Here is a 72089-nt window from a genome sequence, read left to right on the forward strand (position 1 = left end):
CAGCAGTTTTGCTAAATAAAAACTACTACAAAGATTTTTCTTCAACAATAACATAAATTTAAATACTATCACCTATAAAATTTGTGTGTGTGTGATATCCTGTCAATTTTTTAATAAATATCTTTTTCCTAAGGGTTTTCCCACTTGATTTTAAGGTGCTTATTGGTAAATTCACATGAGCAAAATTACCCTGTGTACAGGCGTTGGCAGGGCCATGATTCATGCCTGGTTTAGTTTTTATTTCTATTTATTTACACATTAATATATTTATGATATATGTTTATACATTTATACATGTGTTTATTTATTACGTAAAATGTCTTTATTTGTAGTTACTATATAATCAAGAGTAGCTGATATTTATTACATTTACTGATTTTTAGAAGGTTTGAAATATTTTTCTCAATTGCAATAACCCAGTTAGAGGCACAGACGACCTTAAAAAAGCAACCAGGGTTTGCTGCACAGGTGTCCCCAGACAAGGTTGTTGAGGCCAGGAGCTTGCTGCCACATTTAATTTGGGGTCTTTGAGATAAAGATGAGAAATTGGGGATTTACATGCCACAGGAGATCCTGAATTTGGCTCCTGCAGGTACCAAGTGTCTTCCTCACTGACCTGCAGCGGTGAGGGACAGGGCATCGTGGGATGTGCTTCCTCTAAAGCAGCAAAGGTGGCCAGCACTGGAGGAGCAGCAGAGCTTAAACCTGAGGTTAAATGTCAGGAGTTTTGTACTGTTAGGCTTTTTGTTTCTTGAGGCTGCACGTAAACAATTATTTCTGGTCTATTCCCCAACAGCTCTGGAAAATCCATCTGGAAAAAGCCCTGGTCAAAGGATGCTGGTGTGGGGACTGCCCTGTCCTGCCCTGGGGCTGGGGCAGCAGGGGATGGAAGAGAGGGGATGTTTTCTCTCAGGCAGGGTTCCAGTGCTGGACAAAAATGCAGCAAAGTGTGAATGGAGGAGGGGAGAAGGTGGGGGGGGGTCCTCCTCTGCCCCTCGCTGGTGCAAAGGGCTCAGCAAAGCCAGTGACAACTTTGCCCAAGAGGAAACAGTGGAGCTGAGCTCCTGATTTAATTATTTCCCCCCTTCCCCTGGACATTTATGTGTTTGTGCATCAATTCCAGCTGGATGTCTTTGGATCAGGATTTGTAGCAGTGCTCTATGTGTGATTTCCTGGGGGCAACGACTTGAGACCCCTGGAGCTGTTGCTGTTACGGCCTCTGCCAGACCTGCCCTGCAGCCCCAGGTGAAATGTCTTCTCCTGCACCATCCCATGGTGGGTCTCTTCTTCCCTGAAGAATAAAAGACCTCGTTAAGACCTTTTTAATATTGAGGGAGCGCTGAAGATTAAAGTGAGAATGAGTTAAGTGCAAAGCTCCTTCTCCCTTCTGCAAAGGTGCTGAAGAGGCATCCCACACAGAGCTCTCTGCTTTCAGTTAAGACTTAGTCAAATAATCAACTTACAAACAAGGAATTAACCAAATGTAAATTGTGATGGGAAATACCTCCTTGGGTAAGTTGCTGTGGGTGGTATAAACAGGTCTGGAGCCAAAGGGAAAGATTTTCATTTGCCTGGAAAAGCTGGAATTAGCCAGAAATCCTTTCCTTGCTGTAATGTTGTGGCTCTGCAGTGTGATTCCTACAGGGAATGTAGGAACAGTGTGAGCTGCTGCTGACAGGGATTTCATGCTGATACCATGTCTGACAGCTCCACTTTTTGTGGGGCATTGAAATTTCTTTCCCATACATTTCCTGTATCTCCTGTACTACTGCTTTTAAATCATTTTTCCTTTAATTGGCTCACGAGAAAGGGCTCATTCCTTTGCCTTTAACTTTTCTTTTTTTCCCATAAACTATTTAGGAAAAAAATTGCCGAGTATGTAAACTAAAGATCATTAGAGGTTGTGGGGGTTTTTTTGTTACCTTTTTTTTTTTTTTTAAATACTAGATTCAGCAAAATATTGTTTTCTCCCAGGCTCTGAGTCTCTATTTAGATGATTTTTAGCTCCGGGTTTTTTTATTTATATATTTATTCATTAGAAAGGCCCACAGTCAAGGAGAAGGGGAACATGGGGTTATTAATCTTTCCTGTCATCCATTCACAGATGTGAAGTTCACACCACAGCAAATGTGAAGTCAGCAGTACCCACAAGGTGGAAACTTCAAGCAGAGCAGGCAGCAAGGAACGGGAGTGGGAAAAGGAGAACAGGAGGGGAAGAGGGGAAAAAGAGGGAAGAGGGGAAAAAAAAAAGGACGAGGGAGTGATGAATGACAAAAGGAAGGGGAGAAAGATGGATGAACAAGGGAAATGGAAAGAGAAATGAGATGGATGGTAAAGGCTAAAGAGGAAAGGCAGATAAGGGAGAAGAAAGTCTGACGAAAGAGGAGGGGAGAAATGAGAGAAACTGAGACAGAATATTCCAGATTGGCTGTTAAGGTAGCTGGGCCTGTGTGGGTGCTTGGATATCCTGCAGATGTAAAGGGTAATCACTCTCCCAGCATGTATATGCTATTGATATGTTAATATAATTTTCTTTTTCATCTGAAAGCAATGAAGTTTTCAAACCATCTGATTAACTGGGTCTGGCTGGTCCCGGGCATGGCCATGTATTCACAAACATGCGTCATATATAAATATTTATACCCTATACACAATATCCCATAAAAGTGCAGCCAGCATTAAAAGTCCTGTTAGTATTGATGTGACATTGGACAGACATGTTTGTGCTGATATAACCTGCTGCAATATCAATCCTAATACAGATTTTTGGGAAAACAAAATGTAGACAGGCAGCATTAATAGAAGCATTGAGTATGTGCTATTAAAAACAAGCCCATGATAATGCAATGTGTGGGGTCTGGGATCCCATTTAGCTACAGGTCATATAATATGGACAGTCTTCTTTGGAATTTTATAGTTTAGCATAAAGGGTGTTTGAAAAGAAGTATTTTCTCCACTGTGCTGTGAGATAGCTCTTAATATATGCCTATATATTCACACATCTTCCAAATTACTGTTAATGCATTGGTTTAGTTAATTTACAGTCAGATGGAGAAATAACTCATGAAAAAAGGGACCATTTTGGGCAGCTCACAGAGGCAGTGACAGGATCACCCAGCTGTGGACCCACATAGCAGAGCCAACCTGGTCGTTCCTCCTCTGGTTGTGCCAGAAATTCTGCAAGCTCATCAGCAGTTTTGCACCACAAGTTGCACAGTTTAGTGGGGGGTGGCTCCAGAGCCAGTGGTGGAGTCAGGATGCCCCTGGAGCTGGGGACAAGATGAAGAGGGGCAGGTTGAACAGCCTCAGCTTCTCTGTACAAGTCAGCAAAAGCAGCCAAGGAGTTCTGCTTGTTTTTCCCTCTGAAAAGATTTCGGCGCTCTTGCTTATGCTAGCCAGAGAGCTTATGTCTGTCTTCTAGAGTGAAAATCTAACTCTAAAGGTACTTTCAGAATATTTGCTCCTTGTTTGTAGGGTAGGGAAAAACATTTTGTACCGTTCACAGAAATCTTACTGTCTGTCACTGGAACACTTCTGTGAAACATTGCTGAAAGGGTAATTTTATTTTTACTTAATTTAATTAAATGGGCCCCGTCCCTCATTCAGCTACTCAGGGAATAACTTGTATTTATGTGTTGCATTTTGGTTGATTTAACAGATGACCTGCTAGATTCACTTATTTACTGGATTTTTGGCATCCAGGAGATTTCTGCAAGCTTCTGTGAGGAGAGGTGTATCTGTCACAGGCTTTTGGTGCAGCGAGGGTCAGTACCTTCAGGACTTACTGGTATCTGCTTTCTTCTTGTACCAGTTCATAATCACAATACCTGAGATTTCCATGCTTGGGTAAATCAAGGAAATAGCTGTGTAATCTATCCCATATGTTTATATTTACTGTGCAAGGTGACTGAGTCTTGCTGTTGCTGAGCTCATCCTGACAGTCAGAGCCCTGCAATCGGATTTTTCCTTTGCTTTATGCCCAAAGAGCAAGGACAGAAGCTGTGCCTAAGGGAGAGACCCTGTGTTCATGTCTATTCAAAATCTCCTGTGTAATATTAATGTTGCTCATTAGGAACTGAGGAATATCAGATTTCTGCTACCAGGGTTCTCACAAAATGGGAATTTGTTACTCTTACTTAAAGGTCCCCACTCAGAGTGGATGTACTGAATAATGTTTGTTATGAATGGGCCAGAAATAAGCCATGGGATTTGGGGTAAATCAGTGGAATTAATTTGACTTCAGTTGTTTTGGTTTCATTTACAGAAGCTGGGAAGTTGGCCCTTTTTGCTTGAATACTGAGTTTCTGCAAATTAATTCCAAAACCTCCACAACCCAGCACACTTCATCTTCAACTCTCCCTAGCTGAATTCTCAAATTCCTGATTGAATGCCACTTGCTTGTGAATTTCTGGCTTTGGTCTCTTGTACATACATGTGACAAAATTGGTTTTCTTTTTTCTAAGCAGGGAAAAAGTAGAAACAAGACAAACTTCCCCTCCCTTCTGCAAAGGTCCAAGATAGAAAAAAGATATTAAAAAAAAAAAAAAAGAATAAAATATAAAGTACAGCTGTACTTTTTCTCCCCTTTGGAAGGACATCCCACTGACTATATCATTATCTGTCTCATGTCGGATATTGGATTCAGGATCTATAGCAGTGAGCTATGTTAGTATTGAATCTCATTTGATTTAATAAACCTCCCTTGTCACTTGCCTGCTCAGCCTTTCCAGCCTTCTCCAGGCGTTAGGAGCTGTCCCACAGTTTTGGCTGTAGAGGGACACACGAGGCTTTGCCCTTTTATATGGCAATGTGGGGATCTTCATCCTCACTTGGAAACGCAGATTTTTGGTTTGCAGTTATAGCCCCTTCCTCTTTCCCTCCCTTCACTCATATCCAGCTTATGGCCCACTCCATGTGTAGGCAGTTAACTTATCTTACTTATTTTTCTTATTCTCCATACTTGGGCCAGTTTACAGCAGAGCTGTTCATAATGAAATATTTATATTGAGCAGACTGGAGATATGGAATTATTTTACGTTTCTCCAGTGTATGAGGTATAGTTTTGGAGATAATCTGAAGCTTTTTGAGGGGAGGGAAGAGAACAGGGAATAAGATTCAATTTCAAGTGAAAAGGAGCATCAAAAATGTTGTCAATGGATTTTTCAATATCTAAGAAAAAGGGGGATATATAGAGTAAAATTTCAAAGCTTGCAAAATTAACTACATAGCAAAATCCATGCTTCAGGAAGTGAAAGCTTTTGGAACCTGCCTTTAATTTTCAAATGGGAGTTCTTAGGCTGGATGTGATGAGGTTTGGCATGTCTCTTGGCATGTGTATGGATAGGCAAGCTCTGTGTCTATGGGCTCTAATTTCCCTAGAAGAATTTAAGTAAACCTTCCTCAAGCCAATAGGAGTTAAGTGTGTAGTAAGAAACTGCTCTGTGTCTGCATTAAACTTGGAAAAAATGAAATGCTGCTCTAATGTGTCAGGCAGGGCTGGCTTCAGGAACATGCAGAGGCCGGATTTTGTCTTGAGGACTGGAAAAGGCTGAAGTTTGATCGCAGGCAGGCAAACTGGCAATCCCTTTTAGCTTGTTTAAAACATATTCTGTCAGTAGGTCTGAAAGAAATTAACCTTCCATGAGTTTCATTAAAATAGGGTGCCCAGGGCTAGAGGGTTCTAGCTACAGGAAAAAAGCCTGTATTAATGAGTACAGTGCCTTATTAGACTCCAGAGAATCCACAAGAGCAAGACAATAGGAACATACTTACAATACCTAATTAAAACCTGTGTTAATGGGGAGGATCCAAAGATTTGATGTGAATCTGTAGGATATGATGACCGGTGAAATAATTTGCTTTGAAAGCATGATGGGGTTGAAGGTCCAAGTCTTGTCCATCCTCACTGGATATTTATACCAGGTGCACTCCTGAAATTTACCTCTCTTTCTTATAGGTTGCTAATTCAGAACTAGCAGTGAAAATCCCAGTGATTTCCAGCATAGGAAATGTTTTTCTTTTGACCACTGAAATACTTGGAGTGACTCTTGGAGAAAAGAGCCACATCCCTGCCCTAAATAGAGTGATGGCATTTGGGGTGCCTTGTCCATCATCCTTTTGCCTTCATAAATGTGTGTTTGTCAATCTCAAAAGCTGCTGCATCTCCTAAAGCATCATCCAAGATTCCAGGCAACGGGAAAGGTGAGAACTGTTGCTTTGAATTGTAAAATCTCTGTATCCATAATGCATGAAAGGACCTGTGCCACAGCACAGGGTTTTAGTCCTCCTGCAGCTCTGAAAATTGGACAACTTCATAGTCTTTTAGGAAAATATAATGTACCTTTGCTGCCTTTTGAGTAGTAAATTATGAATTTGAAAGTGACAAATATTAGCAAGCTGCCTTTATTGCTAACAAAACTGGGCAGGAAAGAAAAAGACTCTGCAGAGCCTTTGACAGAATGTTTAATAACTTGTGATTACTATTTCCCAGAGGTGATGTGTGTAATATGTATTTTCCCCTCTTTCATTTTATCCCAACACTCTTCTGGAGGCTGCTGTGGCTCTGCATTCCTGAACTTCTTCCCCAGTCAAAGGTTAGATAGCTTGACCAACCACAGTCAAAGCAAAGCTGAGACCCCTTCTTCTTCCTTTAAAAAATTGCACCGAGCTAAAATTGCTTTTCCTTGGTGCAACAGTGTGAAAATGGACTCTAGCCATATGAAAACAGTGAGGGATGAAACCTCTGCAGCTCTGGGGCAGCTGAGACTGAAACTGTGACAACCATTTTGCAGATGGATGGAGACTAATCACACAGAATGCAAAAAATGGACTCCATCCCAGGTGGATTCTGCTAGAAGAAAATAAATTTCATTGTCAGTCCCTTCCTGTTCCAGAATCTGAAAATTTTGGATGGCTTTGGTACCTCGGCATAGAAACGTTCACAAATTTGTACATAAGACTTGATCACTAGATAAAATTTCAAGAAGGAATATTCTTAACCTTGATTAAAAATCACTATTTTGGCATTGGCAGCTAGAGCACACTTTTTGTGGATGTGAAGGAAGAACAGAGGATGGGAAGGCAGGTGTGCACCTCGAGAGAGATGGAGCGTGGCAGGAGGAGCAGAGTTAGGGAGGTTTTCAAGGATGAAGTTCAAGAACTAGGTGCTAACAGGCTGATGTAGCAAGGTATGTTTGGGAAGATTTTATGAGTAATCAGGAGCACTTATGATTGAAAACATCAGGGTGAAGGCTGAGAAATGATCCCAGGACTTCCAGATTGGAAGAGAGGCCCACATCTGCTCCTTGGTGTCAGTTTTTGCAAGTGCAGAAAGGGCTGCCCAGACTGGTTTCGTTTCAGCTGAGCAGCGCTTGGATGAAAGCTGGAGCAGCAATGGGGCAAGGGAGTGGTTCAAACCCTCAGGAACCACCTCTTGTGTAAGGCCAAAGCACTGGAGAGCCAACCAAGAAAACCCAGCCATGTAATGGAGAAGTTTCATCCACCTGTCAGAGTAGAACACAAAGGCAATTTAATCAGGTGTTACAAGAGGGTGCTGGTTAATGCCTCTGTTAAAGTCAAAGCACTCAGGCTCTTCTGAACAACTTATTTTGAGGGAACTTCTTGGGATGCCCCATCTCTGGAAGTGTTCAAGGCCAGGTTGGACAGGGCTTTGAGCAACCTGGTCTAATGGAAGGTGTCCCTGTCCACACCAGGGGCATTGGAAATAGGTGATCTTTAAGATTTTTCCAACCCAAACTATTCTATGACTCTGTGATATGATTTTTTTTTCCCAGGGAGCAGCCCCCAAAATTTCTCCTAAGTTAAGGGTGATGAATCTCCAATCATCACAGAAGTTCATTGGCAGCACAGTTTGGAGCTACTTATAAAATGTAAATAGCTTTTTCACCATGAAATATTTCATATTTTAAAAATTAAGGGAGTGTTATTTACTCTCTTCCCCTGCCCACCCCCCCATGACTGGTGTTGCTTATGTGCTGTTGGCAGATGGGATGTGGATCATTTTAATTAGATTTTATTGGACTGTTATACAGCTCATAATTGTGATCATTACTCATTTTCACTGTGGTTCAGACAGATCCTCTATTTAGACATGATGATATTTTGATGAGACAAGTCCCATGTAACTTGTTATGTTAGGGGCCAGTAGCCAAAGCAGTGGAATGAGCTGTTACACATAGAAATTGGAGTAGATTAATAAAGGACCTAATGGTCAATCTGTGTTCCTAATTGTGCCCAGATTGTGGATGCATGGGCAGAAGGTCTCTTTGGGCTGCAGGGGACCAAGAGCCCTCACAGCTGAAGCTCAGGGAGCAAACATGGCACAGAGAGGGAGAAATCCCCCATTTCACCTTCAGGGAGAGGGGCAAACCCATTGTGGGCATCAACAACTGACCTTTTGCCAAATCAGAGCTCTCGTGCTCATGTTCACACCAGGTCTGTGTTTAGTCCCATGGGGTTTCTCCTTTTCTGTCGTGTTGTTTTGCATGGCTGCTCTTGTACATCCCTGCAAGGGGACAGCCTTCAGAAGAGGCTCAGGTACACAGAGAATGAATCTGTCGTAATTCCCTACAACCGGGAGCTCCTTTTCTCCTGCTGATGGGCCTCTGCTGCTTTTTGAGGCAGTGCTCAGGCACTGAGATGTTGCCTTTCTTTTCCTACAACATCTCTTTGGGGTCCTGCCTTATACCAGCAATGATGGTGTTTGTAGGATCTGTGTTCCTTTGTCAGGCAGAGCCATCTTCTCACCTGTACCCAAAGGTCTCCTTATCACTGAGAGATCAGCCTTATCTTTTTCCTCTTGACTTTCCAGAACCACAACTGTATTTGGACATAAAACCTGTGGAGAATAGATTCATCTCTCCATTTGTGTCCTGAGGACAGCAGGAAAGTCATGCACTGCTGCCAGGATTCACAGTTCAAGGAAACTGCAAAAAATATTTGGAAGAAAGACTTAGGTTTTGAGGCTTTCCCCCCATTTCTGAATAAAATTGGATAACCCTGTAACAAACATTTCTTTTAAAGAAAATAATCACTGATCCCAACTGCACTGCATTTGCACAAGCCAAGGTTGTTGGAGAAATAAAAACATTGGGGCTCATGGGCTTTGGGGTGCAAATATTCCCAGTTGCCTTTGCACAAATGTTTTCTAAACCGTGCCTGTCTCTATCCCAGGAACAGGCAGGAAGAGGGAATGATACAAATGGTTCCAGCTTCCTGTAAGAGAGTGAGGAATTCTCCAGAGGCATTTCCACACTGGTGTGGGATGCGCAGGATTTGACTCAGTCTACTTCTGTTCATCTGGACACATGCCTTTAAAAGGATTCTGTTAAGGTACTGCCTAAAATTGTAACTGAATTTAACAAACACCTCAAGTAATATTCTAGTAATAATAAACTCTCATTCCACTTTGCATATGCAAATGAGGCCAGCCACCCCTCTGGTTGTATGTATCAGCTGTATTCAGGGCTGCCTGCAGATCTGCTTGCTCTGTGCAAGCTGGAAAGGAGATGAGCTGCAAGGCAAAGAGGAATAGCACCTAAATCCACTGGGAATTTTGTGCCATCTTCACCCTTTATTTAAAACAAACAAAAGATCAAAATATTTTACCATTTCTGTGCAGAGACACAAGCTGTATTTCTCTTGTGCTCATTCAAACAGTTCCATTGAGATTTAGATGTGACTCCTGTCAGGGCTGTTGTAGATTCCTCCTGTGTCATTTTGTGGTCCAATTTAGTGCTGGGTAACTCACCTTACCTTCTTGCTTCATTTTCTCCCTCCATTTTTTTATACTTAGAATTCCTGTCCGCTTCTCGACAAAAAATAAATGTGATGACAGATTCTTTCTCTTTTACCTTAGTGATCTTTACTTCTTTTAAATTATGGATGTAACTCAGCAGGATATTATAACAAATGGAGAGACAAAACAAACTTACAGGTCACTTCTTGGGCCATTATGCTCTGGTTTATGTTCAGTGATACTCTCACAGCTGAAAAACAGAAATTAGTCCAAGTCAAATAATCCTCGTAAAAGAATCAGTTACAAACTCATCCTCATTTTTTAATTCTTTTTTTTCTTTTTTTTTGGTTCAGTAAAAAATTATTGATTAAAAAGCACTCACTTTTTGTTAAGTGATTTATGTCTGTTGTTTTTTCTGGGGCTTGGGCCAGCTCACCTTAGAAAATTATTTTTCTCTCTTGGTTAATGTTAACAGACTCCAAATCTGTTGCTCCATGGGATGGGAGAACCTTTGCTAACAAGAGAATAATAACCACTAAATTCTGGTATGACTTTTTACAGAAAGAATGTGTACTAAAATGGATGAAACATCAAGCTTTAGTTTCTCATGCTGACTTTTCAAGTGAATAATTGCAAGCCATGATTAATGTCACCCCAGAAAGCTGGCATGCTTCTTTGAGAACATATTAATGAGCCCAGTTTTATTATTAGTCAGCCAATTCTAATACCTTAATTGTAAGCCTTTCTCAATTGTAATATTTGGGGCTTTTTTTTTCATTGTCTTTACAGTCTAAATTTGAAGGCCAGTAAAAGTTGACTTTCCAAGATTTTAAGATGCCCCTGTGAGATGATGCCATTATAGAAATCATAGATGCAGCTCTCCTTGTGCCATTCAAAGTTGTCTGCTCCTCGCTGAGCCCTGCTGGAATGGATGATGTGGGCACGTGGGATGTGCAAAACTGTTACACCAAGAGAATTGCAAGTATCTTTTTAATTTGGCTCCTGATTTTGTTCTTGACTAGATGGTTCAGATAAAGAATATACCTAAACAGAACTGAAACCACTGAATGGGTAATTCATGGAAATTTTTCACTGCAAGCAAACTAGGAAGCTTTTCCAAGCTGCTGAGAAAAGTGGATTGATTTTTATCTAGTTCAAGGTAAGCCATGGCCTAGAATCCAAGTGATTTAAGGTTAAAATTCGTGTGTTCCCACATGCTCTACAGCTTTCTGAGTTTCACCCACAACAAGCACAAGGCCAACACCTCTGAATTTACGACTGTTTAAAGGAGGGTTTTAAGTTAAAATGTGACCTTCTGTTTCAGACCAGCAGAGTTTGGTCCTGTGAAAGCTGTTTTGTCAGTGGTTAGTTCAGCCGTGTCCCAGTGAGAGGGTTAAGAAAGAAATTCTGAGATTAACTATTGCATTACACTGGACAAAGAATTAGGAAATCTCTTGATGTTGAGTGAGTGCTGAAGAGGTGGATAAATTTGCACGTTGTTAAATGCAAAGCAAAGGAAATGGAGAAAATCAGTCCTAACTTTTTTTTTTTATTATTATTTTCAGTAATGGTCTTTAAGCAAGACATTTGTGCTCAGGGAAAGAGATCTGGGAGTCATTTCTGTAGAAATGTCTCAGCTGCCCATTCACTGTGGATATCTTTGATGTGCCCAAACTCTGAATAGTCTGTGAGGTTTTAGTCCTCATCCCAAGTGTGTGGTTAGAGCAGAAAAGCTGAAGTGGAGGTGATCAAATGCACGATATAATTAGTAACTCTTTATAGAGACATTAACTTTGGATCCTTCAGCTGGGAAAAGGAAACCTGCCTGTTCCGGAGGTGCATAAGAGCCTGAGTTGCCAGGAGAAACTAAATAGAGAACAGCTCATCACTGTTTCTCACCAGATAGAGTAAGGACTGTCAAAAAAATTCATCAGGTCACAGAATTAATATGAGCAAATTAATTTAAAGTTTTGTGTGATATATAGCTATAACAAGAAGCCACTTGCTATGGGATAATGGGATGTGTGAAGTTTACCTGGGTTCAAATAGCCTAATCCATGGAAAAATTATAATCACTGGACGACACTAAGTATACTTTTACATATTTTGCATTGCTAAATATACTTGATTTGTTCCTGCATTCTGTTTTTCCCAAGCAGGAGAGTTGTGGGAGCAGCTAAACTTTTCACCTGCCCCTGTTCTGTCATTATGTTGTAATGATTTCAGGAGGGACGTGAAAAGATCCCAGAGGCCTGACATCTCCATTAATTCCCCTTCAGGGCACCAAGAAGGGGTCAAAGAAGCAGTTAACTTGGAGGCTAACACTTTCAGGCCTGTACTGGCTGTCACCTGGATGAATTTGTCTCAGCAAAGCCCTGCTGAAGCCCCCAGCAAGTACTTGCCTGCAAGTTGCTGCAAAATCTGAGCTTATGTCTGTGTTGCCCTGGACAGGAATGGAGGAATGTAACGGCAGGATGGCAGGAAAGGGGGGAAAGGATGAGGGGAAAATCAGCAAAAAGAAAAGTGCAGCTTCACTTAATGAGGGCAAATCAGACAAGGAAATGTCTGGTGATGTCCTCAATAATTCAGACATTGTCCCAGGCCTTAATTACTGGCACAGGCAACTGTGGACCTGGTAGGAGGGAGGTGGATCGTGTCTGTGCGCTCCATCTGCTGCCTGCAGAGACGGGAATGTTCCAGGCCAGGTGTTGCTGAGCATTGCTCTTGTCTACCAGCAAGATAAGTTTAATTAAAGGGCTAATTATTCCCACTCTGGAACGGACCTATCCTTGTGGTTACAAACACATCCTAAGTCTTTCCTCTGGTGTTCATGTATTGGACATTTATCTTCCATTGTCACGTTACTGACTTGCTTTGCTTAAGTGAGGACAAGCCTTCGGTGCCTGTGAAAATTGGGAACAAAGGGAATTGGCTGGGCTTGGGTCTAGGTGATGCTTCATTGTAATGGTGTTTGTCAGCACAAAAACACTTCATGCTGGTTTTCTCTCCAGTGAAAAAGGTATTTTACAGTTGTGGTAACTAAGGGCTCGGATCAGTGGGGAATTGGACCCAGATGTTTGTGTTCTGTTGCAACTATTAAAAGCATCAGGCAAAACTCCTTTCACTTAAATCCGGAGTAACCCACTCCTGATTTCCACAAAGTTGCTGGATTTACTTTGGAATAACAGACCATGGGATTATGTCTTTTGAAGTTTTATCCCTTTTTACAATCAGTTTGAAAGCTGTGGTGTAACCCACACTTGCTTTCTCTGGCTTTGTGGGCTATGGAGAGCTCTGGCTCTTCTCACCACTCAAGGCAGACAGTTTTCTAGCTCTATTAGAAACTTGCTCTTCAGTATGTGATCATGCCTTTCTTTTGGCACTTTTTGATCTTACTGAAAGACACATTATTTAGGTAAAACCTTCGATTCGATCCAGGGTTTTATTTTTCCCACAAACTCCTGAAATTTACTGTCCAAAGGCTGATGTCCTGTTTTCCCAGGGTCCACAGAGTGGAGGGAGATGGATCACCCCATTACCAGGTAGAAGAAAGCTATTTGTTGGGGAAAGAGCTCTTCCAAGAAAACCTATCTTTAAAAACAAGCAGATAAATTGTATTTTCACTTGACTGTTTTACATAATTCTGTGAGGACCCTGGGGTTCTTCATATGCCCTGATTGCCAGGGAATGGGAGAGGGAATGCTCTTCTGCCTGGTTTCATGGCTATGAGACCTTAAACACAAGTGACCATATCCTCCAGGCTAGAACCTTTATTTTATGTCATTTTGGACCTTTTGCTGGTTAAAGCTTTGAGTCAGGTCAAATTGATATGTGAGATTCTCCCCACCTCCTCTTGTGGCCAAACTTCAAAAGACCTATTACTTACGCTGCTTTAGCATTCCAGGCTTGCATTAATTACCCACTAATGGCTCCATTTCTTTGCAGGAAGCACTTTATATTTTAGTCCTGGAGCCAGGAGAACTATCACTGTGGATGGATAAGGATATACACACAGTGTCTGTGACTTTAATACGGTCTCTGAGTATTCCATGATCCTGCAATGCCTGGGCTCGAGCCCTGCTGCTGCTGAGCTGCCTGGGGCACTGCGTAGCAAACACATTCCTGCACAGGCTAAAACAAAGCAGAGAAAAACCACCTAATGAATTCCAGCCCTGTAACAGTATGGGCGAAGGAGAAGTGCCACTCCTTTACTAGCAGAGTTGTAAGAAGACATTTCTGAAACCACACAGCTTAAGTGATAGCAGCCACCAGCCAAAACCCAAACGTGTGTCTGCTCGTGGAGCAGGCGCATGTGGAATATGTGCTAAAGCTCTGGAGTGTCTTGTAGGACACGTTCGTGGAAAGACCATGAAACCTGAGAGACAGCAGTGCAAAACACGCTGTGAAAGGAATTCCAGGGAAACGTGGAGCGGGATTCTTGGGTGCTTGTCAGGAAGGCAGTGGTGTGAGCAGTTCTGAAGAACAATTCTTTCTCACAATTTATGCCATGGAGGGAAAAATGGGATGTTTTATGGTCTTTGAAAACAAGATGTGCTCATTGACTCCACGTTCAATTATTGTCCATTTACATTAGGAAAAACCCATACATGTATATTAATTTTTTGGCTGTTGAGGTCAAAAAGGGATAATCACAATCTCCTGAAGCCTATGCAAGCTGTCTAGGATTTATTATTCGTTGATAGGGAATAATTAGGCTCTGAGAACTCCTACCAAGATTTTCAACATAAACATGTCTAACTTGCATCCCACAAGTATGATTGAAGGACAGGGAGAGGGACCCCCCCAAAACCACAATTTAAAATTTTCATTCTGCAGGGAGACCTGAAAATGTAAAAGAGTGGCAATGGGACTCAGACTTGGCAATGTTTATCTAAGAGGATGTTCATTTGTTTTAACTCAGATCTTGAAAATGCAGTGTTTCAGCAGAAGGGTGGATTACAGCAGTGGTGTGAAACCAAAGAAAAGGTACACAATGTTCTTGTCAAGATAAACAGGGGAAGGAAAGGGGCAGAAAGTGGTGGGAAAACAACTATTTAGGGACTTCTCAGAGAAACTGGATGCATTTGGGTTTGTGGGGTCAGATGGAATTCACTTGTAGGTGATGAAAAAGCCAGCAAATGAGATTGTGGGGCTGTTTGATGTGTGTGAAGCATCAGGGTGAGCTGAGGGAGCTCCCTGATGGCTGTGAAAAGGCTGACATTGCTCCAGTCTGCAGGAAAGGCAATGAGCAGGACCAACCATAATCAGCTCAGGCAGTGCATCTACAGCTCATGGAGCCTCTCTTCTTGCAAACCATCTTCAGACAGGGACGAGATGTTGGTCAGAAAAATCAGCATGAGTTTATGCAGGGCAAAGCATCTCTCAGCAACACAACTGCCTTTGATTAAGAAGTGACTGCTTGTGTGTTTACAGCACAGGAGAGGGGCTTTGTGGGGCCACAACCATGGCTGAGCTGGGGCAGCACTGCCAATAGTCCCTCCCTGAGCAGGAGCTGGGGTCTGAGCACTCCCAGGGGCTCTTTGTTCCTATGATTTGTGGACTGCAGTAAATCAGATGCTGGACTGAAGCAAATGAGGAGCTGTCAAAGCATGTTTATATACCTTTTTATAAGAAGAGAGGCTACTCCCTAACATACAGAGCATAAATCAAGCCTTCTCTAATTGAATGTGGTCAGAGAGAGAGTTCATAATCAGGAAAGGCACCTGGTCTGTAACTGGTCAGTAATGTCCCAGTCTAGGGGCCTGAGCAAAGTATTTGTATTTCCGATGTCTTATAATAATAAAACTTCAAACAGTTTTTAAAACTTCAGACAGAATTCAGCCACAGTAGTGCAGATGTTCAAGAAAGATTCCCCCTGATTTGAATTTTCCTACCCTGAGCTGAGGCAGGCTCTGTTTGGAGCCTCCTTCCCTCACTCTGGGTGGCTGGGCCAGGTCTGTGCTGCCCTGACATCCTTCACTCACAGTGGAGGGCAGCAGAAGCCAAACGTTACTTTTCTGGCATTGTCCAATGTGAGAGTTGGAAGCTGGGAGGTCCAGATCCTACCCTGAAGTGCTCAGATTGTAATTCAGGAAGGACTGATGCATCCAGCTGGCCACAGCAGACCAATTCAGTAATAGTCCTGGACAGCCCTTGCTTTGTTTTAAACTTTTTCAGGGTATTTAAGAAAGTTGTAGAATAGTATGAATATAGCAGCATTCAGGAAAGCCAAGCACCTTGCACCAGATTCAAGGACTGAGGAGCTGGACTGCAAAGGGCCCTTCTGTGTTATTCTTAACATGCTTGTCTGGGTGGGACAGCTTTTGTGACCTGTAGGGTGTTTATCTAAATGTGCCCTGCACAGCAATGCAACTGGAAAGCCCTTTAAGAGCAACCCCTGGCACTGAGTACACACTGCCCTGAAGAGTGTGTCAGATCCTGCATGTCAAGCCCTTTGTGTTCACTATTCATGAGCAGAGGTGAGGATCCAGGAGCTTTATGGACAATGAATTCTGAACTCCCAGAGAGAGAATATTTGCCATAGAAACCCGAGTCCAAGAGCTGAAAACAGCTGGTTGGGGAAGGTGCACACAGAAAGATTTTCTCATTTCTGGCTGTGGCTTATTCAGGCAGAGAGCTTGTTTACCTATTCTGAATATTTGACCTTTCTACTTTTTGGAAATGGTATTTTTTCCCTCTTAATTATGTGGAAGGAGCACTTCCTTTCAGAGCTCTGATGGACTTCTCTATAAATAGCTCCTCATGTCCCAGAACCTCGCACTGGAGCCTTCAGCAAAGTCAGCATCCCTAGGACTTTTTAAGCCTGAGATGGGAACCACGTGGAGTTTAATCATTAATCACCGGTCTTTAATTAACAGCTCTGGGCTTTGAACAAAAGGCACTTACCGCAAGGCTGCTGAGGGGCCCTGAACTCTTCAGTGTGCTTTCATATGGGGGACCTGGTGGCCTTCCAAAGGGGGCTGGTGGAGCAACCTTCTCCTCGTGGGAAGGGTCACGCAGCCTGGGAACAGCAGATGTTTGTGGCCTGGTCTCCCTTTGCACAATTGTCCTGTGGCATGGCTGCAGGCTGGGGCTGTCTCAACGTGGGGATGCTGCCAGCTCCCCGAGGTGGGCAAAGAGATACAGAATCTCCAGAGCCCCGTTGCCTCCATCAGGTGAGGAAGGAAGGAAGGAAGAAAGTTGCTCCAGGCTTGGAAAATTTTATAGGGGAGTGTTCAAAATTGAGCACTCAGGAGAGAAAGAAAACATTGCTATAAAAGTTGACTCAGCCAATATTTTCCTGCATTCCTGCTGCTGTGATTGAAGATATTTGTTTTTAATATAGGTTTCTCCCATTTGTAGTCTGGCTTTCCCATAGTAAAAACTAAAGGGCAGATCCTCAGCTGATATAAATTGGCTCCAGTGAAGTTAATGGAGCCATGCTGGTTGGTACCAGCTGAGGGATCTGGCTCCTGCTGCAGCGTTCGATACCCCCATTACAGTGCCATGATTACGATACTAATTCAGTAAAATGGCTTCGCAGAGTAATAAAACCAACCCAGAGCATGGAAGATGAAAGGACTTCCTCCCCAACAGACCTGGTATTTTTCAACAAAATGCTTTCCTTTATGTTCTCTTTTGTCAGAAAGTGCTCTTGAACAAAATTTTTTACACTGAATACACCCGCTCTGACAAAACTCTCCCTGGGAAAGGCCCCTTTTGGTTCCAGTGTCCAAGACAACACTTATGGCAAACACAGGGCATGTTGAGTCTTGAGCAAGGGTATGAATTGGATCTTTAAAGGGCAGGGGTGATACTGCAGAGCAGTCAAAGCCCTGAGGAAACCCTGACTTCTGAAAAATAGGAGTTCTCATACTGGTGGGTAGAACATGGATCATTTTGCTTGTGCTCTGCCCCATCTGGTTTTTCTTGTTCTGTCTGCACTGGGAGAGCTGTACAAAGCTGTGTACTTCCCTGGGGTCACAGCCACAGGGGTAAATGATATGTTGGAGGTTCTCCTGCTGGTGGTCAGCCCTTCATCAGACAGCAGGAGATGCTGGGCTGGAGGAGTGGGGAGTGTGATAACCTGTGCTGCCCCACTGCTTGGAGCTGTTGAGCACCGCAGGGAATAAACAGACACAAGGACCTAAATAAAGGCAGATGGATGCATAGCTAGATCCCTGGGATGAAATATTTTGTTTGCCATAGCACTGCTGAGCTGCACACAGGTTTTTCTGTGCCAGACGGGATTTTTACAGGGACATTGCTAAATGGAGGCAATAAATTTAACTTTAAAGGACCATGAATTGAAGCTTTTGGCTAAAAGCTGAAATGCTGTTACTCTTTACTGGGCCCTTTTAACTTCACTTGGAACAGGATAGTATATTTTACTTCTAAGGCCCTTGGAAGTTGAAGGCCCTGCCTGTGGCAGGTCTCCTTCAGCTCCTTGGGAGCTGGGACCTTGTGGAGCAGCAGCCCAATGCTGTGGTGGACCTTTCAAGGTGAATATGAACCAAGCCAGGTGTTCTGGGTAAAGGTGAAACACAGAAAGATCCCACCAGTGCATTAAGGAAAGCTGTGGGTTACACTTCTGCCAGCTGTGAGGAGTGCTGTGCCACTGTGAAACTAAATATCAGTACAGTTTTAAGTGCCAGAAGAGCTAAAAGGACACACACATGTGTTTCAGGGGTAGAAAAAACATTATCCAATGTCCTGAATTAGCATATTAGGCTGACTCTTGCTTCCAGACCCGAGCTGGTCCCCAAGCAGCAGTCATACAAATGCTGATTCAAAGAAGTAGTTTTCCTACACACTCAACACTTTGAAACAACCTAAACTATTCCTGGTTTTGACACTTCTGGTGACATGATCCAATTTTAGTCTATTTATACCCTCTGCTGCTTTAAAGGAATAACATTGGGTTCGCACTAAACTCTTTTCAGAAGCAGCAAAACTCTTCTTCCTAATATCCTGTTGCAGCTGGCTGCAACTGCTCCTGGTACGTGTCCCCAGTGCTGGAATTACCCCTGAGACTGGGATATTCAGTGTGTGGGAAACGGGCTGCAAATGCTTGGTCAAGGTGGAATCTGGCTGTATTTGGCATCCATGTTCTTCTCTCCCAGGTCTTTTTAAGACATCAGAAATGTCTGGATCCAGCACAGGTTAACAGTGGAAGCTGTTCTGGATATCTGCTTCCAGACAAGGCTCTTGGGCTGAGAGAGGATCGTCTGTCTCATTGCAAGTGTTGTGTGGTTGGGGTCTGAGTGCCTTGGCGGTGGGAGGCTCTGGTTACCCAAAGGGATCAGGAATCTCACACTTTCAGCTGGTATTTAAAAACAGCCTTTGAAACAAGAATCCAGGCTGGCAGGCTGAGGAGACTGGAGGATACACACAGCTCTCAGCTTTTTGTGTTAGATGTGCCCATTTCTTTCATTAATTAAAGCAAAGGATGATTGACCTGGAAACCTTTGCAGAACACAAGTCTTTATGCTTCCTTAGACGGGCATTTGTGGCCAAGCATCTACCTGGAGCCTGAAGAGCCTGTGTTCCACAGTGTGTTCGTGCCCCACTCCTGGAAAAAGGAGGCAGAGCCACCGCAGCTGGAGAGGTGGGTGAAGAACGTCGTTGTTGGATCTAATCAGGCAAAGGAAAGCTTTGGAGCATATGGACCCCAATGTGTGGTCCAAGTACAACAGCTTGGTGAGTGTCCTGCAGGGAGACTTTTACCAGCACTGCAACAACAATTCATCATTGCCTGAAGGCTTGATGGGTCTGGTACTCCTCGTCTTAATTGACCTCGGCTGGAGACCTGCGTTTCAGCCCAGCTCAGCCACAGAGGACTTGGTTTGGGCTCGAGCCTTAAAGAGGAGATTTATCAGAGAATCACATGATTAATGGAACTGAGTGATCTCTGTTTGAGAGTGGCCAGGAATTGAATTAACAGAGCAGGGATTTTGGCAGGTGTGAAGCACTGGCAGAGCCAGACCTGAGCACCCGTGGGCTCAGTGGGGTGCAGCCTCTGACTGGGTGTGGGCAGCTTTGGGGGTCAGGGAGGAGGTCTGGCAGAACTGGAGGCACTAAAGTCTGGGCTTGGGTTTGGATAATAAAAAGGGGGTGTGGATTATTAACCCTTCACCCAGCAGCACCAAAATTAGGATTGTCCACAGCCTTCTGGCAGAAAGGGCAAATGCAAAATGAGGCTCACAGAAGCTGCTGTTCCAGAGTAAAAGGTGATGGAGGGTGAGGAAAAAATGAGCAAATAAACAGAAATCACCAAATGCTTTCTTTCTTGCCTGCTTTTCTCTCACACTTATTTCTTTTTCCCTCTGTGTCAACACCAAACAAGACAGACTAAAATTAATGGGGAAAGCAGCAATTAGCAAATTAGGTTAGCGGCGTGTTGCAGTGTGCCATGGCTGCCAGGTGTGAGGGGCTCTGGCAGTATATTTATTAATGGCTGTCAGAAAAGTGACACTTTGATGAATGAAGCTGGGTAATCGGCACCCTCCGACAGCGAGCACTGAGAGGCCTCAACATGCTAAACTGCAAAATCAAACCTTTCTGAGCCCCCGTACAAAAGTACAGCAACAAAAATTGCTGCAAGAGGAGCGTGTTTTTCCATCAGGGATTCAAATGCACATTCTCCTCTAAATGCTATCTTTTTGTTCCTGTAACAACTCTGCTGGGGAAAAGTTGTCAAGGCTTTTGAAGATTTTCCTTGGAATATGGGACTTGAGAATTTCTAAGTACAGGCAGCTTTGAATTGTAGGTCTTGCTCTGTGTTGTGGGTTTATTCCAGTAGCACTATCAAAGCCAGCAGCACTCCCCTCACACTTTCTGGACTTTGCCCTTAGACATGAAAGCATCAATAATCCATAAACTAAGCTTGGGAATCACCTCCCTGCCCAAGAAACCGATGTCTCTTGCCTGGTGGTCAGCAACTGCACTGCTCCTAATTAACACCGCTGGCCTGGGCTGTCCAGGAGCCCACATGGTACACAGGAAAACGTAAAATGTGTTTCATCTAAAGGTGAAACATTTCTGACACCAAGTTTCACCAGTGGTGTTGTGGCATCCTGATGTTTTCAGTCTTGATAATTTTAGCTTTGAGTCCCTTTTGATGAATATGTTGTTCCTGTTGGAAATCAGTTGGGTAAGTGATCATTTAGGGGCATCACTACATGATTCATGACCAGCACTGGGTGTGTGTCAGGTTGAGGAACCACAGGGGAAGTGTTAATGATGCAGGTTGTTGTGTAAAATCAGAGGATTCTGAACCCTTGGCAAGAGTTTAGAGGAAGTTTTCTTTTAAGTTTGGGGTTTTTTTTCCCATAAAGAAGTTCTTGAGAAGATTAATCTAGCTGTTGGGAGACCATCTGGATAAAAGATCACTCTGCAAAATGCTGGGGTACATGGAATTTTTCCCCAGGTTTGCAGACTTTGGGTTGCACACTGTGAAGCACTTCAATAGCAGAGCTGCTCAAATCCCTCAATTCCATGGAGAAATCGAATACATTTTTATAAAATCCTGGTTCTGGTCTTGGCCAGCTAAAACAACTGTGTAAGTTTTGATTAAAAACATGAGAATAAATGTAAATCATATACCAGGCATTCATCTGTTCTTCTGGTTTGAAATGAAGCCGAAGGATCTTTCTGGAATTACCCATCAGGATCTCTGGGCTTGTTAAATTTGGATTGGCATTCAAAGCAAATCTGAAATTGTTCTCTTATGCCTTAATAATTGTATTTAGTTTCCTAATTTGGCTAGTAAGTTTATCTCAGAAGATAATTGAACTTTTAAAAGTATAAGCTGACCAGATGGTAGGAAATACTTCAAAATAAACTTTCTTTCTGAAACTTTGCTCTATTTTCACTCTCTCTCTCATGAAAACAGCCTGTCTGCACAGCTCCAACCTGCAGAGGTGCACGTTCTTAAATCAAACAGCTCCCGAATGAAACCAGGTTATTCCCTCTACATGGCAGAAGGCAGCAGAACCATGCCAAGAAAAACCAGTGGAGCCACCAGTGCTGCTGGTTACTTGTGTCAGCTTCTGCACCAGCCTCCGTGTGATGTCCCAGCCTGCCTGAGTGCTGGATTTGTATGCCATGCTCAGCTCTGTTGCTCCTGCTTGTGACCTCTCTGAGTCCCAGCAGTAGCTCTGGCAGCAGGAATCTGCTTCATCCCTCCCTGCCAGGGCGATGTTTCAGGGCTCAGCAAGAAAATGTGGGTTGTGCTTTCAGGTAAAGGTCTGGTGGAAATAAGGTTTTGCTCTGAGTCACTCTAAAAGAAACAAGGAAAAAAAAAAAAGAGAGAAGGAAAAAAGGAATAGCTTATAAATTGTTCCAGGGACAGGAGAAGCTGTTCTCAAGTAGCTTTTTTCTCTTACTGCAGCTTTTATTGCTGTTACTAAAGGACGTACGAGGGTCTTGTTTGGTTGTACGCAGGAGAACTGGACAACCAGGAGCAGATTCGTGGCTGGTTTTTATGGACTCTCCCAGCACCATCAGCGTGCACAGCCCTGGCTCTGGTCTGGGCCGTGCTGTGCATCCCTGGCTGTGCTCTCCGGAGCTCCCATCCCTCCTCTCCGCCGGCAGCCGTGGGATGGAGCCTGGGCCGTGCCAGCCCCACCCGCTGGGTGTCTCAGGTTCCAGGCTGGGGCACAAACGCTGCTCTTTCAGCTGACAGCTCCAGGGAAGGGAGCGCGTTTTCCAGCTTCAATGAGATTTAACCCGACTACTCAAGTTCTGGTGAGTGTTCCTGAGTTTTGGGTAAGTGCTGTTCTCCAGTTTCACCGGTGGTCTGGAGAAGTTTATGGGTCCATTGCAGACCGGTAAACCCAGGTTTCCCAAGTCCTTCATTAGCTTGTTTTAATCTGTCATTAAGCTGTTTTACCCCCTTCATCACTCACTCTAACCAGATTTTTTCCCAGTTTAAAGAGGACTTCCTTCCCTTCATGTTCTTCATTTATGAATTTTCAAAGCTTTCTGCCAAAGTGGAAACACACCAAAAGTTTTTCCCAGTTTTTGGTGTTTATAGATTGCATCTATTTCCTACTGACTTGCACTGGAGTCACCAAGGGGCAGACCCCTGACTTTGTCCTGTGCCGTGGTGGGGAAACCCCCCAGCTCCAGTAACCAATCACACGGCACTGATGGCAGCTCAAAGAGTAAGCAAAGAGAAATGACTTGTCCGGGCTGAGCTTGTCTTGCCTTCACAAGGGAAAACATTGCCAGAAATTCCCTCTGTGTGGTGGCTGGGTGTGACTGCAAGGTGCTGCTACCCACTGCTTGCTGTGGCTCCAGTGCAGAAATGGTCTGTTGCCATCAGTGTTGCTCCTGCTCCTCACTGGGCTCTGGCCACTCTCCCCTGGGTGAGGACAAGGATTTTTTCACGACAGCGTGCTCGGTACTCGCCTGCCCAAGCTGTTTTCTGTTTTCTTGTTGCACTTAGCTTGGCAATGTTGTCGTTTTCCAGGTACATGGGGTGTAATTAATGAGAATGTCATTTCCAGGTTGCTTTCTAAGACTAGATTGAGAGTCTGAGAAATTATTTCAGTCAATGCCTCAGGATTTTTTGAACAGGTTTTTTTAAGTTAAGCAAACTATGGGGATACATCTGGAGGGAAATCACTGCTCATATTTTTAAGGACAGCAAGACTTGACCTCTTAGTAAAGAAGCTGAACTTGCCACCCACGAGGGCAGCTGGGTGCACCAGGCGGGGCTGGCTGGCTCTTCCCCAAACTGTGGCAGCACTTCCCTGTGTGGTGTAAGGAAAATTGTGTCCTTGTGGTGGTCTCAAGAGGTGGTGGTTGCTTGTGCTGAGGGTTAGATCCTGCCCTGAGGAGCTGAAGTGGTAGAAGGACGTGCTGTGTCTTGGACCAGAGTCCTCTCATCACCCCTCGGGGCTGGCTGGGCTGGGCTGGGCAGAGGTGTCGGCTGGGATATCTGTTTTTTATTGTACCTGTTACTTCTTTCACAAGAGTAGTAAGTCTGCTTTATGGGAGACCCTGAGTGACTCCATAAGGAGCACAGAGATTGGTTTTAGCACCTTTGCTCCCCAGGACATTGCTATCCCCAGCACTGGATCAGAGTGCCCAGGCACAGACTCTGATGATGCACGACTGTGCTCATTTAGGGATCTCCTTGGCTGCTTTCCTCCTGAGCAGCTATCCCTAAAACTCTGCTGAGCCTATATTGCTCTATACTGTAACTTTTCGATTTGCAAAAGGGATGTCTGAAGGACTCTCAGGGAGAAAATGCTTCTCTTTGCCTCCTTTCTGCCTCTGTAGTCACCCGTTTCTCTGCCCTGATCATTCCCCCAAGGCCTACAGCAGCACTGTTTTGCAGTAATGCAGCCTACAGAGCTCTTATGGCTTGGTCAAGGGAATAGTGGGTTTTGTTCACAGTGGGGGTCACAATCCACACTTCTAGACAGCTGCTTTCTTCAGGGAACAGGGGATGCTCTGCCTCCACAGGCTGGACAGGTTTATGTTTCAAATTTGGGCACGTTTTCTCAAGAGGCTGAATGTTTGAAAACAATGAAGTTACTGTAGGCTTCCATGGGTTTTGTGAGCATTGTGACTGCTTCATTCCCACTAACCTGCAGGTGCTCTGGGGTGGGTGTGAGGCTGAGCATGTGCCTGTCTCTGGTGATATACAGAGCATCAGCACTGCAGCTGCCATCAGTATTAATGGGCTAAACCCCTCACATCAAGCTGAGAACATACTCCTGCTAATTGTGTACCAGCCACCCCCCAGGACCTCTGGGAGGATGATGCATCCCAGGAGAGGTGCTTGCAGCAATACAATACCTCAGGATAAATAAATAAGGAGCTAAAGTTAGACTCTGATCCAGGAAGGCTGATTCAGTGCCAGCATTATAACACCAGGAAATCGGGTAACAGTGATGCCAACCTTTATCTTCCTGGTCCTGGCCTGGCCCACTGCTGCATGGTACCATCTTTGGAGCCATCCATCAGCACTCAGCCTCACCCTGATGATGTATGGTGCCCATAGATCCTTATAGCGGGAGTGCACTCTGATGTATTGTGCCCATACATCACGGACAGAGCTCACCCGGTGATGTATTAGTGCCCTGAGAATGTATTACTCAAATGCTGGTATTGTTCAGGGATAAAGCCAAGCCAAGGAGTGGATTCAATTTAATTACAGCACAAATGGTAGCCCGGTGCCAGGAGCACTTTGGTGCCGAGGTGCTGCCTGTGGAAATGTGAGCCGTGGCCATGGTGCTGTTGTGTCTCATTGCAGAGTAGCAGGAGAAGGGGTGCCATGGGTTAAAGAAATGGTCTTTTTTCAGAGAAATATCAAAGGATAATTTTGAGAACTGTTTAGAGCACATTGTGCAGTGTGCAGGAGGTTCCTGAGTGGGCAGTGGTGCAATCAGGGCAAGGCACTGCTCCTGCTTGGAAGCTGGGAGCTGTTAGGGTGGCTCAGCATTTTGGCAAGTGTGAGGCAAGATGACTTTCTTTTGGTCACTGAAAATTGCTGGACCCCTCTAAGTAGAGTGAAATACTCACTGCCAAAATGCTGTCTTCCCCACCAAGCAGAATCCAACATCGCATGCAAGTGTTGTCTGTTTTTATTGGTAGGGTGTTTTAATTTGACCAAATTGACCAAAATTGGAGCAAATTTAAAGGGATTATTCTGTTGTTTCCTTGAGCTTTTTTACATAGATGTCATCAAAAACATGAAGAGACCACACTTAGACCATTGGAAGACACCCTTGACCATCATCTGTGGGGAAATTCCAATTGATAGAGCCCAAAGAAGAGCAGCTTTGCAAAGAATCCAGAAATGAGAAAGTAATTCCTGTGAAAATCTACACTGGGTGCTTGTCTCTTCCTCTTTGCTTCTCTTTTTCACTTCTCTTTCTGCTGCTTGGTATTGAAACAAAAATGTAGCTCAGTTTTACCCTCAAATCAACTTTACTTCCAAATAAGGCCCTGTAAGGTTGTCTCATGATCAGGGATTTATTTTTTACAAGAAAAAGACTTCCATGTACATTATCTGATTGCTAAAGGATGGCATGCCTTAAACTCTGCCTTTTGTAACATCCCTGTTTGCAATGGGAGGTCCTCTGGGAGCACACAGACACTTGAGAATTAATGTGAAATTTCAGAAATTATCTGTTCAGGATATCACACCTGAAGGCTCAAACTAGGTTACTTTAACTACAGAAGGACATGAAAATACCTTATTTTTGGATATGAAAGATAAAATCCTGCTTCCCCTGCTTCAAGGGGGTTTTTAAGTAACAAGGACTTGACCCAGTCTCTTCCAGAAGAGTTCTGCTGATTGATTACTGGAGATATTTGATTATTCTTTCAGAGAAGTGTCAAGCCAGGGGTAGCAAGGTGGCAGCAGTATTTGTTTCATGTCGTGTTTTATACCTATAAACCCAGGCATTTTCCAAGCCGTAGATACAGGTTTGGAGATGAGAAATTTGCAGCACAAACAGAAAAAGGAACTTGTTCAAGGTCATGTGGCAAACTGGTGCAGGGCTTGGAAGAGAAGACTGTTGGTCTGACTCACTCCTCCTCTGACACCCCTGTCATTATTTCACTTCTATTATTATCTTGATGTATCTGCTCTATGGTTTTAAATCAGATCTGCTCCTACCTTCTTATTGTTCATGGTCTGAAGGCTTTAATTTTTGTTGGCTCTATAATGGAGAGGAATACGTGACCATTTCCTCCCCCCCTTTTTTTTTTCCCCCCATCAGTTTCCCTGTTGATAACTCAGAAATGCTGATTATTCTTTATTTCTGGGTGCAGATTGAGGAAGCCTCAGTCTGACAGACAGGAACAGTGGATGCTCTGGAGAAAATCTCTTCATTGCACAGCACTTCAGAGGTCCCTCTCATCTTCCATGACTGTCCTGCCCTGTCTCAGCCACACCAGCAAGCAACACAGCACAGATATTCTTCCATTCAGTTGCTGCTTAAAATGCAAAAGAGCATTTTAAGCTCTTTTGGGTGGCTTGGGAGAACAGGAATTTACAGTGCCCTGTGTAGCTCCTGGGCTTGCTGTCTTTGGAGAAGACCTTGCAGTGCTCCTGAGTGTCCTCCTTCAGGGCTGCTCCTGTCCCACGTCGCCAGCAGGGCATGACCCCAAAGCTGTTTGTCTCTTCTGTGCTGCTGCCTTGGCTCCTCCCGTGTGAGGTTCATCCCCACACTACCCCTTTGTGGAGTCTGTGGTTCACAGCGATCCTTATCAGCATGTGATAACTGTTGTAAAAGTTTCTATAAATAGAATTTCCTCCTGCCCAAATCTTCTCGCTAGCTCAGCTGTTTTATTTTTAACAGAAAAGCATGTTGATGCTAAGCAGAAATAATTTTTTTTTAAAATCTCTCTATTAAACATAAAAAGATGCCGTGTCTGAGTAAAAATGAAAGGTGCCCCTTAGATATTTTTAAAGCTTCCAAAAATAGTCTCAAGTCTGTGACAAAGCTTATTGAGGAAAAGGAATAGCTGTGGACAGCAATTCTTCGACGGGAAGGATCATGTCTCCTCATGCTCCTGGCCGAGAGCTGCGAGAAGGGAGACGCTTGAACAAAGACCTCTAAAAGGAATTAACTGAGGGCTTGTACTTTAAAAGGCTCGATAGCAGCACTGCCCAAATAGTTTTGCTGGTGATCTAATATGCACTTTCCCTTCTGGGCTTGACAGCTGCCCTTGAGGTTGAGAACTCCTTTCTGCAGTTGAGGTTTCGCTGGAGCCCTGCTGCGAGAGCCGCTGCTGTGCAGGGACGGGGCAGCGAGGAAAGGCAGCGAGCTCCCTGTCTGGGCTCTTCTAGAACAGACAGAGGAGGAGGATTTTTAACTTTGCCTTGTATGCACAACTGATACTGAACGTGGAAAACTTACTAAAATTTAGTTATTGTTTCTGCTGCTGCACCCCGGGGTCAGAGCACAACCATATATGCCATTGACTCAGTCTCCAGCACAACGGAGGAGAAAGAAAATTGGAGGTGGAGAGAAGCAGAAGGGAGTAGGACTCTCCAAGGGGATATATTTCACAAGGTCTCCAATGCTTTTTGGCTCCCATAGTGTGGGCTTTTGTCTCCTTACTAGTGGCAAATGCCAAGTCAAGTGTTCGTGTGTTCGTGCCCAGTGAGTGGGGAAAGTCTCTTGAGAACTTTTGAAAATTATAAAAGATAAACTGATTATTACTAAAATTGCAAAATAGTCAATTTCTGACTGCTGAATGGCTTATATGGAGAAGAAAAGAGTGTTATAAAACAGAAGGAGATTGTCTATTGTTTGCATTTAGAAAAAAACATCAGCTTGAGTCCCAAAGTGCCTCATCAGTTATGCTAAGCCAGCCTGCATTGGTGTGTGAGTTCAGACATTATCAGAGAGGAATTTCTGCCCACCTGAAGGTAGGGCTTTTCAGAGGAATGTAGCCAGTTTTGCTCTCCCATGTGGCAGAGCATGAGGTGGTTGATTTCTCTTGGACTTTTTCAAGTTCTAGCAGAAAAGGGATTGGGCAGTAGATTAAGATTTGAGGCTCAGTTCTTTCTTTCCTGTAAATATCCTGCACCCCCTCAAGAAAATTGATTTATTGCTTTCAGCCTTGATTCCTCATCTTTAGATTGATAAGAATCATTCCTTTGTGCCCAACTTATTTTTATGGGTATCTCTTTCACGATGGACGCTCTCCCATCTGTTTGATCCTCGGCACTCTGGAGAGCAGCTTATGCTGCAGCAATCCTGGTAACTACCTGGTAACTACCATAAAACTACCAGAAGCAGACCTAGCCTGCCTGAAATGCTGCTGCTTTAGCTAGAATCTCAATGTAAAGCTCACCAGGGTTTGGTGGCTGTCCTCTGCCCGGAGCTGTCAGCAAGCACCACCAGCTGTCAGGATGAATGATGGATTAACAAACGTGTAATGATTTAGTCCCTCTCCAGGAACAAGCAATACTGCCAGAGTGACACGCATCCCAGACATGCAGAGGAGAGGGATGTGTGGCATTGTCTCACTCAATAACAGGAGCTGGCAAGTGGAGAAAGCAATGTTTTTCACCCATTACACTGTGAATATATATGTGAACCCCAGAAAATGCAGATCAGAGACAGGAGATTCTGATTTAATTTCTTGTTGTTTGTTTTTTAATATAAGGGTAAGATTTAACAGCAGAGCATAAAACTTCCAAGCTGAAAGGCTTTGTGCTCTGTTTTTCCTTTTTCTTTTTTTTCAGATGATGTTCAAGAGGGACCAGCTGGCTTCACTGGACTCCACAAGGTACTTTTGTTTATGGATGAAGCCATGCAGATGGGGATCAAAGGTTGTGCAGAGCTGCTGTAGAGCTCGCTGGGGCTGAGAGAGGTCGGGCACCAGAGATTAATTTCTTGGCTGCTTAGAGCCAAGGTTTAATAGCAGACTGAGAAAGGACAGTGATTGAGTTTACTGCGAGCAGAACCTATAGTTCAGGTCAAGTAAAAGGAAGGAGCTCAGGGGCTCTGTGTTTGGGTTGCAGGAGAAAGTCTAATGGCTTAACAATATGTGGCCTCAGCAAGGCGTGTGGCAGTGACTGCCACGACTGAGCTGGGGCAGTGGGAGAGAGAGGGGCTGCACCCCCGGAACATCACCTCCAACACAGCCCCGGGGCCGGGCAGGGCTCATGCTCACAGCCAGGCAAAGCAAACACACAAAGGAAGCCTTGTTAATTCTGGAAATAAGGACAGAGGGAAAAAAGGGAAAACATCCCCGTGTTCTCTAAATAGGGAAAACAGTGTTTGAGATGCAATTATTGTTTTAGTTTTTGAATTGCAAACTTCAACAAACCTGTATGGACATCAAGCTGCCCAGGATCAGGGCTAGGTGACTGACTTTGTCTAAATCAAGAACTAATTTTGAAGCTGAAATTAAACTATACCCTGACTTCAACTCCTCTGACTGTTTCATGCAACTATTCAATTTCATTTAATTTTCTAATTTTCCAGTTTTGTGTTAGTTGTCTTTTGTTTGGTTTTCTTTATTTTTTTTTTTACAGATGCGTCCTTTATTGTATTTAATTATATCCAATTACACTGTGATATTCCTCTCCCTCTTGGAGTATTTTTCTTTATTTTTTGGGGTTTTTTTAAAGAGCATGAATTAGAAAAATCTGGCTGGGAGAATCTGCTTTGAGAATTGGAATGAGGTTGCATGTTGTTATAAATCCCACGTTAAGGAAAAGAATTCTGTAAGTAATTTCAGGCTGTTTGTTGTCATTTTGGTGGAGGCAGTGAGCAGGATGGACTTAGTACAGGTGGGAGTTGCCAGCTCAGTGCTATGGACTTCAGACCAAAATCCATAGGCAAAGAATTTGTCTTGCATTCGTGATTTGCCCTGGAATTGCAGGGAACGGGAAAATCATGATGATATCACAGGCAGGCCATGAGCATGGAAGCTGAATTGCAATGAGGATCTATCTCAGCTACGCAGAAAGCATCTGTCTGACCCCACCTTAGAAAGTCCTCATTCTGCGGCTCTGAGTCACCTGTTCACTGGATTTCCTATTAAAACACTTGTCTAACTGGTCCTGCCTTAAATTCTCCTTCTTTGGAGGCTCTTGGGTCATGACAAGTTTTGCCTTTTTTCACCACTATGAGCTTTTTTCTCAGGAAGCTACGAAAACAGCACCAAATGTGAACTGAGTGACGTGGGTTTGGTGATGGGGCACAGGTGGGACTCCTCTCCCAAAGTGCTCCCATGCTGTCTCCATCCATTAAACTTGCTACGAGAGCTACTGGCTCAACTCTGCAGTCTCTCCTGTCAGAATTATTTTACTCTTTTTAGGAGTGAACACTTGCTGGATCACAAAGAATGACCTGATCATGTAGTGATTAAAATTCTCACCAGGGATTTGGACCTCTACATAAAATCAATTGCACTGAGGTCTTTCTTGTCTCAGGTGTTGCTGTGCTGAATTCATGGTGATTTCTAGATCTCTTAAGACAGTATTTCGAAAAGTTTCTGCTTTTGCCATCATGTAAAGTGAGGGGGAAAAAAATGTTGGTTTTTTTAAAATTTGTTTTGTCTGGTTCAAACTATCAACACACAAGAAGGAGCTTGGATGCTTCTTTGGAAGTGATTAATTTAATAGCAAGTTTTGCCTTTCATGGAAAGGGATTTTGAAGAGGACTTGTGAATTAAAGCTTGAATCAGTCTCTAGACTTTCTCTAGCAGATTATACCACTTGTGCCTGCTGCAGGCCTTGTTGCTCCTCCCCTGGAACACCCTGGAGAAGTGGCTCCCAAAGGCAGGACAGCAGAGTCAATGAGGCCAGCTTTGTGCAAGCTCTGATTTTGGAGGTTTTCAACATATGTCATCTTTAATATATTTTTTCTGTCGTCCTCTGTCCCTAGACCCCGTGTGTTTCCACTGGGTCTCTGACAGAGATGCCAGCATGCTTTGTGCTCAAAACTGTGTGAAGCACCCAAGCTGACAGGGACTGAAGGAAAACTGTCACAAGCAGGCACACAACTTCTCTGGCTTTGCTGGCTTTGAAATCTGTGGTAAGTTACTCTTCCTTGGATTTTACACTTTCTGTTAATTTTGTTTAGGCATTACCAAATAATTTATGTTCTTTCCTCTGCATTTTCTTTTTTTTTTTTTTTTCCCACCTATGGGGGGAAATTGCTTAGTGGAAATGAAATAACCTCCACTCCAGAAGCTGCCAGTCCCTGACCTGACCCCCTCAAAGACAACCATAGCCTGTCCCCCTTAGCTGCTGTTCAAGCAGTGCAACACCCTTTAGGAAAATGCAGATATGATGGTATTTAGAAATCATATCTAATGAGAAAGGGAATTCAGTACATCCATAATTTTCCCAGCATGAATGAAGAGAAAAATTCTGCTATAGCAAAGCAGAGCCCTGGTGTGAACAGACCTGAATTTACTGAAAGATGGAAATAAGCAACGTTTTGATTTTGCTGCTCTCAGGCCCCTTCTCAAACCAAAGTCAGCCCAGTTTCATCAGCCTTTCAGTCCCACCTCTCTTCTATTCGATCTGAACCTTGTAGTACAGGGGAATCAAAGCAGGAAAGTGTAATATGTGGTAGAAATGATGCTTTTAAAAAGCCGTGGCTTGCTCTCATTGCCCTGCATTCTCCCTGTGTCCCAGTTTCCTGAGCAGGACTCAAAGTTTTGGATTTAGCCCCTCTGTCGAAGTTTTTGGCCAGATGAGCAGATGCATTAAGGTGCTTTCCTGCATATTCTTCTCTAATTGCTCCAAGTGCAGTGGCCATCAAGCAGAAATCCAGTCGGTAAAGTCTGCAGCTTGTGGACAACTTTTCTTGCCAACCATGCATTACGAAGGGCTAATTGTAAAAGTGGTGCACCTGCTGGCTCCCTTGGTGGCTGGAGCCAACAGGAAAAAAAAAAAAGTAATTTATTAATGATCGAGTCACAAATAGTAATGAAAACAATAGGAGCATCTGAAGGAAGCGCTGCCGGGGGCAGAGGTGCAGGTGCTCTGTGCCCTGAACAGGCTTGTCGGCATTTTTATAAAGCTACTTTACAGCCCTTATCAATTTCCTACTGCTTTCTGTGTACCCCCTGCCCCTTTGCAAATGTTTTGCCTGCACAACAGGCTCAGCATTTCTTGTTGTAGGTGATAAAATAGCTGTCACCCTGTGGAGGGAGGAAAGAAGCAAAAAAAAAAAAAAAAAAAAAAAAAAAAAAAGTTAGGTCCAAAGAAACAAAGCAGAGGAACACATTTCCCAGCGAACAAACGAGGGGCTAATGGAGCCGCTGAGTCGGCACCGGCAGAGAGGTGATGGGAACTTAGCTGAGGAACGCTAAAAGATTTGGGGTAACAAATGCTGGAGGGCAAGAGAGACTCATTCCTTGAACTGAGGCGGGGCTTTGCGTGCAGCCTTGGATCTCAAAGGTGACGGGCACACGCCTCAGCCAACGCTGCCCCCAGGACTTTCGGATCTGTTACCCTGAAAATCTCAGCCGCCTCTTAAATAACTACACCACATGGGCAAGCTCAAGGCTGCTTTTCATTTTAAGTAGGCAGAGCAGTTACTGATGATTTGGGTAAGCTGCTTGTTCCTGAGAGTACTCAAGTAGTTATAAGATGTGGTCACCCTGCCTCTCAAAATGCTGTGGCTCTTGGAACACTGAGATAACGCAACTGATGCACATAGACGAACACAAAATCTTTGAGAAAAGGGTATGGTGAGCTAAGGAACTAACTTTTTAGCCAGCTTTCACCACCGGGGCACAGCAGTGCAGTGCCCCTGAAAGGTGCCAGCTGATCACCAGTTGCAGAAGGACCAAAAATTTCATTTCAGTCATGTCAGGCTCTCACCATGCCCAGGAACAGGGTCAGAGAGGACACCCAGTGTTTGCCTTTCCCCTGCTTGGCCCATCACACGTGGCTTTAGCCTGTTCCTGACACAAAGCACTAACACAGACACCTGCTGAGTGCTGCATGGGTTGTGTCTACAGAACCTCAGAGCTACATGTGCTAATTCTACAGCTTCATTCAGCTTGCAGTGAAGGAAAGCTGCACTGAGTGGAAAATTCTTGCACTGCCGTGCTGAAAGTGCTCCTACATGGACATTTGCCACAGCTTAGGTGGGAGCTGGAAACTTCAGACTGTGGGAACTTGTCTGTGTGTCTGAGCCCATAAACTGTTAACTGAAGCCTGTGTGTATAAAAAATAGAATTTTTAAAAATGTTACAGGTGTAGCTGTCTCAGCAGGAAGGAGTCAAACTTAGAGGTCAGCCTGGGTCTATACGAAATCTGTGTGGGTTCCAGGTCCTGCATTTACTGCTGTGACAGGGTTTATCAAGGCTCTGAACACCCTGAAGCCATCACAAAGTAGCTGCAACCACCTCGCCAATGAACGTGATGGGTCAGCTCTATCTAACTTTTCACTGTCTATCCTGCATTCAAAGGAGAAACCTTGCATCCCTTCTTCCCACCTCACCCAAATTCCAAACCCTCACACAAATCCCAGCAATTTATAAGAGTGATTAAAGCACACAGTTTTTTGCCTTAGTGACAAACCTTCCCCTTTTAAAGTTTTCTTTTTCCTTAGGAACTAGGAATCTTTCCTGTAAAGACAGCTGAAATCCGTATGAATGAGCATGAATTCAGGTGTGTGTTTTAATAACCATGCCTAATGCTGTGAAATCAGTGCTAATTACTGCCTGGTGATATGAGGGGGCACCTGCATGGCGTGGCAGTGTTAACACAGCCAGGATGGCTTGTACATGATCCATGAGGAAAGGTGAAGGCAAGGCTCATATATCCCCAGCACTGTGAATATCTAATAACTTACAGTCACCATTTGCTGCCTGCAGAATTAACCTCTTGTCTCCCCCAGCCTGGGGATTGGGTGCACAGTGTAGGATTTTAACTTCTCTATTGAAAAATGTGCCTGCAATGCTGTCCATCAAAACTCCTGCTGCTTTCTGGAGAGTATTATTAATAAACTTCTCCATAGCAGAAACAGGACCCTTTTAGAGCTCAGATAAGGTATTTTCCCTGTTAACCAGCTGGGCTCTTTGGCTGTGGACGAATGCAGTGATGAATGATGGGTCAAGGATGGAGCAGGCTGATTTCTCTCCAAGCTTGACCTTGTCTCTGCTCTGACACCTGAAATGACAGATGCATTAAGAAGTTATTTATTCAGGGGAGCTGCAGAGCATCACACCCTTTGCAAGGCAGCACCTACTTTTATAAGGATGTTAGAGCTGCCTGAGCCATCCCCTCGGTGTCTGCTCTGCAAACAGCTGCTGTGCAGGAAAGCTGCAATCCTGGGTGTCTGTCAGGGATACCCTGTGAACTGCAAGGCAAAAACAGGAGCAGGGACCACACGTTTGCTCCCAGGCAAATAATCTGCATATCTGCAAATCCCCCACCCTGGAACAGCATTAACTAACTATGAAAATGCACCTGAAGGTTTCTGGGTTGTTGAAGGCCCAATGTTCTGGATAAAATGCAGCGCTGAGGATTAAACAACTTCTGCTGTTCAGCTGCTTCTGGCCTCAGTGCACTTGGGAGAATTTCTGTTTTGTGCCTTTGGGATTTTTGTGATTTGTTGTACTGTGGCCAACCGCGCTCTCCCCTGGAGCTGAAATCAAGGGAATCATTTTGCTTTTTTCCTTCATATTGTGGCACACATGGGTGGAGGGGTAGTCAAGCAGCATCCCATGAGCAGACACATTTCCTTTTTGGGAAAGTAATTATTGCTGAGAGGTGAAAGAGCTCTGCCTAAATCTATAGAAAAATGCATGTGTAACATGCATAACCAACCAATTCTCTCCCTAACCTTTTGCTGCAAGTATGAAAGCTGTTTGTACTTTTAAAATTGGACTTTTGTTTAGAAAAAATAACTTTGTCTATACACATAGCTGCTGGGCATGTGATATTTTCCTCACAGGAGCCATGGTGTGGATTAATTTGTGCAGCAAATTCAGGAAAGATGTCATGTGCTGTGATTCTGCATCCTTTGGAGTACTGGTAGAGCTTAGAGGAGGGAGCACCATAAGAACCCCAAAGAGCTGCCCCTGAGAAACTTGGTAAATCTATTGACCTCAACAGAATTAACAGCAATTGATACCTGCTCTGAGTAGAGCCCTTCTTTCTTTTTCATATCCCCTCTTCCCCCAGATAAAGCCCCTTTGGAACAACACCAGCAGAACTTTTTGGGTATATGCTAAAGTCCATTTTGTGGCATTGATTGCAAGTGCAGTTGTTAATTTGAGATACGTGAAATTCTAGCCTAGGTTAGGAGGGCTTGACTACGCCACTGCATGATGCAGCTGTGACTGCTTTGGCCTTCAAAGTGGTTTGGAACAGGTTGCAAATAGCCAAAGTTCAAACCCGAGTTACCCAGCCACAGAAGTTGTCCCAGACTCCCCTCTTTCTCCTGGTCTAATACAAGGGTGCTGAACAACAGAAAAGTTGCTCAGAACCAGCAACATCAGCATTTCTTGATTTAATGTGAGGTGGTGAGGGCTGTCCTGCAGCTCAGCAAGGGAAAATGGAGATGTCCTGTTCCTGTTTTGCTTCTGTTAAAAAGCTGGATCTTTACAGTTTGGGGTGTTTGGGGGAATGTAGGTGCACAGCAGACCTGGGCTACAGCTGTCAACAAAGAAGGAGTCAGGCCAGGGGGAGGCTGAAGGTATGTTTTCCACAATGGTCTGTTAAATACATTACAAGAAACCTCTCTTCCATCATGAGTCCTGGTTTAAAACTACTGCCCTGGGGCATAAAAATCAACTCCTAACAACTTCCAGTGGGACCACTATTCCATCAGTGTTCCCATCAAATGTTGACTCCATGATTAATATTCACCCTCTTTCTTCGTTAATCATCAGTCTTCATTCATTTCTCTGCACCTTCCCGCTGACAGGGGTGGTGTGTGTAGAGCAGCTGGTAGGGAAAACAGAGAGAGCTGAACTGCTGTACACAAGCTGCAGAGGGAAAAAGCCACCTCAGTGCAGTGTGTCAGCTCAAAATGAGTCCTAAAGATGCAATTTTTTCCCTAGGCTTAGAAGAAGGGGGTTAAATTTTCTTTTTGTGAGATGGGGCCTTACTGCAACCCCTAACTACCACTGTAGTTTTACCTTGAGTGTCATAGCAGTGACTTAGAGCAGGAATGAAAGTCACACAGAACAAACTGTCAGAATTTGGCTCATCAAATTAAATCTGTACACAGTCCTAAAATAGAGCTTTGCAATTAACACTTGCACCATAAATTTAGAATTTATAGCCCGCTCCCAGTTTCGCCCCAGACTTCCTGAGTGATGTTGAGCATGAGGCTCGACCCCCTCCTCACTGAACAGGGAGTTATTACTGTTTTTTCCTCCTTATTCTGTCTCTCTCTGAGCAATTGGAATTGTTCATCCTGCAGAGAAAGTACTCCCTGTTTATAAACATCTGAGCTCAGTAAGCACAGGAGCAGAGATGCACTCATGAAATAGACGTCGCATATTAATCTGCTTTCTCAAAAGCACTGCAGCACTTTCTGTGGTTGTTCTCCACTCTGGTAACTTCATCCAGAGATCTGGAGGCTGCATTCCCCAGACTTAGGCTTCCCTTGATATGCTTTGGAGTGTGCTTAGGTTTGTTTGGTAGAAATGGTGAATAAGTTGCCTTACCATTGCGATCATGGTAATATAAGCAATAAAGAAGCATCAAAAAAAGAAATATTTTGAGTTATAAAATCTAGAGCTTGGTTTGGTCTTCTCAGACACATCAGTAATTCTGTGCAAATCCACATTTAGGACAATGAATTGGACATTAAGTCAACAAAGTCAAAATTCACAGGATGATCCTGCTGGTAAGAGGAAGATTTTTGTGTTGTGCCTTTTTTTCCCAGAAAGGTGATGGTCTATGAGCGAACAGCTCCTCAGAGAAGGTTTGCAGGATGCACAACTGATGGTCAGCACACCATCAGCAAATCTACTGCAACTTTTCTGGGGGAAAAGGAAAAAATCTGCACTAGTGGTTGTTTTTGCCTTGTAGACAACGATACTGCCTTGAGTGCAGGGCTTGCACTTGTCTGCTTGCTTCCTGCTAACTTTTTAAAGAGAAATATTTATCACTAAAGATATAGGTCATGAAAAATTAAAATGGAGAATGTAAATTGCAACTGTTGCAGCGCAGGTAAAGAAATGATTGAGCGTGGTAGGAATCTGGGATCATTTGTGAAAGTCTGACAGGCAAGAAAGCAAGAAAGGTCACTAAAGAGATGGAAAAATGACCAAGTGTTGCAGTGCCTGCTGGAACTTTTGCTTCTTCACTCAAATTGAAACAAACTTTGCTGCAGAAATAATTGAAAAATGCAGATCCTAACGAATTTTGGATTTAAAACATTTAAAATGAGGATCCTTTTAAAGCTGCAATGAAAATGTTTGTGTTATTGGAAGTCAGAATTGTGCTGTACATCCATTAATAATTTTTCCTCTGCTCTTCTGGGGAGAATTCTGTAAAACAGCAGAATTCACTACTGTAAGCACTTAAAAGCTTTCTCTTCATGTCCCCAATATTTTCCCCTACTACTTATATAGTGTGCTGCAGATATTACTCCATTTTTCTCCCTCCCTTTATTTTCCAATTTGTTGTTTCACCGATATCTTTTCAAAACTTCCTCTACATTTTGAAACCTCATTTGCCATTAAGAGAAATGGAGCATTAAAAAAAACATTGAAAAATTTGGATATGATTCTGTCTGGAGGGGGAAAAAAAAATATCCAGGATTCTGCTACAGCCTTCAATTCATGGCATCTGATGAAGTGAGAGAAAAGATACAAAGCACATTCAGCATTCATAAAAAGGAATTTATAAATGGTGGCAGATACTTTATTAATTGTAGGCATTGCACAGGGAGAATTTTAAGTTTAAAATTAGGTTTTAATTCTTTTAAGTTAAGAATTTTATGAAAATAGGGGAGTTGTGTCTTTTAGAGCTTTTATTCTTCTTTTTTAACAAATTCCAGTTTAAATGTTGGTATCAGAAGTTTTTTCTGAATGAAAAGCCTTTCTTTTCTTTCAGTTTTGTGTTTTGACAGTTACCTTTTGCAATCCAAGACAACACATCTGATACCAGAGAGAGACTGGATTTTATTTACTGATTCAGGAGATGGAGTGCAAGGATGTTCCTGTTGTTGTAATAACATGCACAGACTGATTACACGCCAGCTCAGTACCTAATTTATATCCTCCTTTCTTCCTGAATTAGTGTGAACAACTGCAGCAGCCTGCTCGGAATGTGCCAGCAGCTATGTGGAAGTATTCTCATTTTTTACACGGACTTGGACCCATGTCTTGGGAATGTTTTCCAAAATGTACATTGCAAAGGGGGATGGAGGTTTAATAACTCCAATGCTGACCAGCAAACACCTAAGTTTATGTAAGAGATAAGCAAGGCTTATCCCGCTGTTTTAGGAGGAGAAAAACATCACCAGGAAAGTTGGACAATCCAGCATCAGAGTCCTCATTACTGAGTGTTACTTTTCATTCCTTAAATTACTCTTTTCTCTTCTTTACAGACCAGCATTTGGCAACTTCCTGGGCATGAACTTCTGAATCTGGATCCAGCTTCATTCTGGGAAGATGCTCTGTCCCACATGTCACCAACCTGTGTAGTACCCCGACAAAACCCTTTTTCTTCCCCTCACGTTTGCCTCAGTTTCCCCACTTGGAAAACCCTCAGGGCTCCATCTCTGCCATGCACAGTGCTTAAGACATAAATCACAAAACATCTGAAGGTGTTGATACACCCTCATTTGAGTGATAATACAGCTTTTGTGCTAGAGGAACAGTGTAGTGATATTTTAAATGGCTTAACCTCTTTGTCTTTCAGAGATATTTTCTGGAGCCAGAAAGCCCTTGGGACAGCAGCAGGAATGTAACTCCACTTACGTGTGTGAGGGATTCAATAATACATAAAATAGCACATTATCTCTTTAATTACTACAGTGGTAGATCACATTTAATATTATTTTTTGGATAGGAAATAATAGTGGGAGCCTGGAGGGAAATTTCCTTTGATTGCCCTCCTCCATTACCCCGAAGATTGCTCGCTGTACATTAAAAGCGTGAGCAGGAAAGGTCTCCAAAGCACAGTTTGCAGGCTCCCTCAATAAAGCAGCAGCTGCTAAAACAGAACAAACATCAGCCAGTGCTGCCTGTGTCATGGGAAGAGCTGCCTTGGCTGGAGAGGGTGGTGGAACTGTGATACACAAGTGGCTGGGCCTTAGAGACTGCCCTTGGCTGGGCCTGGTCACTGATTCTTTCTTGGAAGAGGAGAAGTGGAAGCATCAGAATTCATTTGCTGCTGTGGGTGGTGGCAGGGCTGCTCTGCTCGCAGGGTTTGTGCTCCCCAGCACCCTGGGTGTTCCCAAGGACGTAAGGCACTGGCTACAGGGCTACTGGGAAGGAAACCTGTTCAAGGGAATACAGATGATAAGGGAATTAGCGATGACTTTTGTTGGGTGTTTATTTTTTAAGCACCGGGCTGTTCCCCTGCTAGACTTCTTAAGGAGGAAAACAGAATTATCCTGTAAATGCTTCCCCATCACCAAGAACTGTGAATACAGAAAACAGCACATCAATGCTCATCAGCAAGGGCAAGACCTTTATGTCAATGTTCATTTGTGGAATCCTCCCTGGGGCTGTGAACATCCCCCTTGTGCTCCTGCAGGAAGGGCTGCTGCCCGAGGTGCCTGGGCAGCTGGGCTGGGAAACCTGGATTAGTGTAAACAGAGCCAACCCGTTCCTTCCTCCTTGCCAATCACACGTTTTCAGAAAACCCAAATGCAATTCAAGCATCCTCACAGCAGAGGTGGCCAGGCTGACACCTGGTGCACTTTAGGGTGCTCCTTTCCGCCGAGCGAGGCAGCAGGAAGAGAGGTGTTCTCACCATGCAGATGTGCCTCACAGCTGCGCTCTCTGTGGAACAACAGGAGAGGTTCTGAAGCCAAAAGGCAGCAATCCCAGCCCAGCTCAGCCCTGCAGCTGCAGGGCCTGGGCAGTTCATGTCCCCACAGCAGAGCAGGGATGTTTGTGCTGCTGCTTGGTGGAGCTCCCTCGCCAAAGGGGTGACGTAGCCCTCAGTAAACGCCACACAACCTGGAGCAAGTGCAGCAACTCAGAGCCACTGTGGCCAGCTTGTGGTTCTTCCCCATCCCTCTGTGGGCACCCAATCAAGTATCTATTTTATTTTCCTGCTAAGCTGCTTTAGCCCAGGTTGCTGGGGGATTGTGGAGCTCTTGCATTTATCAACATTAAATAAGAAGCAATAAGCTCTTGGCTGTGCCTTGAAGAGCTTTCCTTTCCTGGGCAGTAAATCTGCAGTAACTCTCTCTTACAGTTTTATTGAGGGTTATCAAGTGTTTATTCAAAAGGCATTTCCGTGCATTCAACGTTCTTCTAATTGGGCAGTGAGGGGTAACGTTCTCTCAGGACAGACTATTATTACTGTGGTAAAATCTGCTCTCTTTAGTCAATACACTGGCCACGCTGCTAGTTTGCTGGGTGGAGAGAGGAAGTAGGGCTGTACTGGTGTATGGTTTCTACTAAATGGAGTTTGAACTATGTCACTTACAGAATCAGCTGCTCCAGAACACCTGGGAGTGGTCTGTGCTGTCTCATAAAGCCCTGTGAAAAGAAAACCTGGATAAAAACCAATCTTCTCTTTTCAAGGATGCTTAGACTGCCTCTGCACAATGTGCAAGGAGCCACATTGGTGCCCTTCTTTGTGGCTGAATTTCAGCCCAGGTGTCCTCAAAGAGCAAGTGCTACACAGGTGCCCATTGTTCAAGATGGCCCTGCTGGTTGCAAAGAGTGTTCAAAGATGATTTTCATAGTCTGGGCTTCAAACAGAAACTGTTAATTAACAAGGTGGTTTAGAATGAAATCCCTTTCTAGGGATATCTGGAAACCTGGAATGAACACAGGGAAGAAGCGTGTTAAGGGGGTGGGGTGCCGTTGGAGGCTGAGCTTGGTTTATTTGAAGAAAAAAGTTAATTTTGCCTTTGTTCTGCCTCTTCTATTAGCTACTGGTTGTTGGGGTGAAGAAGTCAGAAATGAGGTGCTCAAATAGAGGGAATTGAAAAGCAGTCACACAAACATGCCACATAACAGCAGGTTTTTTTGGACGTGGTAAAAGCAGGCTCACATTTGGATGAGATGTGACCTACGTGGGGCCGTATCTCTGCTCATATCTGCTGGCCTTTTGTGTGTCTCCTGCCATCCAAGCCTTCCCCCTGCACAGGATGAGCTTCTACTCCCTCCTCAGATGCAGGCAAAGGAGGAGGAGGGGTGGCTCAGCCAAGCTGATCCAATGTGCACCTGGACAGCTGGTACTTCTCACAAGTGCCTTTATTTTAAATCCATCCATCATGCTCAGGGGATCACATCCAGGCCCTGAATTGCAGAACTGGCACCTTGGGAAGTGTTCAGCTGTGAAAACTGACTTGGCAGGACAGCGTTGCAATATGAAAAGAAATGCTTTGCCTTTCTTATTTTTAAAAGGCAAGGTAAATGGAAGAGGCTGAACCCACTCACCAGCACTTTCAGGGGATGTATTTCTCCCTTGTGCCCTGCTGTTGAATGGATTTGGGGGAGTCTGACCCAGGTGAATGGGTTTGGTACAGATGGGAGTGGGCTGAGCATTGCATCTACAAAGTCTCAGGTCTTTAGAGTTTGCCTAAAGTGTCGTGTTGGACTCCAGTCTCCCAGGAATGTGTGTGACTCCACAACAGGACAGAGCAGTGAAAAGAAGTGCAGACTCTTGGGCAGAGCTGCAAACCTCAGAGCTGAGGTTTTGCTTATGATGGGATGCTACAGAGCTCTTAGATGAGAAGTTTGTGTGGGTGTGATACTGGACACAACGGGTCTAACTCCTAAGTTTTTTACATTGTGCTTTGAGATCTGCACTGCCGTTCTGATGAGTTCATCTTTCTTGAGCTACAAGCTGACCTCAGCCTGATGATGTGGAAGTGAAATGAAGTTACACCAAGTTGATGAATTTTCCTTGGTTTTATTCCTGGTCCTTTAGCTTTTACTGGTTTAGTAACTGGCAGGAGGAGTGGATTGCATAGATACAATAGGAGGCTTAATTAGTGTGCAAAGTGCTTAGAGATCTTCAAGGAAAGGTGAAATAGATGCAGAAAGTTATCTTCCCTCCTCCTCAGAGGCTGCATTTCAGTAATGGATGAAGTGACCCCTAAAATATAATATTAATTCTGCAAAGCACTTGGGAGTTCTTCTGAATCAAAGGTGCTATGCAAATATATTCTCACTTTCCTTTACCAGTCCCTTTGCACCAGCCAGTCCACCATTAGTGGTGATTCTCATTTAATCAGAATTCAGCCTTCAAATTTTCTGCAAGTCCATAGATAAATAAAGCAGCAGCCGTAGTTGATCATTTATTTATAAATCTATTTATAATCTATGTTTTGCATATTAATCAAAACCACTCCATGTGGCAATTCCTGATTAAGAACCATTTTTTTTGTCTCGTCTTTCTTCCCCCTAGATAATACGCAAAGAATTAGATTAGAAATAGTTTTTATAAATAAATTATGATAAACTCTTGCTTTATTTATACACTCAGACACTCTCCTCGTATTTCCATCTCCCTGCCATGTAGTAAGATATAGAAGTTGTGGCAGTGGTCATTTAAATGGGAAATGCTTAATTTTTAGGTGGAAAAAGGATGTTCTCTGACTCAGGTGAGACACTCCGGGGCCTGATCCAAGGCAGCAGGGTCAGGAATTGAGGGAGTTCTTGTGCACACAAAAACTCCAGGGTGGGAGGTGTATAAGAAGAAAACATCATGTAAAGTTCGGGAGGTGTGTGGACAGTATGATCAGTGGGGCAGCTGGGAGACAGGAGAAGCTGCTTTAGAAACAAAGCATCAGGGAAAAGCAGCAGAAAAGGACTGCTATGAATTGTTTCTGTTGGGGTTGGTTGGATGGAGAGGAAAGCTGCAGGAAGCAGGTAGCTCACGTCCTGCTGAGGGGAAGCCCTGCCACTGGGCAGCAGCTCTGTGTGGCAGGACATGCCAATGGCATGGGCTCCCTTCAGTGGTCAGAGGGCCCTGAGCCCGGCAGGGAGGAGCTGTGCCTTTGGGAGCTGCTGTTCTGCATGGAGCTGTCCCCCCGATCTCCTGTGAGCCTGGCCCTGAGTGCCAGCGTGACACAGAGCCGTGGGGCTGCACTTGGCAGCCCCCACCCGTGTGTAGGATCACAGGCTCACTAAGGCTGGAAAAGACCTCGAAGCTCATCAAGCCCAAGAGTTAACCCAGCACCACCGCGATCACCACGAAACCCTCCTGTGATGAGTCTTGTCACAGCTCTGGCCTCAGCACCCAGGGCCCCTCCCTGGCTTTCCCAAAGCAGGCTGCAAACGAACGCAAACCATTCCACCTGGATTTTGTCGGTGTGCCCAGCTCCACAGTCCCCGTGCTGTTTCACCAGGATATGGCTGCTGGCACAGATACCCCCAGATTCAGCTGTGCAGCACCAGGACAGGCTGGATGTGATTGGGAAACTGATGCAGCTGGAGTGGGGCTGCCCCGTGACAGGAGGGTTTGGGAAGCTGCCTTGCCCCCTTCAGCAGCAGGTATCCATTGGGATCAGTGTCCAGCTACGTTCTTTGGTTTAGCCAAACGAAGCCTTGATAATGTGTAGTTAATTGCCAGCAAAACCATCATCATCTGTTCACGTGTTCCCAGCAGCTCCTGGGTGTGGTCTGTGGAAGTATTTGAAACCAGCAAAATAGAGGAGGTTATTGTGGGCTATAATTAAAGACCACTATCACATGTGCTGCAACTTTGAATTTGCCCTGGTGGGATGACTCAAATGTTTAAATACTTTTAATTTAATCTACGGATCTGGTTATGTGCATATTACCTGTTTTGTAAGCATTTTAGAGTGTGGAATACAAATGAGGCGTTGCAACCAGCTGGCAAGAATTGAGAGAAATAGCCAGAGAGTGGCAAGTCTTGGAGTCATGTGTGCTTGTGGTTCAAATCATGCTTCTAGCCTTAAGGGCTGAACGGAAAAGGTCTAAAATAAACCGTAAATACATTCTGAGGACAGGAAGAAAAGGAAACAAAGGAAAAAATCCCCAAATTTCTTAGGTCATGATGAAGGAGATCAGGAATTAGGGTATGACAAGGGCTGGGAGACTTGGCTCCACCTCCCATTCCTGCCACATGCTTTCTGTGTGACTTTGAATGAAACAATTTTCTTTGTCTCTGGGGGGTGGGAATAATAACAACTTCCTGTGTTGTGGCAACACAGGAAACTGAAACTGCAGTGACAACCACTGTCACTTAAGAGAAAGCTTTGGATACAACCAGATGATTCTGAAGGTCTCTACTATGGACCTGAGCTCTTTTCAATCAGCATGAAATGCAGCAGCTTCTGTGGTGGGACCAGGCGTGGCCCAGAATTAGAGCTGTCACGTTATAGAGTAAATGTTTCCTGGAGTTTCTGGGGAGTTTGTGTTGCTGCAACTTGCTTGAAGATACAAAGGCATGGATTTCCATGTGCATGCTTGAAGAAACCGAACTTGTAAACAGAGAGGTTGGAGTTGAGGGGATTATTTCTGTTTTGTTGCTCAGTTTTGTACATGTACCCCTGTTCACAAGAAGAGGCCATGCTGTATCAGCCAGGCAGAGTTAACAAATCTCTAACCTAGAGCAATAAATCCTGCTGAGGGCCATTCTTCAGCCAATCTAGGATTCATACAGCAAAATGCAGTGCTAGAATAACATTGAGGAGTGAGTTTAGGCTAAGAATGGTGTTGGGAATTATTTGTTCAGCCAGATGCTGAACTTTAATTTAAACAAGGGCTGATTTAGAAGAGAAGTGAGAGGTTGTAGTTTGGGCTTTCCTCTCATTAGTGCTCTGTTCCTCTGGCTCCTGGCTTGCAGCCTCACAGCCTCCAAAGTGCAGCTCAGCCCTTGGATACCTGATGTTGTGTAGGGCACAGGGACAGGGCCAGCACTGCATGCCCTGCTGTGCTTTATCTTGCTTAATGAATACTGTTCCTTCAACAACTTTATTGCCCTCTGTGTTCCAGGTTCCTTAATTACTTTCTGCTTGGCAGACAGGATCATTTTATTTTTATATTTTTGTTAAGTGTTACCAGATTCCCCAAGCATCACTATCTATAGGGAGAATGTCACAATAATTAACCACAAACAAGCCATACGGAAAAGAAGACAAAAGGGACAAATTTAAAATCAGCTCTTCTTTCCCCATCAAAAAGAGAGAGGAAAAAAAAAGAGAACTAGAGGCTCCTCTTTATTCTTCTGCTACCTTTAAAAGAAGGACATGAGGCATCTCCACATGTGCCAACCGTGCACACAAAGCCTGTGGGCAGAGACAGAAGACCAGACCTGGGGGCTAAATTAAGGCTAGGTGCACGATTAAACTGCTTGGATGTAACTACAGCCCCTGGCAGTAAGATTTCTGTTGTATTCCCTCTCTTTGTAAGGACTCTCCCTTGCCCTGCCTGTGCTGTTATAAACGACTTGATGAACTCAGTTCTCTTGCATATTCCAGTTTCTTTCATATTTGCAGCTGCACGTTCACTCAGTGGCAGTGATCCCAATATCCACAACCTGTGCTGGTCTCTTTTCCTTTGCAGCAACATTAAGACAAAGTGAATCTTGGTATTTGTTGAACTTTTTTTCTCCCTTCACTTCCACAGGAAAAGTAAGGTCTTTCACCTTTTTTAGCTGCTAAGGCAAGGTTGAAAGCAATTCACTGTACCTCAATAAGGTCAAAATGCAAAGGCAAAGTCAAGCTGAGAAACATGAGTTTGATCTTTCATTTGTAGACTTTGTCTCCCATGACCTGTGCATATTTGCATGTTCATACTGGCTTTCTCCACCTCTTCTATGGACTAGCCAAAAATCCCTTTTGTATTCTCTCTTCTGAAATGCAAAAATATAATAACAAACCAACTTCATACTGGCTATTCTGAAGTTGGCCCTAGATAAGTGGCAGGGTTTAGAGATTTTACTCCAAGGGTTTTCTCTCTACAAACATGACAGAAAAACCTAGGACTGAAACCTCTAAACCCTGTTTGAGATGACTCTTAACTATTTTTCCCAACCAAAGACCTTTCTCCTTGTCCCTGACATCACTGAATACAGCCAGGGGCAGTGAACTGAAGCGAGGTCTGTGGGCAGAAGGGAAAGATCTTGGAGATTAAACCAGTTTCAATACATTCATCATGCAAGTTAACAACCCTGGTGCTGGGGCTCCATCTCTCCTAGGGTTTTATCCACTGACCTGTCTGCCTTGCTGAACTATCTTTTCTATATTTTTGATTTCTGTGGAGGAAGAAGAGAGGTTTGGGATCAGTGTGTAGGAGTTAATCTAAAAATCCTGTTTAGGTACTTCCTCTACTTCCTCAAGGGTTTTAGGGAGTGAAAAAAACAAGCAAAAAGCCAAACCAAAACCCTAGTGATTGCCTGAGAGATGTCATCTGAAGGTACTGCAGAACAGGGGAATCATCAAAAGTGGTGGGGAACAGAAGGAAAGAGAACAAAATGTGCCCTTGTGTGAGCATACAGTGATTTCACTGTGGAATGTGCCATAGGATTGGGATGCAGGGGTTGCAGGGGACTTGTCTCTGAGGTGATGATGATTTATGGCCTTGCTTCATGTGATAATTGGCAAATGGAGAAAACCAGGTGCAGGGCCAGGGAGGGAGGCAAATTCCTGTCCATCAGGACACCTCTGACCCTCACAATGAAACGGAGGAAGGCCCATCCTGTGCTGCCTTCTGCAGAACTCATGTGCTGGCTTTGAGCAGCTCTCCAGAGGCTGTGGAGACACATGGAGAGGCAGCCTGCCCTCATCAGGGTCCCTGACTCATCCTCCTGTGTCCTAGAGTGACCTGTCCTGCATGCAGAGGCTCTCCTGGAGTATGGCTCCTCTCCTGTGTCTGCATGGGAAAAAAATGCTGGAGAGAGCTCTATTCCTTTTGAAAAATGACACAGGACTGAGCAGTGCAGGGGAAATTCCTCCAATTGCTACTTTTTGGGGTAAAGGGATAACTGGAAGTTTGGTGCCTGGTAATGTTACTGTAGGGAAGAGATGAGGCGACCCCAAGGAGTGAATATCTCTGGGATCTTCACAGAAGTGTTTGCTTTTCTGACATTTCATAACCAATTGGGACTTCTCAGAGCTGTTGGTGAACCCTCTCCAGGTACAAGGCACATACCTAATTTCTGACCTACCCATACCACAACACAGAGCTGAGAAAATGGAAGACAGCAAGACACGTTTTGGGGGAAAACCCTGACAATCTAAGTGTTTTATTATTGTTTTAAAATTTGTGTATTTCTGATGGGGATACAAAAAGGGAGGACCTGTTCTGCCTTGGACAAAGCCAGCCTGGCTAAAGCTCACGGCCCCTGGGCTGTGCTTCTCTCTGAGGCTGAGAATGTGCTAGGGAAGGCTGCAGAAGGTCCAGGGACCTGGATTTTTGCATCAGTTTTGGGAGGCTGATCCTCGGCCACAGACAGAAGGAAACTCAACTGAAAGCTGTTAAAGGTGTGAGGGGGTTTAAGCTACAACTGGAGATTCTTGCAGTGAAAAACAAAAGCAATCCAAGAAATTGCCTGCTGCCAACAGCTCCTGATTGCTTCAGCTAATTTCAGGGCCTGGAAACATCACTGACGATGTGATTTCTGAAACATGGGAAGTGTTTATTCTTGCAATCTCTACCATATCTGTGTCAGGAGTTTCATTGCTGTCACTTGTAGCAACCTTCACTGCTTTACCATCATCTCCCTGAACTAATTGCCTTAAACTGATGAAAGTAGATTTTTAAAAGTAAAATGCTTTCAGTTCTTTGCTTTTCAGGTTGTTTATGGAGTTGTTTTAGCATGCTCTGTTGAGCTGTACACTTACCTTCATCTGAGAGAGGAACAGAGCTGGAGTAAGGAATTTGGGAGCCTGGCCCCAGCTGTGGGAAGGATTAAACACGCAGCAAAATGTGTGGCCCATGTTGCCTCTGCCTTGCTCTGTTACTCACAGATCTCTGCTGTCTTCGCATCTCCCTTCCATCTGCTCCCTGTGACCTGATGAGACCCACATCCCCTCTTCTCTCTACTCCTCCTGGCTGGGTGTGGTACCCCTTACTGATCCTCTTTCCCATATAGACCTATAAATTATATATTATTTATATATATATATAATATAGTTTATATATATATAAAAAATATGTGTATGTGTGTGTGCACATATATTATATATACCTAGTAACGTTATGGGGTTTTACCCCCTGCTTAAAATAATGTTAGTCTGCACCTATGCTTGTCCTTCACAACCAAATGGAAAAATACTGTCAAATAACAATGTCAAAACATCTCTGTTCTCAAGGCAAAATTGATCAAATAGGCTCTGGTTTCACTTTAACCTGTCCTAGTGCTGCTTTTCTGTGACTCTCTTGAGTGTTGTGCTTTGTAAGCTCTGATGCAGGACTGGGAACTTGGAGGATGCCTGAGTTGCTGACTTCCTGAATTTTAGAATATTCAACAAATGAACTGCAGTTGGGGGTTGTGGGGGGGAAACGGAGACATCTGATTTCAGGGGGGAAAAAAAAGTGTAGCAATTTTGGTAAGAGGTTTGGCAGTACTTTCCATGAGTTTTTGGCATATGCTCCTTGCTGGGACAATCCTCAGGCTGAACTGAACCACTACAGGAGATGCTGGAGTACCTGGAACATTTTTGCTGCAGAACTCAGGTGTTTGAGTTTCTTGTGTCTCACCTTCTGAATAAAAGTTATGGGATACAAAGTGAGGAAGCTTGTGCCCCACGATCAAGTTTGTTTCAGAGATTTATTTCTTGATAAAATGATTCACAAGGCTCAACATTCTTTGCTTTCACTTCAGTTTGAAGACTAGGAAAAAACATCCGTTCTTCCTCCTCATCTATCTGAAATTACTGTTTTATTGACCACTTAGAAAGTATTTTGATTTAATACTGACATAGGTATAATTTATGAAAGATGACACTAAAACATAGGCCTGGTGTGATTGTTACTATGTCAGCTGAGCAGTGATGATAGGACTTACAGTAAAAACCAGTTAAACTATTATAAGATCTTTTTCTAAGTAGACACCAATGAATTCTGGTGCTTGCCAGAAGTTACCCAGCATTCAGAACTGCGCACTTAACAGTGCCCACATCACCTCTGTCTGTCTGGATTCAGGCAGTAATTTCCTGCTCTTGCCTCCTTTCTCCTGTGTTTTCAGTACAAACTTTCAGTCTCTCCTCCTGTTTTTCACATCAGCTGCTTGGATGCAGGCACCTGAGATGTGCACCCACTCAGACAGCACTTTAAAGGCCACCCCTGGTATCAAACCAAATTTTACATGTGCAGAGCATGCCTCTCAGTTATCCTACCAAAGGAATCTGCTGGCCAGCTTTTGTCTTCTTTTTTTGTGTGTGTTAGTGGATCAGTCGGAAAATAAGTGGCACTTTTAGTGTCCATTAGCTCTCATTTAACTAATGATAAATTGCACTTGAGCACCTATGGGCATGCTTGCAGAGGCATGTTAATAACAGAAGAATACATTACAAGTGGGGCTATTGCTTTCAGAGCAAAATGAATTCATAATAATGGGAACGCTGAATTAAAGGCTTACCAAAAAATACTTGGTAGCATGTTAAGTATCCATTAATGCAACCAAATGACACTCAGAGTTTAACAAATACAAATGAAATCCTCACAAAGGAGGGTGTCACAAGGGAGTTTTGAACAGTAAAGTGTTTATAGTATAAAATGCAGAAATTCATCCCCTACCTATGACCTTCGGTGTGTGTAGGGGGAAGAAATTAATATAACACTTCCCTGATAACAGGCTTTTATAAATATTATAAATCACATGAGAAGTTCCTTTGAATCTCAGGATTTCCCTTTCTCCTTTAAGAGAAAAAGGCTTATTTTTGTTTGTCCTTTTTTTTTGTTTTCAAACAGTGCGATTGCAAAGAACCAAGATCTGAGCAGAACAGGGCTCTGAAGTGACCTGCTGGCTTTGGGAGTCCCTGTCCCCTGATGTCACCACTGACTCTGGCTCCTCACCCGGCGTGGCTGCTCTTTGCTCAGTGTCACTGCAGTTCAGCTTTTGGTGGTTCACATGACAAGGCCCTCAGCTTGCCAGCTCTGCTCTTCAAGAGCCACAGCCCTTGCTGCTGCTGAACCTTTTGCTCTCCTTTACAGGACACTTGTCCCCCTAAAACCAGCCTGCCACTCACCTCAGTAAAATGTCCCAAAAAACCCCAGTATGGCAAAACACAACAAATAGTGTCAAAAAAGCTTTGCAGATACGGTAACTCCTGCTGGCTGCAATAAGCAGATGACTCCTTTATTCTTGTTTCTACATTGCTTTTGGGTCCAGTCGAGACTTTATCTGTAAATACAGCAGTGTCCCTGCACTGCAGGGCTTGCAGAATACGAGAAACCAGTGAAACAGATGTTTCAAGAAACTGAGAACTTGTTCAGCAGCACAGGGTGAAATCAGAGCTCTCCTCATCCCCTAAATACCCCAATGCATGGAGGCAAACCCATCCCGTGACTCTGTACTACATCTTTATTTTATCAGACCTTCTGCTGACCCTGAACAGCTTCTGTTCTTTGAGGGCTCTTTTTTCTTTCTTTTTCTGTTGTTGCTCATATTTTCCCCTCACATTAATTATACAGATGTACTGGGGGCCATGTGCTTTGCCACATCACAAAGGAAACCACAGGACTTCAGATCAGAGGAGCAGCCAGATGTACTTGCCTGGCAGAACACCACGCAAGGGTCACAGCTCAGGCTGCCAGACTGGGCTGGCTGCCTCTGCCAAACAGGATGGGGACATCACCTGCTCCCAGAAACACGGACCACAGAAGAGATAACATCAGTGCAAACTCACAGCAGCTTTTGGGGATTGATTTTTTTAGTGTTTGGAAATTGTTTTTTTCTTTTTTCTTTTAGTAGATGAAATAACTGCCATGACTCCTTGAGGTGAGGGCTGCCTGTCCATACTTAGGCTGGACAGTGTCTGATTTCCTGACAAGCCCTTTGCCTCCTTCAGGTCCAGGAGACTTCCAGCACTGTGCCCGCCTGGGAGAAAGAGTGTGATTTGCATATGGCTTGCATTGTTCCCGTGCATGTATTCCATTTTTGAAAGTCATTAAAGACAAAGGGTTTGAAGTGGTGGTTTTCTTCAAGTAGCAGCCTGGAACAGGCTGTACTTTGTTTCCATAAGCTAGATCTCTGCCGTGTCTGCCAGAGGTGCTTTTTCTGTTGAACCTGTAGAAATGGCAGACAGAAATGGCTGGTTTCATCTTCGGGACTTAAATGCTTATTTATCTCTTGATCTTTTTATCTTATTTATCTTTTCCTTCTTTGGAAAGGTGACTTAAAATTTTCTTTTTTTTTCTGGAGATAACAGTTCCCACTGACTTCTCTCAGCATAGAGGATATCATGTCAATATGTATTGCTTAGACTGTGTCTCTACTCAAATCCATATACATGGAAGGACAGGGCAAGGGAGGAAAGCTACTACAGTATTTCTATTTCGGTCCCTCAAGAGAAATTCAAAGGGGACGTCCAGCAATTACAAACATCCAGTTGTCATCTCTGAATCCTGTTCCTAATTCTTTTATCTATTTTCTTGCATGGAACTGGGCTTTGTGGCTGGGACACACACAACACTGGTGCAGCTTGGCTGTAGCTTAGTGCTGGCCTTGGCCCTGGCTCAGGACCCAGCTCATCCAGCCTTAGCTGGGCAAAGCTGTGTTTAAATGTCACTGATGGATGCTGAGTGTGTAGGAAGCCTTTGATAAGGAACTAAATGTTCCAAGGCACTCTAGACATCCTTGAAAAATTGTATTGCTCCTTCTCTTAAACCTGGGAACTTAGTCTTTAATTATTCTTGTCTGAGGTTTCCATTAAACAGGTTATAATTCTAAATTCTTCACTCTAAAAGTAATTGCTGAAGGCAAAATAAGCTACTGATGGCAAATCCATCTGCCAGTCTATCTGATTCATGTAAATACACCATATCAATTTCAATTATTTGATAAATTCAGCCCATCTGAAACAAGTTACAACTGAGGTAGTATTTCACTATTCAGAAAAGTAAGGAGTAAAATACATGAATTATTATAAAATAGTTTATGAATCTTCCATAATTTTCAGGCAAATTAAATATTGGCCATTGGGGATGAGGTTTGTTTCTTGCCTGTTCTTGGAAAATTCCACTGGTGTCTCTTGCTACTGTACACGGGATTAAATGAAGATCAATTCCCTATCACCCCTCACAGCCATGTAATCTGTGGTCTACAGAGTTTTCTTCCCTTAAAAGAAAAAGGCAAGAGAGAGAATCCTCTGCAAGACACAGATAGAGAAAATTATTTCCTTCTCTTGCTGAAAATGGTGCCTGCGGGAATTCTGTGGCTGTGTTACATCTTCGTGCAATTTCACTTGAGCCTTCGTACGAATCAATGATGAGGCATTTTCTCTTTCAGTCCGAGCCTGTAACTCTGTGTGGCCTTGAAGAACAAACTCATCCATCCTCACCCCATGCATGAGCCTTGCAGAATTCTGCCACCCCACCGTGGGGCTGTGCTCCTGGGTGGAGGCAGGTCATGCTCTGACAGCACAGGGCAGCCAGGACAGGCTTCTGGGTTCATGGTTAAAACAAAGAGCTCAGGCTGGGCAGCATCACACCCCCATCCCAATGCTGCGGCCAGGCAGCCAAACAAGATGCAGCTGTTGCTGTTCCAAGCCACTCACAGGCACCCACCCTCCTGCTGATCACCTCATTTGGGTCAGGTGAGCATCCTGCTCCTGAGGGGCTGCTCTGCCCTGTCCCTGCAGAAGGAGAGAACGAGCAGCAGCTGAAGCCAGTTTGCAAAGTGCCCATTTGCTCCCCCAGACCCTCACCTGGCTGTGAGGTGGTTGTAGTGGACTGTTGAGGTTTCTTCTCAAAAGTTTTGGTCTGAGGTAAGCAGCAGCTTTGTGGCTTACAAAGAGTTCTGTGGGGCTGGGCATTAAAGACGTTTTAACTTCTTGGGTTGTGCTGTTCTGCTCAGCCCGGGGGTGAGCCCCCTGGGGTGAGTCTTGGTGCCAGTTTGGGCTGGGATTCCTGGTTGTGTTTCGAGTCTTTGTATCAGCGATAGTGTGGCAGGGCAGTGGCTGTCCCCCTGTGCTGGGCGCTGGTGAGGCCACTCCTCCAATGCCGAGTTTGGTTTTGGACTGACAAGAAAGATGTTGAGATGCTGGAGCATGTCCAGAGGTGGACAGTGGAGCTGGGGGAGGGTCTGGAGCACAAGTCTGGTGGGGGGCCAGCTGGGGGGGCTCAGCCTGGAGAAAAGGAGAGTTGGGGGGAGCTTCTTGCTTTCTGCAACTCCCTGATGGGAGGGTGCAGCTGGGGAGGGTCAGGTGCTTACCCCAGGTAACAGCCTCAAGTTGCACCAGCAGTGGTTTGGATTGGATATTAGGAGAAATCTCCTCACTGAAAGGGTGGTCAGTCTCTGACACAGGCTGCCTAGGGCAGTGGTGGAGTCACCATTTTTGAGGGGATTCAAAAGCTGGGTGTGGATGTGGTGCTTAGGGACATGGGTTAGCGGTGGCCTTGGCAGTGCTGGGTCAGCAGGTGGCCCCGATGCCCTTAGAGCTCTCTGCCAGCCTGACCAGGGCTATGGTGCTGCTGGAGCAAGAGAACAGAACTAAAGGAGTGATGATAGTGGTGTCAAAATGCTGAGCAAGTGTGTTTTACCAGGGCTAAATAGAGGGGAAGCCAAGTAAGAATACACATCCCTGTGGATTTGTTTTCTCTTTTTTCTGTGCATGTGTAGCTGGTAGGAGCTGTATTGCAGTTTTGTCTTGATCAAAGTGGGATACAGTCTTGGACCTGGCTATAAGAGATGATTGTGAAATTTTTTTTAGCTATTCTTTAAATGCTCCTGGATGATTTTCACTTGTTTGTCAGTATAGTTTGTCTGCCAAAGAGACATTTGTTCATGAACTTGCTCAGCGTCTCCCATGGCTGGAGAAAAGGCTGGGGTTGTCACTTTTGGGGTTTCCCTAGAGAGTTTTGGCATGTAACAGATTTAATTACTTAGTTAAGAGAGTTTCTTAAGTTGACCAATGCAGGCTAGGAGCTGTAAATGACAGAGAAAGTGAAACAAGGGATGTGAGAGAATGAATAAAGAGGAATGAAACTGTGATCTCTCCCAGATGTTAAAAAAAATTTTTGTGCAGCTGAACAAAGGTGTTGTCTGTCCAATATAATTTTTATTCCAAACCTTCAATATTGCAGCTGACGGCAGAAAACGTGCAGTAAAACATGGGGAGGCCACTGGGTAATATCCACTGTAAAGTGTTAATTGCCTATTGAGGCTGTAAACTATGTCAATATGCCTGGATCTGAGTTATTGACAGACTCCCATTTATTCCAGCCTCACAAAGCTGGGCTCTTTAGAACTGGGCTCTAATCAGTCATGCTTTACTGAACCCACCAAGAAGCACCAGTCAATAAATGTGCTTGCTGTCTTAACCCTTTGAAGTTTGTAAAATTACAAGTGGGATTGATAACATTGATTTGGGGAGAACTCTTGATAGTGGGAACCCTTTTGAAATGAAAGCTGCCTGCAGTAAATGACACTTCTTTTAGCCTGCTGGTGGGTCTGGCTTTGTGGGGCCAAGAGAAACCTTGGTTTTCTGTCAGCACTCGAGCTCTGAGCTGGAGGAAGTGGTGTGGCTCAGTGATAAGTGTTTGCAGTGGTGGAGCAGAGTGGCAGATAGAGCTGGCTGTAGTGCATTTATCACTATTAAGAATTCTGACATCTGTGGCTCATCACTTCTGATCCCATAGCTGGCAAACAGCACAGGACTAAAGCCATCAGCATCCCATAGGATTATTTGCAAGAAACAGGGTGTTTCTCCTTATCCACCTACTAAACCCCCCCCAACCTGCCTGTCTGGTGCTGGTGGGAGTCTGTATTTGAACATTATTGTCTTTAATGGGTGCTGATGTACAGCAGCTGTGGTGGCATTTGGGGTGGGAACAAAGCAGCAAATAGAAGGCCAGATCCTGCTCTCTGAGGGCTGTGGGGGAGGAATGCCTTTGCCTGAAACATGCAGGTTTGGAAAGTTTCTGAGATAAGGGCTGGCTTGTAGAATGCTTGGAGATGAGGCTCCCTAACATGTGGATAAAAGTTTTTTGGTGGACTTGCTGGAATTCACCTTACTGTGGCAGCTAATACACTTGTATTGAGTTACATGTGGGTTCTTTAATTTTTAAACAAAATTACTAAAGCCTGGGGATAGTTACTTTTTATTTTTCAAGGAAAATCCAAACAAATACAGATGAAAATTATCTGTGAAATCTGGAAGAGAAGCAAAGCAAAGGTGCTGCTGCTTGACATAATCTGTAACAGTAAAGGTTTTGGAAACATTACAGAGAATTAGAAATGGATCAGAAAACTCTTCCCTGATGCCTTTGCTCATAAAAATACTTATTTGTCTCGTAAATTAATTCTGGTTAAGAATGTTTCTTCTCAGTCTCTTTCTAACTATATATAAAGTGAAATTTGTCCTTTCTGATTTGCCCTGTGCTGCTTTTCTTCCAAACTGAGGAGGTTTTGTACTAAAGTATAGGTTCAAGATCTTCTGGTGTTTAGACTCCAGCACTACCTGGAAAAAGAAGTGGTTTTCATGTAGACTTTTAACATGTAGTTCCTGGTGTAGGCAAAAAGAACCTTACCTGGTCCAAGCCTTGTTAGACATGGAGATTATGATGACCAGCTAATGTGTTTTTTAAATACTAGCAGTCTGCCTGTTCCTGGTGCTAAGTGCTATTTTAATAATACTAATTAATTTGTACTTGCTAAATTAAGTGCATCTAGGTTTTAAGCAGGGAGGTTAGACTCAGGTTAAGTATTTATTCTGCTCTTTTCCATGTAAAAGTGCAAATCTTCTGCCTGTCAGACTGAAGCTGAACATCTTGGAGTTTATTAATGGATATATGCAACTAAAATCCATACTTTGAGCCTTGTGCACTTGCTGGGTTAGCCTGGTATCTGTTCTGTAAACGATAGGGACTGGTTACTTCTTGCAGCACCAGCAGCTTTACATGCTACAGTGTCTCTGTGGTGAATAAGGTGCATTTGCAGATGCTGATATTATTCATAAGGTCTCAAAGAACTTATCATTTCAAGCAGATCACAACTGGTATAGTTTACTGTTTGTCTGAAATGAGCAGCTGTTTTCAATACATCCATTGCTGTTGCAGTGTGCAGACTAATACTGAAAATAACTATTCCCAAGCTGCAAGGAAATAAGAAATTTGTTTCATTTCCAGTTCTTTTCAGCCCTTTTCTCTTGCCATTTTTTTTTTTTTTTTTTTTTTGGTTTTTTTGCCTTTTCAAAAAGTCTGCACAGATTCTTACATAAGTTACACTTTTCCAGCCTGGATGAAAATTGGGTGGATTTTGGAGAAGTTTGGCTGTATAATTCAGTTCATATCAAGCTACCCAGACTTGAGACTGGCAGTACCCCTGAGCCTGGGTTTGGGATGAAGCAGGGTACTGCCATGCAGCAGCATCTGCTGATAAAAATCTCTAGTTGTTCTCTGTGGAAAACTGCTCTGCTCTTGCCTAGCCCTGGTGCAATGTGCAGGTACTTTTCGGGACACAGGTACAGGCTCTTCTCGGGAGGTTGTGAAACACAGCAGTGCTGCTTGATCAGAAGGCCACTGATACAAGACTTACATTTTAGTGTTGATTTGTTATAACCTGTTTACATTAAGGGTGGGAGAAGTCGTGCTGGATACTTGGTTTCTTTATCTTGCTTGTATTGGATGTTAAAATGATGTGACTGCCTTCACTGCCAGAGGATGCAGGTTAAACTCAGCTAAATGAGACGCTTTACATGCAACGGCAGCAAAATGCAGAGAAGGTTAGGCTTGCAGCAGCCAACTGCAGGTCAAAATACTCCTGGCCAATGCCACGGACCACTGGTGTCCATCTGTGATTGCTGGTTCTGGACAGGAGGTGTACAGACTGCATATTCTTCGTTGTTCAAAGCTGTGTGTGGGATCGGAGCACGGTGTGTTTGGCTAGATAGCTGCAGTTCATTGCACTCTTCTCTCCTGCCAAAACAAAGCACCAATAAAAATATCCACACTTCTGGAGTTGGAGGGAAGAAAATAGGACTGTTTATAGGGAAAGAAATGCTGGAAGTTTCAGCAGCAGGGGTAAACAGGATATACAGCGCATTTTTTCCCCCCCTCATACTTAATGGAGAGGAATCCAGCCACGGTTTAAGATTCTGTTTTCCACAGGCTTTTTCCGTGCTGTATTTGCTGTGTGATGTGACCACTAGAGAGCAGGCTTAACCTAGTAACAAGAGCTAATTAGTTCTTGGCCTCTTCATTTGCAGCTCTTCCCCAACCCCCTTCCACCTTTCTGTTTAGGCAGAGGCGACTTCCATGGTTCTTAGCTTTGCCTCCAACGCTGTGCAATCTTAGGGCTAATTAAAACGCCACAGACGGCCTGAACCCCACATTAAAGTTTGATGAGGAATTGATCAGCCAAGCAAACAGGAAATTTAGCTGTGTGAGTGAAGGTAATGTTTGCTCAAATGTGTAATGAGGTCCATGGGGAGTATTTATGGGGACCTTAGTGATGGTTTCAGCAGTTCCTTCTCCTTGAAGTTCTCTGACCTACCTGCCCTCTCCTTTATAGGAGTGTAGGCACAAGGAAACCCCACGCTGCATCAGTCAAAGGTGAGCATGTTTTGCAAAGTGGGCTATGTTTGGCTAAGGTGGTCTCATGTAAACCTTTGCAAGAGGAGCTGTGGGACTGCAGACTGACTTTTGCAGTTTTACCTTTGCACTAATGAAAAGACCCCACAAAACCCAACTAGATAATCCTTCCCATAATCCAAGAAACTTTAGTGAAATTGCTGGTGGAGCTCTTTGCCATGTGTTAGTAAATTAAATGGGTTGCTCATAAAGGATGGGGCAGTGTGTTCCCACAGGTGTTGCCTTATCTGTGCAGACTTCAGGATCAGCTATAAAAGCTGCCAGCACATAGGTATTAGGAGGACAGGCAGGATGCTGTCAGAGAGGGCCCTCCTCAGCAGATTTTATCTATTTCTAATAATCACTTTCCACAATATATAATAATAATCACTTTCCAGCAGACAGATGAACTTACCTGCTTCTTAGTTATCAGCACACATCTGAAGTACATCAGCACATGCAGATCTGAAGTCTTAGAATGGGCTTTTTTTGATAGATATCACCTTCAGACCTGTACCTGCAAGGCACTTCTATTGAGAACTTCCCACAGCCTCTGGCAGCTCAGCCTGACCCTGGAAGCTCTTCCCAAAGCAGAGCATTCCCACCCAGATGTGGGTCTTGAGCACAGCACGTCAGCTGGTCCCAGCTCTGCGCCATCCTGTGGCTTCCTTCCAGTGCCCCTCAAAGCTACTTCCAGCTTTAACAGCCTCTAAAGGTGAGGCTGATGCCTGGAAGGACTTGACTTTGAGGAGGAGGAAGCTGGCTGGGTGGCTGGTCCAAGGCCTGTGGTACAAACCAGGCAAGGAGAGAGAACCCCCTTGGTGTTACTGGGATAGGGGCAGCTCCCAGTGAGAGCCCTGCAGCCCCTGCCATTTTTCACACCACTGATTTGTTCACCTGTGGGAATGCAAGCCCAAAACCTGTTTACAGCGATGATGTGAAATTTTGTGACTGAATATAGCAGAGATGTTGGCAGAGCAATAGTGCTTCTGACTTGCAATAAAATCCAGGGAAGTTCAGTCACTACAACAGCACTGATGCTGGGCAATTTTATGTCCTTCAAGTGTTGTAGCAACAATAGCAATGAGATTTGTGTAAAAAGAAAGCAATTGCTCTTGCTTTCTAGAGGGAAATATTGAAGGGAGAAATCTGGAAATAGTAGGTTACACTCTGGAGTGATCACAAAAATCTCCAGTGGAATAATGTCTAAGCTGGATTTTTTAATAGGCTGAGGAAAGTAGATTGCTGGTCTTGTGCTCGGTGCATTGGAATAAAAAGTTGGTATTTTCCATCTAGATTCCAGTTGACAATAGTGTGTCAGACCATTTTTGAGGAGGAGGAGCAGTATAGAAGCAGAGTCAGCACACTCTTGTCTGAGCTGGCTGTCTTGTTGCCAGGGACTGGTGTCTGCATGCTGCTGCACAAAGCCATGGGGACACCTAACCTGGTATGTCTTAAATATGGTCCTCCATTAGACCACTTAAACATTCATTTATGAGTCTAAGACTCACCAGAAGAGCAGCTGTATTTAATTCCTGTCTGCACTGGATCAGAGAATGTTTAAATGAAGGGCCTGGCAGGACATAAAACCAGACTGGAACCTGCCTCCTGTGGAGACTTGGGCTTTGGTTGCACAGGAAAAGTGTTGTGCAAAAAGCTAAAATGAGAACGTGAAGCAGAATCTAATTACCCATGTTTCAGTCATAAGTTGCTTGTTTACATCCAGCTTTACATCTATTACTGAACGTGCTGCTTTCAACCTCGCTGACATTTCGTTTAGCTTGAGATGTGGGTTTGAACTAAATATTAACATTTCAGGAACTGTCAGTAGATCTTATTTTGCATTACTTCCATCTTGCTAATTAACAATACTGTTCACAGACTCTGGGAGGGGACACAGGATTGTATGAGCACACATTCGATAAGCAGTGAATGCATTAATCAGGACTTTTCATAGCTTAAGAAGGTCTGCTGGGATTCTTCTGTCAGGTGTGAACTCATTTTGCCCTTGTTCACTGGGAGTGTTGCTGGAAAGTGCCAATGGTTCTGGCTTGGCTGGACACTCACAGCTCAAACCTGCGAGGCAGAAGATTTAATTGCAGGAATATCTGGGTGCAGGCTGAACAGCCACGTGGGAGGTGTGGCTGCATGACAAATAATATTCTTCAGAAGTGTTTTGCCCTAAACAACTCCTACTTTGTTCTAATAACTGTCTGGTCACTACTGATACCAGCTTACAAAGAAGCAGAACTTTCCTTTGCTCCGGTCTTTGTTAACTTTGTTGACCATGGGTTTCATGGCTACCTTGAACTTCTACAGGATTCTGAACAGGGTTGGATTGAGACTGGCTCTTGCTGTACTCCCTGGTAGCTCTCCTTTAACAGCTACAGTTTGAAGTCAGTCTCCAAACCACTTATTTAATCGCTTTGGTGACTAGAATATGGGGCTTTAAGGAAGAATGTAGGTACAGCTGAGTCAGAAGTCTTGGAGAAGTCCGAGTCCACTTTATTATCACAGCTGCTTCTATCAATCAGTCTTGTAATCCAGCCAAAAAAAGATAAGTGTGGTTTGTTTAAACCAATTTTCCATGAAACATCATAACTGTAGTCCTAGTCTGCAATTCTTTATTGATAGTTCATGAATAAATCTTTTATTATTTTGTCAGTTATTAAGGCTAGACTAGCCTGGTCCACGTTTCTCTGGAGCCATCCCTAACTCTTTTCAAATGGAAATTATGTTGGCAATCCTGCAACATTTGGCATTTACGAGGTTGTTTGCCGTGATGTCTTAAAAAGTTAACAGTGCACTGGTTCTTTTAAAACTCTTTCGTCTCTGTTATCTTGACCTGTTGATTTAATTTTATTTTTAATTTTTTTTTCCTTTGGCAGACAGCCGAAGATATTGCAGACGACTTAGTTGCTTGATGATAAGTCATCTGATCAAACCAAGGAGAGCCACAAGCCTCTGTTATGCTCTCTGATCTAGCTGTGGCATTTAGAGGATGTTTATACACTTCAATGTCTTTTGTTCCAAGAAGTATCTGTGAAACACTCTTGCTTTTTCAGTGTCTCCACGTGCAGTTTTGATGTTTGTATTTAGTGATGATTTAATGCCTGCATATAGGGGGTTTGGTGCTATTCCTTTACAATATTTTGCTTAGTTATTGTCTGTTGTTATTCTGTTTATTCCATGAGCCTCCTGTTCTCAGTTTTTACAACTTCTTTGAATATTTTTTCATCTTTTAAACAGGAATATTTCTTTTGTCCATGATATCATTCTTTTAGATTATTGTTTATGTAATTACAGCTTTTTCCGCATCCTCCAGAAGTCCCTGAACAATTTACAGTTTTTAAGGATATTTTCATTATTGAATTTCATGCTCCTGGTCATTTATAAGTCTGAGTTGGTGAAAAAACTTACAAAATAGAGTTGCTTGAATTCTCCTGGCCTTAATCTTTCAGTCCTATGAGTTGCATTGGAAATTTCCTCTGCTTGTAAAGCTCCTGGTTTTAAGATGCTCCTGCCTGTGCAAGTTTATTTGAAGCATCTGCCTCTAACAAAGAACCTGTGTCAGAAGGAAGGTTTAACGTGTGATCAAGCACTGAGTTGTCTTCAGCAGCAATTAAGTGTAACAGCACCTAATGGCAGCCTGGGCAGGATCAGCCCGAGGGCAATTCCTGCCACCGCTGCTCTGTGCTCTCGCTGTCTGACTTAATAAACTTTTCACGCACAAAATTTCAATTAAAGGGAGTGTGCCTTGTATTTAAAACCAAATCAGGCGCGTGGCGATGGAGATGCCCTGGTACGAGCAGGCTCTCCTGAGGCCAGGTGAGAAGACCACTGCCAGTGGTGAGGGATGCTGGGGACAGCTGTGCCAAATGCCCCCAAAGGGTGGATTTGAATCGAACTCACTGACGCCTGCCTCGCAGCGCCTTGCACAAAATGCTTCTGCCTCAAGGCCCAGTGTTTCTCTCAGAGCGAGGGTGAAAGACCGTGTTAATTCTATGAACATTTTGGAAAGTAAGACAAGGACAACCCCAAAGTGACAATTCCAGGGCTAATATTTAAGGCACGTATTATTGTAAAAGTGGAGGGATTTTTGTTGCCATTAACAGCAGAGCACTAACTTGCTTTTTAGCTCTTTCTGGTTTTTGTGTGTGGTTGTTTGGGTTTTTTTTGTTATTTTGGTTTTTTGTTTTGTTTTGGGATTTTTTTTTCTTTTAGGCACATTCTCTCATTGCCTTTTCCCTCCACAGCTCAAGTCTGACTCCCCTGTGGGTGTTGCTCTGCTCAAACTGAGGCACAGCAGAAATGTACCCACTTGAAAGAGTCTTTGTTTTCTCATTGTGGTCTCTCCCCCAAACTCTAATTGCTCCAGGAGCACTAATGAGCCTGCCATCAGACCTCCCTGTGATAGTGGCAAATGTTAGATTCATTTTATAGGCAGGGAATATATTTGAGCAGATTTCATCAGTGGAAACAGGGACAAAAACTTTGCTTGTGATGTTTTTTAAAACTGAGCTTTTCGTACAGGCTCATCCTTTGCCTTTTTTTTTAGTAAACCCATTTTCAGGGAAATGGGATGCTGTACAGCTTCCAGCAAATTCAGATCTAGACATACTTGGAAACAGGGATGCTGTCAAGCTGACAGTGAGCTTGATGTCAAATGGTGAAGAGTCAAAGAGTAGCACAAGGGTTCAGAGAGCTGAACAAAAAATCCTCAAATATATTTTGAAGATGCCAGGGAGAGATGAATGACAATTCCTGCGAGCAGGTATGCTGGAGCTGCCTCATCTTGAGTTGAAGCAGCTCATGCTGAAGCCTCTGCAGGATAAATTCCCTGTTCTGGAGAAGGTGCTCTGCTCCAACACTCAGACTAGAGGCTAAGAGAATGCTTTTCATACTTTTTCGTGCTTTTATGATTTTTCGTTTGGCAGTGTTTCTACCTGTGATCATATTTCTGGTAAATTGGAATACAGGCTTTTTTTGTGTCCTGTGTTGGCAGCAGAATTCTTCTATAGACAGGGTACAGATTCTTACCAGATTGTGAAGCAGGATGCACCATCAAGAATTGCAATACTGGAACTTATAATGGACTGCCTTCTTAATCATTGTTTACAAACTCCAAAATGTGCAAGTGTATACCTTTGTCCAAGCTAGGCATTAGTAATTTACTCATCAGCTGCTTCCCAGGCTGTGTGTGAACACCAGGCCAGCAGCACTGGGGCCTCTCAAGCCACAGTAGCTGCTTCCAAAGGCTGGGTGTAGGGACCAGGAGAAGGTGGTGGTGTAACCACAGCTGAGATCTTACAGGAGTTTGCTGTATTAAAGTATCTCTGTCTGTCTGTGTGAACTGGAGCTGAGCAGATGTAAAGCACCCCTTGCACACCCATTCTCAGCAATGCCTGGGAGAAGGGGCCCTCTGTAGCCTCCTCAATTTCTTAAAATTTTTTGTGAAATTGCAAGTGGAGAGAAATGACACCAGTTGTTCATGTACTGGGGGAGTCAAACTAATTAGGCAGCAGAGAAATTATTAGTGTGTTTCTGACAGTGATACTGTCAGTAGCAGCAGTAGGAAGGTGGGAGTTTGCTGGTTTCTCCCCAGCCGCTGCCTTGCAGAGTGTCCTGTCACCTACCCTGCAGGCCTCGTTCCTGTGATTCTGTGACACACAAAGACTTCAAACTCTGGACTTCAGGTCCCTCAGTATTTCTGAGGGTGTCTCTCTTTGTTGCTCCCTACCAAAAACCTTCAACAATTTTTGGAAGGACTCCTCTTGACTGAAGGCCTCAAGAGCCCAAACTTCAAGATGATCCCTTATGGAAGTCCTTCAGCATCCCAGGGAAGACTTCTTACAAATGTCCCGTCATCACTTCAGATTCAGTTCTGACAAGAAGCCACAAGGGTCTCATTCATAAAAGCCTGCACATCACATTATATGCCCACAGTTGCTGTAGACATTTCTGGGCTGCAATAAACTTGTGTGACAGAATCCATTCTTCCTTTTTACAGATGACATCCTCAAATTGCTGGGTCCTATTCTCCATTGCTTTGCCCCTTAGCTGGTCTTATCCAGTTATGCAAACTCCTACCAGTAGCATTTCATCCTCCTGCCCAGGAGAGTTGATGTGGCAGCAGTGAAAGGCAGGGGAGAATTAGTTATATTGCTTCCCTCTTCTCCCAAAGCGAACATTTCAAAGCTGATTGTTCCAGACATAAACGAAGGTGTGGGATTTGAAGATGGCTTGGATAAATGCTTTAGGTTGTGTGTGACCTCTAAGAATGAAGGGACAAACTTGGTGCAGAGTGGCAAGTTACAGAGCAGTAATTAGCAGGGGAAGGGTCAACCTGTTTGTCAGAAGCACAGAATTAGATTAGAGAAGGCATTTTGGCCATGGGGCCTTCCTTAGGCTAAAGAAGAACAGGATGTTGTTTAATTTTGCTGTGTCCCAGTTTCACTATGCCCTGAGGAAGACCCCCAAGGCTGAAACCTTATTTCTAATTGTTTTATAAATGACTTTTTCTTCCCTTTTTGGCATTCAAGATGACACCAGTTTTGAACAGGAGAGTTTCCGTTGGTCAGACGCTTCCTGAACAAAGGAAGAATATTCAATATTTAAATGGTCACTAATTTGTTGAGATTTTCCTAGTTTTCTTCCATATTCCTTTTTCCTTGCTAGGCTAATTGTATGGCTTATCTTGCATCTTTAGTGGTCTGTATGAATATCTTGCTCAGAAAGACTAAAAATTCCAAATAAATAAGCAGAAATACTAAAGGACTTTCAGGATCTGTTTTGTTTCTTTTGTGCCCAAACTTAATTTCTATCAAGTACGAAAAATTAAAATTAAGATCTGCCTCAAACCATTCTCTTTTTTATTTCTGTTTGCTCAACACCTGACCTAATACAGCCATAGCCCATGAGTAGGGTCTGTGTGTGGAGGAAAATAACAACCTGCAAAGCTCTGGGATAAGATTCAGGATGGGGAAAAGAATTAATTTTAGTTATGTTGTGTGTATTGTTCATAGTGGAGAGAGGGAACTGCAGTTAATGGTGGGAATAGGACTTTAATCAAGGACTGCAGCTTTGGAGGGGGAAATACTCGGGATGTGGGTACCTGAGCTACTGTTCTTGGGAAGCGCTGTAGCAGTGCAGGAGGTGTAATTCAATATTAAACTCTTTAGCAAATTGCTCTGCTTCCCTAGAACATGCTGAAATGTTTAAACTTGCTTCAAATTGATGGGGAAACAAAATGCTTCCTTCTTTCTGCCTTCCACGCATGTGGAAGTCTTCAATTTGGCTGAAATTCCTGGGGTGAAGGTAGAAAAACTGCTTTTTTATGAAAGTTTTTTAAGCAGCCAAATCGTTATAGCCAAAATACCTAAACTGTGGCAAAGGAAATAGAGGATAGACCTGTGTATCCATTTGAATAATCTCAGTAAGAAGAGTGAAGTTCTTCCTAAATGTTGAAGGGAAGATGTTTGGGCCACTGTCCAAAACTAATACAAAGTTAATATTTTTCCAGATTTGTGAAAAATGAAAAATTTTATGCTTCTACTTCAATTTATTTTTGTTGCAATTCATCACTAAAGCAAAATGTGCTATTTTTTGCCTAAGAGTGTTTTTCCTACAGATATGGCATAATATCTTTACCAAAAAGTTTAGCATCTGTGAGTTAAAAATGCATATGAGGATTTACTTTTTGTTCCCTTGGTAAATGCTGCTGCTGTTCTTATCTGAAAAACTGCTTTTTGCATTGACAGAAATGGTGAAAAATGACCCGATTTCCAATTATTTACACAAACTAACATTAGTTCCACACTTGACTTACAAACATAGATCACAGTACCAGAGTATTTAAGCTCAGGCTTAACTTTACACTTGTGAATAGCTTTATTGACTTCAGTTGGAGCTACTCGTGTAGAGAGCTGGGTATGTCATTAGGTGCTCACCAGTTTGGGTTACAGAAAGGTAGAGTGGCCTTGTCTGGAAAGTTCTGGACTCCCAGCTTGGATCTGCAACAGACGTCCTTTATAATCTGAAATTAATTACTCTGTGTGACATGGTTCCCATTTCCACCTTGGTCCCTGGTTTCTTCTTGCTCACTTCTGGTCTTTAGGTTACTCCGACCATAAATTCCTTAAGATGGAAAATTTCTTGGTAAAAAAACCTGAGGAATGTCAGGTATTGAGTGTGTGTGGATGCATCAGTAGGAAAGGTGGTTTTGCTCTGTGAATCCCTGTTTAACTCCATTTCTTTTCCATGGGGAGTGTGTGCACGTCTGCTTGGTGAGGTTTGCTAGCACACACAGGCTCATTCCCTCTTTCAGGTATAAATGTGATGGGGTGCCTGGTACAGTGAAACCTTGCTCCCCTCTGGAACACAGATGGACTTTTAATTTCCCCTCTGTGACTGTCATTAAGGGAGCTCTGGTTTTATTTTCACTAGATACCAAATTTAGAAAGTTAAAAGTTTAATAAAATAGTAAATCTAGTTCAAACTGAGCTTGAAATACTGAAGTGCCTCTGTAAAGTATTCACCCACGTGATCTTTCCTATTAATCCAACAAATGTCTTTCTTCAGTAAGCAATTCTGTTTCCTGTTTTTCACCCTCATCCACAATAATCACCTGCATTTGTTTCTTCTTTTCCTTCTAGCCTAAAGATAATTCATTATAGTAGCTCTCCCTCCCCCTTTTTTTGATCCACCTCTCCACCTCCTAATACCCCCCTAAAAAACACCATCAATATTTCATAAACTTACAGTGACAAATGTATTTTAATGTGGTCCACAGAGAACCTGAGATTGATTGGCCTCTCAGAAATATGACACGTTTCAAAGCAGGATATTCATGGAGTGTTTTAGTGCCTACATTAGTCAGAGAGAAGCAGCGCCTAAATTTATCATAGTTATGGCTTTCTCAGTATCCATTTTCTTTTAGCCGCTGACAGCAAGTATCTGAATGGTCCCTATTGATTGGCTTTGTGGTTCTGTCTTTAAAATGCATTGGCTGTGGGGGTTTTCAGATCAAATTAAGTCTTGGCTTCCTGGAGTTCGTGCATACCTACAGCGCAAGTGCGGACAAAGCTGGCTCCATTCATGCTGATTTTCATTCACAAGGGCGTGCGGAGAGGGAGACCCGAAATCTCCACTGATAGTGTGGGTGAACTGAGCCCACTTTGAAAGCAAAGAGTTCATAATTCCAGGAGGAAGCAGCAAGGAGGGACAGGAAGCACCTACTGGCTCTGCTTGGGTGCCAATGGACCGGGTGTTCCTGCGCCGATGGTGCCTGGCGGAACTGGGGCTTGCGAGAAAGCTGAGAGGTTTCTCATCATCAGCTCTGCTGGGAATCCCTGATCACAAGGAGCATTATCTGATGGGCTGTGCAAATAGTCTGTGCTGTTCTGGTCCCACTCTGAGCAGGAGACTCCTGTGTCACTGGATATCCTTCCTGTCTGCAGCGCTGCATCCTCCATGCACGCACTCCCAGTACCATACAGAGATGTCAGTGAGGTTTTAGTGTGGTGGCCAAATTTTAAGATGACAAAGAAAATGAGTTTTGTGCTAAAAGAGGTTGTTTCATTATTTCAAATGTTGAGCTAAATAAAATGCTTTGTTTATGCAGTTTTATCTTAACTCTGTAAATACCAATTTAGCTCAAATAAATTACCTACTTTTGTTGTTTAACCTATCTAGAAGGTCTTTAAAGTTATAGCCTGCCACCACCTCTTTTTTTTTTTTCCCTCCAAATATATTTATCATATTTATGAAAAGCTTTGAATGACTTAAAGATAAGTTCTATGACTCTACTTTGGTAAATACATAATTGCTTACTAACAACCCTTTTCCTTGATATGTATTGCATGTCTGGGGCAGAAAAAATGTGAGTGATGAACACATTTTAATTTACAGAATAGTCCTGCAGGCATTGTCCTGCATGAGGTATTTGTGTGCTTGAACCATTTTAAATTCCTCCTCCATTTTCTCCACTCCTACCCCATTTCCCCTTTCAGTTTATCAGTGTCATCAATCTAATGCTCTTCATGAATGCAAACCCCATTTTTAAAGAGCAAGCAAAATAATTAACTCTTGGGTTATGCCTCAGCGCATGGTTCAACTTGGCTTCAGATTTTACTCTGATCTCTTTACAACAGGAGCTTACAGGAGTTTCAGCAGTGGATGAATGTAGGTGGAAAATCAGAATGATTGGATTCATTAGGAGGACAGAGAGATGGCTTTTTCAGTTCATAGATTCATGGGATTTGAGGCCAAGAGGGACCCCTGGATTGTCCCTCTGACTCGCTGTGTATCACAGACCACTGCATTTCTCCTGCTTACCACACTACTGGTTCCAGTAACTTTCGTGCTTAATACAGTGTAACTTGTGTCTGCCTAAAGCAGATATTCCAGACAGCATCCATTTCTTGATTTGAATGTATCAAAAGCTGGAGAATACCTCACTGTGTTTAAAACAAACAAAAAAAAATTGTGCCTAGTTTTAAATTTAAATCAGTCTGGCTTCAGTTTCCAGCCATTAGTTTTTGTTATGCCTCTCTCTGATAGATTAATGAGCCATTTAATACCCTTTGTTTTCTCACCATGAAGGTACTTATACACTAATCAAGTTACCTCTCAATCTTTGTTGATAGGCTAAATAGATTGGGCTCTTTCAGCTCTCATTGAGATCCCAGTTGTTCACATCTTTGTTTTTTCCTCAACACTCTTTAGAAAGTTGCAACTCTGCAGCTGAGCTTTGTGTGCCTTTTACTGGTCTCACCAATGTCATAAATAAAAGTATAATCACTTCATCAATCCTGCTTACTGCTCCTCTTGTTTATACCTCTAAAACCAACATTAGCCACTTCTGTCACAATGTTGTGCTGGGAGCTTATGTTGAGGTGCTTGTTCAGTAAATCTTTTTCCAGGTAATTTATTTGCAGGGTAGAGGCCCTCTGTTAGCATGGAAGGATGGCACTGCTCTCTTTTTCATTTTAGAATTTTCACTTCTTGGTTGTGTTAGGATTGTGTCTGGGCCTTGCTTTCCGTGAACTAAGGAAGCCACTTCGTATCCATATGCAAAGTTCACACTGTCTTGACTTGCTTACCACCACCTTGGGCTCTGTAGGAGAACCCAAAAGCAGCTGGACAGGTTATGCATGGGTTCTGCCTGGACTTCACAGATATCAGCGTGATCCCTACGGTTCCCAAAGCTGCTGACAGAGGATGGTACTCTGACCTGTTCTGTGCTATGATGAAGACTCTTCGGTTTAAAAACAAACAAAAAAAACCCCCTCAAAATCAACCAACCAAAACAACCAAAAATCAGAAAATCTCCAACAAAGCATCAAACCAAACCACACCCCAAAAATCCCCAAGCAAACCCAAAAGTCAGAGGTCTTGTTAGCATGGAGATAGGCAGAGCAGCTGTAACCAGCCCCCTGTGCTGGGGCCATCCAGTCTGTCCTTTGTCCAGCTGATTTTGACTGACTTGCCTTGGTGACAATTCAGTGGGGAGAGCTGCATTTTGTGCAGTCAAATTATTTATATGCACTTCACTTGGTATTTAAAGAGAGAAAATGAAGGAGTAGGTTAGAGTTACGGTAGTGCTGAATGTGATAATTATGCTGCCCTCCTAAAGGAATCCACGCTGAGACTAACATATGCTTTCATCCTCCAGGACAGACTATTCTGTTAGTCTCTTTTTAAATAAATGATTAGAGCTGGCTGAGACAATCTGCAAGCAAGATTCTGCAGTCTCACAGGCTCCAAGAGACTGTGCACTTGGACTTTGATTTGTTCCTCTGTATTTACTCTTTCCAAATTAATTTTATTTGTATTGGGGATTCACCCGGAAGTCTTAATTAGGCTGAAAATTATTGTGTGAGGATAAATCCAACCACAAAAACCAAATAGTCAGTTGACAAGTGAGCTTTAGCATCTCTCCTGCTTTGAGGATGACTGAGGGTGGGGTTTTTGATAGACAGTTGGTGCACGGTGATGTCCAACAGCCATGAGGAAACCTCAGGTTGGAGACACACACCCACCAGAAAGAGAAACATCCCAGACTGCTGCCTTGAATGCCATGGTATCTTTTCTGGAAAAGATTAGAAGAAAATTTTGTTGTTGCAGGTTTTTAGGTGGCTCTTGTATGTACAAAGACTTGTTTTTATGTGTCAGCAATGGCAGTTCTTGGGTGAACATGAGTATTTTCTGCTCAGCACGTACTGGCTGTAATTCTGCTGACCAGGTTCCCATCAAAGAAAGGATTGAAGCAGCGTGTCACATGGAACCCTAGGAGAAGATAACAAAAACTGTACCCAAACATGAAGTGAGCTGTAAAGATTGCTCCAAATCATCTGTGAGCTGTAAAATAAGAGCTGAGGAACAGGGGAGATGTCCACAGGTTACTTGTCAACAGTAGGCAGGGCCACATTTGGATTGTTTCTTTCCCATTTATTCAAGCTGGTTCATAGATAGCTACGGATTCTTCCTTCTCATGGAAATTACATGACAAGGATGCTTTCTGATAAAGCAGAACTTGCTGCAGAATTAACACCAGTGACATTTCATGGGATGCTGCAAAACCCAGCCAAAATAAACCTGGGTTTAGGAGGTGTACAAGTAGCACAGTAATGCACAGCATCTCATACAGATGGATTTAGGCAAATAAAGGGGGATCTGTGGAGGCAACAGAAATGCTGTTTTTGTGGGGTTTAATTTCCTTTTTTTTTGCTGTTGTGCTGCCATGAATGAATCCTTGGTGTATTCTATTTCAGGGCTGTTAATTTTTTTTTCCTCCCAATTAAAAGCAATAGCCCTGGGAAGCTTTTGCTCTGTTTTAGAAGAGAAACTGTGGCAAAAAATTGGTCTGTAACACAAATGCTTCACTTAGAGCTGGCTGAGGAAATAACACGCTCAGTCCAGTGAAGCATTGTAGGTTTGTGAGCTGTCTAGAGTTTGAGAGGTGATTTAAGATGCCTGGAGGAGAAACAGGCAGCAGACCCCACTCCTTTGGTGGTGAATCCTTTTCCAAGTACTCTGTGGCATGAGAGACTGAGGCTGTGCCTTTACAGGTGCAATGCTTCTAGTTTTCAGAAATGAAATGTATGTTTTTTGGGATTTTTTTTTTATTTTTGGTAAGGAAATGAAGTAGATTGTGCAATTTCCTATATGAGTCTTCTTTACCAGAAGAGAAAAAAGCAGTAAATAAGCTCACACCTCAGCTCAGCTGAGGGTTGAACCTGTCACTGGACTGCTCTGTGCTGACAGTTTGCCCAAGGTGATGGCCAGGGTACAGTCACACAGGAAATTATTTTTAAAACACTTAACTGGGTAAAAGTTACAGCAGGATGTTTATTTATTTTTGTTAAATGTTTGAAGTGTATAAGTTTGTGATGTGCCCAGCTTAGTCTTTGGGAGGTTTCTTTCATTGTAGAAAGCCAGAATGTGACCCAGTGCTGCCTCCTTAAATGTCAGATCATTTTGCAGTTCCTGACTCGATTTACTCACAACTCTCCTTTGCTTTCCAAGCTATATAATGTGAGGTAAAGAGAAAGCTATTTCTTTACACTGAAAATTTAGAATACTTAAGGTTTTCTTTCCCTTTTTGCATTCGAATGAAATGTCAGATTGGAAATGGCATTTTGTTTTCTGTTTTGAGAGAAGAAATTCTGTCAACTGATCAGGTTATTTTGTGTTGGTAAACTTAGAAGATGCAACTTTTTGTACGCTTATTTCAGAATTAAAACCCTTGCTTTTGTAGAGTGTCATCCTCCTTAAACCATAATACAGTGGTTTGGTTGTGGTGGTGGGGCTTTTTCCTGCTTTTTTCTGTACTTTTTTGAGTGGAAATTTTGGGAAGACCCTTTAGGGGGTGTTTGCATTCAGTTGTAAGAAAGTTGTTAGTCTAAAAACTGTTTCTGTAAATACAGTTGGTTCTCCCAAAAGTTTGTGTTGTGGTGGATAAATTTAGATTGAAAAATCTTGATCAACAATCCCCAGCAACTCACAAATAGATTATGTT

At 43.5% G+C, this 72089-nt stretch overlaps 1 long non-coding RNA gene across 1 annotated transcript; it reads left to right on the forward strand.

Moving 5' to 3' along the window:
- Positions 1-28974: 28974 nt before the first annotated feature.
- Positions 28975-47594, forward strand: LOC116452721. The gene is made up of 3 exons (XR_004243578.1): positions 28975-29023; positions 31132-31281; positions 38782-47594. It is a non-coding gene; the product is annotated as an uncharacterized LOC116452721 (long non-coding RNA).
- The last annotated feature ends 24495 nt before the right edge of the window (positions 47595-72089 follow it).

Source organism: Corvus moneduloides, chromosome 17 (assembly GCF_009650955.1).
Source record: "Corvus moneduloides isolate bCorMon1 chromosome 17, bCorMon1.pri, whole genome shotgun sequence".
Taxonomy (NCBI): domain Eukaryota; kingdom Metazoa; phylum Chordata; class Aves; order Passeriformes; family Corvidae; genus Corvus; species Corvus moneduloides.